General features: G+C 43.7%; 2 protein-coding genes across 4 annotated transcripts; one reads left to right on the forward strand and one right to left on the reverse strand.

The window, feature by feature from the left end:
- Positions 1–689: 689 nt before the first annotated feature.
- RPAP3 (RNA polymerase II associated protein 3) lies at positions 690–48,302 on the reverse strand. 3 transcript variants are annotated; one of them, XM_090042410.1, is made up of 19 exons: positions 48,177–48,253; positions 40,609–40,688; positions 35,600–35,660; positions 35,152–35,313; positions 33,920–34,060; positions 33,662–33,784; positions 29,226–29,353; positions 27,083–27,204; positions 26,584–26,654; positions 22,201–22,335; positions 16,421–16,548; positions 14,829–14,950; positions 13,987–14,057; positions 13,748–13,858; positions 9,272–9,477; positions 7,051–7,249; positions 6,002–6,099; positions 3,914–4,014; positions 690–1,220 (listed from the first exon to the last, which is right to left on the reverse strand). In XM_090042410.1, exons 4-19 carry the CDS (start codon positions 35,302–35,304, stop codon positions 1,129–1,131), a joined length of 2,001 nt encoding a protein of 666 aa, XP_089898536.1. In that variant the 5' UTR covers positions 35,305–35,313; positions 35,600–35,660; positions 40,609–40,688; positions 48,177–48,253; the 3' UTR covers positions 690–1,128. The 3 variants fall into 3 exon arrangements, with proteins under 3 accessions (XP_089898536.1, XP_089898534.1, XP_089898533.1); XM_090042408.1 differs by lacking the exon at positions 35,600–35,660 and having other exon boundaries at positions 48,177–48,254; XM_090042407.1 differs by lacking the exons at positions 35,600–35,660; positions 40,609–40,688 and having other exon boundaries at positions 48,177–48,302.
- Positions 48,287–55,778, forward strand: ATP23 (ATP23 metallopeptidase and ATP synthase assembly factor homolog). Its single transcript, XM_090042411.1, has 6 exons — positions 48,287–48,585; positions 50,899–50,944; positions 51,030–51,111; positions 51,813–51,950; positions 54,641–54,724; positions 55,256–55,778. Exons 1-6 carry the CDS (start codon positions 48,423–48,425, stop codon positions 55,457–55,459), a joined length of 717 nt encoding a protein of 238 aa, XP_089898537.1. The 5' UTR covers positions 48,287–48,422; the 3' UTR covers positions 55,460–55,778.
- The last annotated feature ends 16,115 nt before the right edge of the window (positions 55,779–71,893 follow it).

Consider the following 71,893-nt stretch of genomic DNA (forward strand, 5'->3'; position numbering starts at 1 on the left):
TAGGTGAAGAATAGTATAAAATGGCTTCATTACAGCCCAGTGATAGACACTGGCAGACTTCTGCAAAATTAGTCTATACTTGTTTAGTACTGCTTCCACTGTGGCATTCTCTAAGCCAAGTCTTGTCCTGGTCCAAATTATATATATTACAAGCAAGTAGTATAGGCACTACAAGCCATTCTGCTTTGTCCCACTTTTTCATGTACATCTCACTAAATGTCCGGTCTTCCTATACTGGATTACTATTATAACAGCCCTTGACAAGCCTCATAACTACAGTGGTTCAGCTTATAAGTGGGATGGGTTAATAGATATAAAAGACTGGGAGCTCCCCCATGTACACATTCAGCTTCATATGCAAATCAAAGTGCTATTCTCTTTAAAATCTTTATGTTGTGTAGGAATTGCTCATTTGAGAGTGATTCCTTGCTACACCAGCTGAGATTCACTGGGGGCACCTTGGTTGTTGGTTCCTGAAACTAAGCCTTTGAGATCATCAGAAAGATAGTTTTGGAATTTTCTGGCCCTCAGATGCTAAGCAGATTTAGAATCATATTTGCCACTTGGCATTAGTGAAAATACACACTTCTGTAAATACATACCTCACAGAAATACGGAGATGCTAATAGCTTATCTTTCAGAAAAATGTTTTAAAGTATTTGTTAAAGAATGTCAACATTGTTGGTAACTTCAATTAAGCATTTAGTATATTTTCTAAATTAACTCATGCTGATCTTTAATAATAATCAGAAAATCATTTCTTACAAAAAGGGACACGTTTATAAATAACAAATGCATTTTTCAGCAACAACTCAACTGATGGCCCCGATTGTGAAAGACAATCCATACAAGCAGACCCTTCTGTTGGGCAGAGTCCCAGTGAAGCCAATGGATTCCTGTATGGGTGAAAGGTCAACAAGCAGACATAATTGCAGAATCAGGACCCAGGACATTATCTTCCTTCAGGCACTCGCCATTTGGCTAAAGCAGGTGTAACGATTTTATTATAAAACACAACTCGAGTCTTTATGGATGCAACTCCCCACCAATTTCTACATAGGTGCTCACAAAAAAATGTGGAGAATTACTCTAAACTACATATAAAAATATGTAACATTAGTAAGCCTATTAATAACCAAGACCGTATTTCTTCTTTAGTTCTTCAACAGAATTATCCTTCAATCCTGACTGGTTCAAGTGACTGAACAATACATGTACAGCTGTAACAAAGAAAAAAGAATTAACATGACCTTCTAGTTTCAGACTTCCTATTTTGTAACTCATGGGCTAAAGGTTAACAGTCAATCACTCTTGAAACGATAGTTTTGAGGGATGAGGTTTGAATTCTGGATCTGAATAGTGCTTCTAAAATTAAATATTCTCTTAAACTGAAAGAGAAACATCTAACAGTAATAGCTAAGAACTTTGTCTGAAACTGTGCATCATGCAGTGAACAGCAGACAACAAGTAGTCGGCCAAAACCTAATTCCTGATGGCAGAAAATAAACAACGCAGAGGTTCTCAGCTCTGTGCCATTAAATACAGAAGGTAATAAGTTTGCATCAGATGACAAAACTGGCATAAAATAAAGATGTATACAAATTATAAGAGAGAGAATATATACTAAAAAAGTAACAAAAACAAGCCAAGTAACAGTTAACAGAACTAAAAAAACCTGAAAACAAGTGCCTCTAAGGAGGAAATTTTATTCAAACATACTTGTATTTTTGTTAAGATGTAAAAATATAATAGGTATAATAACACTCAAGTCTGGGATAGGGAAGAGCTCTGCTTCACTGTAGCAACCATCCACTAGCACAGGACATGTTACAAATCCTATGCTAATGGTAGAAAATTACAGCTGTCAAGAAATGGCTCTAAATTGTGATGGTGCTACTAACTATAATGATAAGCCCAGGTCACCAGTACAGCCCTTTAAACCAAGGGCAGACAATTATTTCAGGCAGAGGGCCACTTACTGAGTTTTGGCAGGTTGTCAAGGGCTCCATGGGTAGCCCCACCCCTTGACAGGTGCGGTGTCCCCTGGTCATCATCTTGTGACCAGAAGTCCCACCCCCCTAACCTTTGCCACCAGCACCTCCCCTTGCCCCCCGCAGTACTCCTTTCAGCAAGGGGTTTTGCTATCTCAGAACCACAAAAATACCAAATTATGTTCTAAAAAGTGATCATCTACACCATTAATTTGATTTCAAAAAATATTTTTGTTCTGATTTACATTTGTGTAGTGTACACAGAGATGACTACACAATAGCTTAAAATAAAATCTTATTCTTGTATATTGTGGGGGGTGGGTATAGGTTTGTGGGGGCTGTGGGTATGGGGAGAGGGTGGCTGGGGTATGTGTATGACAGTGCAAGGGGAGACACAGGTGCATGTGTATGGAGGGGTGTGCATGTGGACTCACCCTATGAACACACACGCACTCTGCCCCTGTGCCTGTGCGCACACGCATACACATGCACTCTGTCCCTGTGCCTGCCAGACATATGTGCGCACACACATATACATCCCTACCAGCACGGTCCCATGCTCCATGGTCCGGGGATGCAGTTGGGAGCCACAGCCACATGATGCTGGAGCAGGGCAGGGGTAGGAAAGCAGGGAACTGACTGGATGTGGGTGGGGGCTGTGCTGCTCAAGCCTGCAAGCCTGCTGAGGGCTCCCTCTGGGTCCTACTGCCCCTAGCTCCAGCCAGCTTTGACAGGAAGTTAGGGCAAATACATTTTAATTTGCCAAATTTTGTAGGGGCTCCACAGGCTGGATAGAATGGCCTGGCAGGCCAAATCCGGTCCGCAGGCCATGTTTTGCCCACCCCTGCTCTAAACTATTCCAAATCAAGCTTTTACTGCTCTGATATTACAGTAATAAGTAATATTTAAAGCTATACCTTGCACTCAAATTAGTAGCTAAGTATCTCCAAGATTGTGAAGGTTTCTTCCCCAACTGGATTACTAAGTACAACTGCTATGCGTTTCAGTTGCAGTTGTCACAACACTTGGAGTATATTTAACAGTAAAAATGTTCTGAACAATGACGAAGTTAGCTATAATAACCAGAATAAAGCCTCATGGTTATTTTGGATATTAAGGAGATGTTAAATACTGAGGCCAGCTCCTATTCCATCTTTAGGATGCATGAAGTTGCAGTAAGGGGCACTTATGCAATTTTGGGGTCTTAATCTGCTCTGTGAAAAGATGGATGGTCCACTGACCTTTTAGCACAATCACCTAGTGGTCAGGGAACTAGGGAGTGGGATACTTGGGATACTAGTGGGATACTTTTGGGGATTTTAACCCATATCTTCCACTTCCTAGGACAGTGCTTAAGTACCAGACCATGGGCTAGGCAGAACCAAATACATCTTTCATCCTTATCTTGAAGCTGACCCATTGAGGAGTTGAGAGGGAAAAAGATGAGGGGGCAAAGGGAAAAAACAAGAAGGACCCTGACACTAGCCCAGTGATGTGCGCACTGCCCGGGGAAGAAGGAAAAGTTTGTTTTTGGCCTCTGTCCCCAGCTTCCAAAGTTGCTCATACAATTTTTCCAATGACTATTTAATGTAAACCCCCCCCCCAAACCAAATAGCAATGGGAAGAGAAGCAGACATCTACATGTTAACCTTTTTTGTTTACATAAATTCAAAAGCAATTCATGGTATAAACAAGCTTGTCTTAAGTGCAGCATATTGTAAAAATGGTTGCTTAAAAGGTGATTATGACCTAAATAAAGGTAGAGTACAATTAATTTAGGATTGGGAATAGCTGAATGGAATTTCACTAGACAGGAGGTTGCCTAATAAAACTGATCTGTATTAGTGTCTGTTTTTGTTATTAGATTCTACAATGAAGGGTTCAACTTTGACCAAAACAATCCTTTATTATTCTGTACTTACTTTTTTTCTCAGAGTCTGACATAAACATCACTGCCATATCAAATCTTTTTAATTCAGACAACCGCTGGAGAATGTCAAGTGTGATGGATGGCTCTTCTTTCCTAAAATAACAGATGGATTATTAAATACATAAAAGTTACTTTTGACCAGAAAGATTCAAACGTGACAAGAACTGTCAAATTACAAGATCAGATAACTCTAAAAAACTACTTTGTATGTAAGCATTGGTGGTAGAGAATAAAAGCGAAGGTATACAAAGAACAGATAGATAGAAGTTGAGGACCTGATCTGGTTACAGTTTAAAAAAAATGATTATACACAACTTATATACTCTGTCCTATATACTCTGTCACAGGTTTCTGAATTTCACTACCCAAAAGACTGGTGGTGGTTTTCTCTGTGAATCTTTCTGGAGTAAGCATCTTTGAGAGTCCATTCTTCACTCAAAATTGAAAAGAAAAATCAAGCTGCTTTTTTTTTTTTCAACCAAAGAAAGGAAGCAACGTGTAACTTCACTTAAAATATTAGCTACAGTTTTGCTAAGACACTCATGTTAGGATAAGAAGTGTTAATTATGGTGCCTTCTTGGGAAGAATGAATATGATTTGCCGCTACTGACATCTACATAACATGAGCTATATAATTTGTAAATCCAGGCTATTCTAGCAGTAGGAAAAAGGTGTATGTTAACCATCTACCAGCAAGAGTGCAGCTATCTGAACAGCGAGCTGACTGTGGCTAGGTGCAGAAATCACATATAAAGCAGTTTAAATGATCAGAAACTGATTTAAGACAAACCTGGTTGGATGTAGTACCAGATTTAAATGACTGAGATGAAACTGGTTAATGGAACTTCTGTCCCAGATCCCCTGGGGAGTGGGGCACACTAGGGTTTGCAGCCAATCAAAGATAAGCCCTGCTCGGCTGCGTTTAGATGCCTTTGGTAGTGGTCAGCAGCCTGGGGAGTATGTTTTGTAGCCCCCTGGCTACTGGTATAGGCCATTGCAGAAGTCTGGCTGCCTTTCTGGCTTCAAAAAGTGAATGTGAGTTCATTTGCTTACTGGTTCAATCTATGCAGTTTAGAGAAACCTGCAAAGTTTAAATGGATTCAGCCTGGAGCTTTCTGACTGTCTGTACTTAGCCTGCATGGTTGCAGTCATTACCAATTGTAAGGGAAATCCCATGATTTTGATTTTGTTTTAAGATTTTTCACCATAAAAGGTGCTTACATATACTTCCTCCTTCAACAGCAATACTGCCTACAGATTATATTTTCCTTTAAACCATCTTTTATTTCTCATCCTTTAAAAACTGGTTTTAATTTTCTGCCTCATCAGTTCTATACAACAGCTGTTTTACAGGCAGTTCCACTGAATGAAGGACATGATTCCTTTTGGGGAACAATTTCCCACATCATTTATTGTTGGCTTAGGCCATAATTTTGCTATTAAACTCTTCCCCCTGCCCCGCCTTCTGAAATCTTGTTTAGTTTTCACCTGCTTTTCTATATAGAACAAAATGCCTAGTTCTAAAAGTTTGTGACCTGAGGCCACAGTAATTTAGGGGAGTGTCAGATTATTTAACATGCAAAAAACGTTACATTTCCAAAAGATAAGTACTTAGCTGCTAAGATGTCCATTCCTAAATTTCCATAATTGCTACAATCAAGTGTTCTGTGCAGATCACAGTATGATTAAAAAGGAAATAAACTGAATTCCAAAACATTGTACACACCACAAGGGGCCCATAAAGTAATTTAGCTCATACTCATGAAATGTGATGGGTACAAATGTGCAGTTTTCTGGACAATAAACATTGGACAAAAATGTAATTTCATATGGCTCAGCTCATTACTGACAGAGCAACTTAAAATTAGTCACAAAAGCTTATTTCATTGTCTATTTTCATTCTTAGTCTTCATTTCCTAGTCCTTCTGAAACATGCTTTTAGTTTCTTGAAGAATAATTATTTACATCATTTAGATAACCATACCCTACTAAACTGGTACTACATGCTATAGATATTAACCATACTATAAATAATAAGCAATATAAATTGCTGGGAGAATGAGGGAGGAATTGAACTTACTCAATGTAAAAATCATGCAGAATTTTCAAAATCTGGTTAAATACATCTGGATCTAATGATTTCTGGAACAGTTTAGGATAAAGCGAAGGCTCTATTTGCTTTGGAAGAAAAACATATGGTTATTTACAGGAATTGCAAGAATTAGAATATAAAGCTCTTCCAGCAAGATCCATTTCTCTGAAATATTTTTTAGTGCCTACCATATCATAGATACTGCTGCAAACAAACAAAACAAGAACGTCTTAACTAGTATACATCTGTCTAATCTTGTTTTAGTTTAACTTTTTTCAAGATACATAATTGTTAAACATCTCTTTTAAATACAAAACACCTAAACATTTTTGTGTGTAAAAAAAAAAAAAATATTAAAACACATTTAAACGTGTGCACAGCTAACCTAAGGATTAGAATGCTGGTATTCCTTAGCACTGTTCAAGGACAGATTTTCAGTTACCATTGACAACTAAAATCAGTAGCAGGGGATAAGTGGACTGGGGGTCAGAAAGGGGTGAGTTACTGTGATGTTTAATACCTGGGTTTTGGATCTAAGCCAACACAACAGCTCTGGCAGCCACTTTGACAAGCTGCTGCCAAAGATGTCATCCGGCCTGCAAGAAGCCCCATGGTCTGGATCTGGCCTACAAAGCCAAATAACTTGGATACCCCACTGTGTGATTGCCCACCTCTTTTTATAAATCCTAGATCCACTCTTTCTCCTGTCATTCTGAGACTACAAATATATATATGAGTAACTTACTTGAACTGCAGTAATTCACAGTGAATGTATTTACAGAACTAAGGCTTAATTAGAAGAGAAGGATAAAAAATAAAATTCTTCCACACTACACCAAAAATGTCAAATGAAACAGTCAAACTCAGAATGGAAATTAGTTTCACATGGAGTCCAAAGCACTCTGAACTGTGATAACAGCACTTAAAATAAAACTTCTACAGAAATAAGTCACTCAAGGCCTTGATTGCTCATCCTACCAACATAAATATGGACTATTTCTTCAAGTACCATTGCAGTCAAAGAATTCTTCTCTTACCTTTAGGTACAAGTACATCTTATCTGGACAGCCTTTCAATTTTCTGAAATCAGATTCGAGCTGAAATGAATTTGCTGGGATTGCAGGAACAGGAGATGTGGATATTGGAGGTAATGTTTCCTTTTCCTTTTCTATGTGGTTTTTGAGATTGAAAAACTGAGGTGCAGGTGATGTAATTTCTTTCACCTCATTAACAGGTCTGCAAAGAGATAATAAATAAAATATATTCCCAAAACTGTATAGTAAAAGCAAAACTGAAAATACTTAATGTGTTTATTCTAAATAAACAAACAAATAAAATAGTTCTGCAAGTAATTTGTTAAAACATGATACCCCTGGTCTACAAATATGTGTTGAGCATGCTACATCTGTGCTGTTTCCAGAAATAACTTAAAATGTTTACAATAGAATCTTCTACCATTAAAAATACACTGGCACCTCCCACAGCTGCACAGAAAAATAACTTGCTTGGCAATTTCATAATACAAGACAATAAACCTTTCAAATGTAAAACATTTTCAACACTGATTACAATGTAGCCATTTGTTATCCTATAATTTATCTGTCATTTCAATCAGCTTATTTTCAGAGGTTAAAACATGGCCATAACAACACACTTGGGTCTTAAACACTGCCTACCAAATCAATTTGACTCTTCTAGAGAGGAAAAAGTTCACAAAAAATCTTCCTGGCAGTTAAATCACGTAAGAAAGGAGAAGCAGTATTGTCATCTTACTAACATATGTTCATGAGGCAAAGCCAATCAAAAGCTGTCTTGAACAGCCAATCTGAAAGTCTCACCACATGGATGGAATAAAGCTGGTATGGATAGCTGGTTCTCTGCCACCCAGTATTGCCTACAGCCAGCTCTGGAGATATTCCAGCAAAGAGTCTAGTCAACATGCAACCCTTTCCAGAGTTCTTAGCTGTAAACTGAAATTTGAGTAGACCTGAAACTACCAGCTGCTTCCATAACTGGAGAAACAGTGGTTTTAATAAAAGACATAGCAATATCTTTCTTAGGTCCCTTTCTTTCTCCAACTGTGCTAAGGAGAAACTCAGCACTTCAGAACCCTACCTAGAACCCATCACTCAGTCAAAATGGAAAAATTGAAACATATTTTATATACAACTTCTCAGATACACTTGACAAAAAAAAAAAAAAAGAACAGTTTGTTTGTCAACCTGAATCTCAAAGGCTCACACGTCCCCTTGAATTACTAGGGCTACAACCAGGTGTTGTTTTTGTGGCAGAACCAGTTGTGCTGGTATCTGTCCTGGCACAGCTGATCAGACTGACTTGTACAGACAGACATCATCCAGGGCTGTTGTCTTGCAGGACTGGGCCTCTGCCACTCCCAGAGCTTTGGGGGTCTGGTACTGCAGGACAACAGCCCTGGGTTCCTGACTCCAATGCATGGGACCCAAGCCACCCTCAGGTTGCCATCAGCCTTCGTTCTTCAGGACTGAGTCCCTGAAACCTGGAAAGTGCCTGCCTGGGGCAGCTGGAGAACAGGCATCCCTGGCCTTCCTGGAAATTGTACCACAAGCAAACAGATGTTTCTCGTGATAAAGCTGCATAAACTCTTACTAGAAATTGTTCATGCCGCCATTAGTGGAATTTTGGGGTTCATGTCTGTTTGCTCAGGTTTTATGCTACCATGCAAATTTTTCCGGCATGGCAAGGGCAATGTTTGTTTGCAGTCTAGGTCTCACAGAGTGCCTGCCTGTGCAAAGACACCCCAAGCTAGCAATGAATGTGCTAGCTGTCGTACCAACTCTACATGACCCAAAAAGCACCAAGCAGAGATAGACAAGCCAGCTCTGCATATTATACCAGTTCCAGAACTGGAAGAAGCATAACCATGTTAGTACAATCTCCACCCAGAATAATTGGTTCTGCTAGAAGTCAAGCTTATAGGGCAGGCTGCAGCGCTGTGCTAACAGGGCTATGCTGCTTCTGGTTTTAGAGCTAGTTCAGGTACCTCCCGCCCATACTGCTGTTTATAATGTTCTGGTAAGCAAATTCCAATGGTTGTACACAGATTACTCACTAATCAGAAAGGAGTTAAACCGTCAAATTTCAAATATGACTACATCTGAGTAGAAGATCTAATAAGTTACTCAGTCATGGGCAAAAAAAGCAAGTATACATTCAAAAAGGAAGGTTACCCATGTATAATTATCAAATCTGAGACTACTAACAAGTTGTTATACTCACTGGATGGCCGGTATATCACTAATTTCTTCTATTTTCAGCTGTTTTGCTTTTGGAGTATCAGTTGTGGTTAAGAGATCATCTTGGTTTGAACTCTTTGTTGTTTCTACACATGTAGCGTTAATCCGATTACTGACTACAGAAGTAGTATTAGGTAAATCACTATCACTATCATCAACTTCTTCAATGACTATCCTTGTCAAAGGTTTCTAAACGGAACAAATACCCCAAATCAGTAACACACTCTACTTCATTCCAAGCAAAGCTTCAAAAGCTGTAAATAACGATAAAAATCCCAGAACTATGACTTAGTGTGGACTGGAGCTAAATGATACCTTACAAATATATTCTGAGAATTTGTTTTTTTATACTATAATATGCATCTATAACATCATAAAATGAAAGTCAATATTCTGTTCCTGCTATGATTTCCCTACCTTAGATCACTGGTTCTTAAATGTTTCTAATCCCACAGTCTGACTCCTTCACCAGCACAGCCACACAACCTTCCTCACTTGTGGTTCAACTAGCATGTGTTCCAGTGATACCAGAACTCTACATGACCCAAAAAACTGTTGTACACACTGACTTCAGAATGAAAGCAGCATAGCCATGTGCATACAGCACTCCACCTGGGCATGTGGTAGCTCTTCTCAGGAAGAGCTAACATTTACTCAAATATAAGATCCTGAATATAAGACAACCCCCAAATAATTAGATTCTACATATAGAAATTTTATAACATTTGTTAGAATTTTCTAGGTATAGAATCTAATTATTGGAGGCTTGCCTTGAATTTGTCCTCTTCCCACTGCTATAGCAAGGAAAAAAATTAATCTGAAGGGTCAGGTATCCCCCTTGCCCTCTGCCATTCCCCACCCCACAACTTCTTCCTTCTGCAGCCTTTTCCCCCAGTCTGCATCCCTCACTGTCAAACCCTGCTTTCCCTGAGCATGTGGAAGTAAGATGCAAATATGACCTTGAAATAAACTTATCTGTAGTAATTTGCATAATATTACTACAGATACACATAGACTTAGTTCATCCAGAATTGATGCATTTTGCCTTTCTTGAAACTGCTGCAAGTTTTAAGACAGGTATTTCATAAATACACTTTTAAGCATTTCTTTTGTATTTACTTGTATACAGTGCAAACTTTTCTTTTTTATTCAAAGAATAAACAAACATGTATCCGAGGCCATATTAGTCAAAACTAATTTCAAGTCCAAGAGTCCAGAACCATAAGTGGCCCTACTACCGGCAAACATCCTCCAGCCGCGTCTGGGGCTTCAGATATTTCCAAAAACTTTGGCAGGCATCCTACTTGCAACTATACATGATATTAGCCCAAAGCCAAAAGGCTTAAGATCTACTATATACTTCATTGGGCTGGAAACCAGCAGTCTGTTCTTTCAAGCCATGGTGACCCCACAGCTCAGCCCTGCTCACTATGTGTGCACTCCAGATACCCCCTGCAAAGAATCTTTGTGCTAATTAGCCCCCATGCATGACTGGAACTCACTGTTCTTATCACAAGGCCTGGGATCCTCCAAAAATGTGTATGAAGATGAGGCACAGGGCAACCTGGTCCAGCTTCACCTCTTGGAGGGCAGGGCCATGTTAACCATATGCACAGAGTGATAGAGGGATTCTGGGTGAACTGTTTGGGGCCCTGCTTGGTGAGGTTTACCAAACATTTAATGCTGGTGAAGAAACAGGAATAATTGGAAAGGGGAAAGAAAGGTATAACTCAGCTGTGGGAACAAAGAAGTTAAAATGTATTCAATGTAGCGCACAACGACTTGAAAAGGTCACTGCTGAGGGGGGTGAAGCACAATGGGCACTAGCATACATCTTATTCAGATAGACTGTACTAACCTATCCTTTTGGTAGGTAAGCCCTCTCCAGGATAACGGGTCTTCTGGCATGGTTTAGTACCCACCGAGCTGTTGGGGCTTAGAGCCCATTTTATAGAAACAGGAGTCTCTTCCCTAACTTGCCCCTGTGGCCATATGGCTGAGGGCTAGCAAAACTTGAGGGCATCTGAACCCCAAGTCTCTGGGCTTGGGCCTGCATGTAGGATGCCTTTCATAAGACACTGGAAAGATATGAAGCCCTTGGTGGGGGTGGAGGATGTTTGTCGGTTGTAGGGCCACATATGGTTCTGAATTGACTCATGGATTTGGACTTGATTTGGCTTGTAACACGAAAAATGTATTTTTTTTTAAATAAAAGGTATGTTTCCTGGGCTCTTGTTGACTAAAATCAAGTGTGGATTGAGGAGCTGTTCTTACCAGAATGGAAGATCTTCAGCAGCGGGGACAGCGATCTTAGTTTTGGATTCTGGGTTCCTAAGGTCACCCGGGAAATCCAGAACATGGAGAGCTATGCTGATGTTGCAAACAGGGCAGTGTAGCGGGCAAACTGAGTTATGCTAAACACTGTCCAGGTATTCCCAGAACTAAGCAACAACATTGAACAGAGCACCTTCTGTGGCACTGGGAGATGTGAATGTTGTGATTGGGCACTAGGTGAGCAAAAGACAGCAGTTTCCCTATTAGGAATGTGGCTGATAGTGCCAGGGGACTGGTGCACCATAAAAGGAATGCTTGGTACAGAGCCAGAGGTCTGGACAATTTGGGATAAGAGAATTTACAAAAGTGATGGACAAACAAAGGAACATGTGTATGTTCTGTGTTGCCATCCTGGGGTGATGGGAATAACCTTGCATTTCTTGTTTCAACAACAAGGAATCCAGAAACTAACATCCCGCACACCCAGCAGGGGATCTGAGGACAGCACGTTTCTGGAAATGCCTCCGGGAGGTGGAGGCTGAACCCAGGCTGTAGGACTTTGCTTTTTATGGGGAAGGCTCCCTAGTCAAAGGAAGGAAGACAAAAGTTACACGTTTGCCCAATATGGGCCATGCATTTTATAGTCATGTTCTGTGCTGGCTGCATTTAATCAGCTTCAAAGTTGGTTTCCATTACTGAGCACATGCTGCTACTGGCAACATACTGAATGAGGTTTCCTTGTATGCAAATGTAAAAGAAGGGGCTCTCTCCTTCTCCATGTTAACTGGAGGGAAAAGCCTTGTCTTGTATTCAAGTAAATATGGTAGTTAGCCTCCCTATAGAACTAAGGTAAGACACCAGCATGGTGCTTTGAAAGTTTGGGGAAGAGAGGTAAGATTAACTGCTCCACACCCCTATCACTTCTCCAGCTCTTTAGTGCAACCCACTTGTAGTAATTCTGCTGTTAAAGAACTGAGAGCTACTCTGTATCATGGTGCATCCTTCCCTCAAAGTTGCTGACTTTCTTTATTCTGGTTTCATACTTTTACATTATACTTCTAATATTTTGTGAAATATTTTATCCTTTGATTTCTGATCTAACCTATATACTATCAGGCAATCAGCCAATCAAATTCTATATTCTGACTAATAGAGAAAAAGCAGCAAAAATACAAGACTCTTTGTTTTGCTTCCAAAGCTACAAATATTTCTGGTCCCAACATTTAAGATCTAGGCTCACCGTTGGATTAAATTAAAATGTCAGCTACCAGTCTCCAGAAGACCTACCTACCTGGTTCTAATCACCTGCAGATGGTTCCTACACTGCACCGCTGGCACAATGAAAAGAAAGCAGAATGGGACTATGAATTTTTTATTTGTTTAATCTTAATAGAACTATGAAGGCCAAATTATTTTATATTTAGTATGGTGATTCTCAAACAGGGTGTCACAGTACTTTAGGTAGCCTTGAGATCCTTTCAAGGGTGCCATGGGGTGCCATGCAGTGTTAGCACTGTTACGTGTGCAAACATAATTCACAAGATAAACACAGACATGTCAGTAGGACTCCACAGTATCAAGAACAGGACCACAAGAAGTCAGAATGAGTTATCCACAGCAGAAGAATTGCTCTATTATTTTCCTATAGAGAAAAAAAGTGAGAGGTGCCTCAAGTCTAAAAAAGGCTGAGGACCACCGATTTAATAACTTCAAGCAACGTAGCTTTTGAGCTGAAAAAAGAAGTCAACACACCACTTTATTGTGAAAATGAACTGTAATGTACAATGGTAAAAGGATACTTTCTAAAGCATTTGGATTAATCCAACACTTAAATTGAAAAGATACTATCAAATTTTAAACTACAATTAGTCTGAAATGTGTTTTAAATATAATTAATAGAATCAAAAATGTTATTTGCTAAATTAAAATAAGTGCATTTAATATCTGTACGGTCTACATTTGCACAAACTGCTGTAAAAACTCTTGCCTTCAAAAGTGAAGAAAAAAAGTTTATTAAAAGAATATACCTAATGCAAAAAGCATATTAAGTTAAAAAGACAGGCATTTGTAAATTCAGGAATTCTCATAAAACTACGTTAGAATCATCTACAATATATGAACAGGTGAAATACGGCAATTTATTCCACATACACCATTTTGCAAGTAATTATTATTTTCTACTTACAGTAGATCTAAGATGTAAAGGTTTATCAATGGGTTTCACCAGGTTTGGGATTTCTGTTGCTGATGTTCCAGGACATTCCAGTTGGGTGCATAGCCCTTTTTCAACCAGTTCCTTAAAGGTAAGTAGTCAGGTGATCAAAAATTCAAGTCGAGTCATTAAATATTACTAATGGATACAAAGTAAAAATCATACTGCAAATAATGGTTACAAAATAGAAAATTATTAACAGGAATACATACGTTTTTTATTTTACTTAGTTCATTTATTGCTTGCTTATTGCCAGGTTCAAGCTTCAAAACAGTTTCAAAATCTGAGTGAATAAAAATAATATACACAAAATGTCAAGTTACAAATTGTCAGGAATTATTTTTAACACGATTGTTTTTTCATTTTCCATTCTACTTTTCACTTAGGTAGCAAATCAGAATTTCTCCCTGAAGTATGAATGAAATTTTACACTTAAAATCTTAAGAGGAAAAGTGTAGTTAGTGCACCCAAATTGTTGCAAGTGTTCTGTGGTGAGGGGCCAGGATGGAGAGGGGAGAGAAATATAAAAAATATATATAAAACAAAATCCAAAAAACCCCCTTAAAACTTTAAAAGAAACAACAAATGGGAGTTGAAATAATAGCTGTTTTGGGTTTTTTTCAGCCAAAGGAGAACTGGAAACAGTAAAAGTTACTTACACTAAACAAGACCAAAGTATTTATCGGTAGAAGGCAGGCTTATTTAAGTGCAAGTTTCATGTATTTAACATTCATGAATTTCTTTAAATATAAACTTACTTCCAAAATTCCTAGTTTTAAAATGTACATATTCTTGAATAATTGTGACTTGCTTTAATTAATTTTCACATAAATTACTCAAATGCAGTCTAACTTAAAATGCTCTAACTTAAAATCATTTGTGTGTGCATGGAGGCAGAGAATTAAGAGATTACATGCATTTTATTGCAGAAATGGTCTACTCCAAATTGGCTTTAATATTTATTGAAAATTTAAAGAAGCAAATATGGAAGGAGGGGGAGCAAATCTACATGTAGTACCTAACCCATCACATTTACTTTCATACAAGGTCTCACCTTGTATAGCTTCTGTCAGCTTTCCTAGTGCTACTCGAGCAGTCCCTCTTCTGGCAAAAGCTTTGGAATAGGATGCATCTAACAGTAAAGCTTGAGTACAGTCATCTTCTGCCTCTTCATATCTCAGCAGAAAAGAAATTTTGAAAGATTATATTAATTATAGGAGATTTTCTCTGTGTGTGTGTGTGTGTGTGTGTGTGTGTGTGTAAAGTTTATTTAGTTCTATAATAAACTGAACCAAAGTCTTCATACTGACTGCTAAAAATTAAATCCTTAAATGTGAATTTTGATACCTAAATAAAATGTCCTGATTAAAAATGTTAAGCAATATCAGCCATGTCAGTGGGAGATTCCAAATAGACAGCCTTGAAAATCATGCCCCTTGTATTTAGTAAATAGATACCAATTCAAGAGTTTAACTTTAGGTACTTGGTTTGAAATATTTTAGCTTTAATTTACATTATGCCAAATTTTTCATCATATCTACACCTAAGGCATTAATTTGTCTCAGCTGAAACATCTACAAAAGTAGTTTATTTCTAGTTTTTGTTTTAAAGACAAAATTAAAGTTGTCAAGTATTTTAAAAACACCACTCCCTCCCCCTCCCAAAAGTAGTGCTGCTTGACAGACTTTTAAAGCTTTTTTGCAGTGTTCTAAAGATTTTTTTTTATTTTGCCTTGTACTTAAACATTGTGACAGCCACATAGAATGTATGTCAAATAGAAAGAACCTTTGAAAAATGGTCAATCAGTACTATCCCATTTTATTTAAAAATGAAATCCCAGAGACATGTCATGTCAATTAACAACTGGGGGTTTTGGTTAATACTCAATGAAAAAGTACCACAATGCATTTCGGAAAATACAGACAAATTGATACACAGTAAAACCTGTGTTAACCGGTATTTTAGTAACTGGCATTTCTATTAACTGGATGGGGGGGAAGGGAGGGAAGCTCACACACGGTGGTCACTGCTGCCACCCACCATCCTGTGCTGCTGCTGCTCCGTGTCTGCACCCTCCCCTGCCCCCCCTCTTCAATCTGGCCAAAAAAACCCTGCCTCAAGTAACCAGGATTTTTATATAACCTGCACACTGCGTTCTCCGCTCATGGTGGTTAACACAGCTTTTACTGTACTTAGTGTTTTGCTTTTATTAGCTACTTATAACAATCTACTTAGAAGTCTGAAGTCAGAGAAAATTCCTGTATCAAAAATAGTTCTCCTTTATTCTGCATACAATATATTTTTTCTTTCTTCTACTAAAACAGCAATGGTTGAGATCCTAGGAAAAGGGAAGAATAACTGCATAAAGTTTTAGAAAAAATATAAACTTTGTCAAATTTTCAAAGAGCTATTCAAGTTTCACACTAATTTTAACCTAATTGCTTTGCACTCCCTTTCAACATGTTTTCATTATCAAATAAAGAGATTACACACAAGCATTAAAGGAATAAAAAAAGAGAGTAATTTTAATTATATTTTCTACTGAGTGAGAATGATGGCAGTAGCAGGACAACTTTCAATGAAACCCTGATATATATTTTTTTCCGGTTTACAAAGAATAGAGAAGCAGCATTGTATACCACTTACTTCTGAATCTTTAGATAGGCCATAGCTCTGTTAGCTGGAAGAATTGCATTGGTGCCATCTGCTGTTATACCCCGTGTATAACATTCTATCGCTGCTTCATATTTCCCTTCTTTGAAATATCCATTACCCTGTCATTTTGGAATAATTATATGATAATACATAAGTTCTAATATACATTAGATAGTTGTAATTATTAATTTAGCATAAAAAATAATGCACAAGAATCAAGCATTCTATTGTTCTGTGCTACAAGTCTACACTGGTGAGATATTATAAACTTTCCTAAAGCTATATCTGGTACTTCAAATAGAATGGGACCATATGGTTAAACATTAATATATAGTGTAATGTAAGAGACAAGCGAGGAGGAAGGATGGATGCTCAAGCACATAGAAAAATACAAGCAGATGGATTTCAGCATAAAGAAGTCATAAAAGTCTGAGTCTACCAAAGCAGCCAAAGAATCTTACTTTTATTCCAGATAACAATATCTGTTACAACTTTTTCAGGCCACAAAATAATTTATCAATGCATTATTCCTCCTCTTGAATCCAAGAACCAACATCTCTAATTACTGTGTCTATTTCGAATAAAGTTGCATAATCACATATACATTTTATAAGTAATAGTTTGAAAAATATTGCTAGCACTCCTGACCTCAAGATTTAAAATTTAGTAAGTCTATTTGTGGACATGCCTCCTAAACCCTGAAAAAAAGAGAAATGAAGTTGAGACCATTGTTTAAGTTCTACTCCCAAAGCAGTAAAAAAATGTTTCTTTCCAACTGCCTCTCTCAAGCTGGGGGAAAAGAATGACTCATTCAGCTGCTTGTCCTTTCTTTAATATTTGGCTCCAAAGATTGCACTCTCCAAACTTCTTGGAACCCCAAACAATGGCAAAGAGGCAGAGCTAATTCTGATACCTTAAGTATTTGCATATGCTCAAAGTTAAAAAAAAAAAAAGGCCTATTCCAGAACAACCATCTGCAGCTACCTTCTCCTACTTTATATCCTTAAAAGCCCTGTCATACATTTGCTGAATCACCTCAATAGCCACATATTTCCCACAAGTTTGTTTACCTATCTTCACAACTCCACTATATGGTAGGAAATGATTAGGGGTGCACCGATAAAGATTTTTTGGGCTGATAATCTGCTTGCCGAAGTGCAGCCTGACAGCTTGGAGAGCAGCATCTAGCTGGTAAGTCTGCTGGAGGAAAGGAGCAGGGGGCAGATTAAAGCCCCCATGGTGAGGGAGGGAGTAGGGTTGGGGAAGGCACTGCACAGCTGGGGCAGGGTGGATCACAGAACAGAGCCATGGCTCACAGGGGGGTGGGGAGCGGCTCTCACTGCTGCGCACACCCCAGGGAAGGCATGGGAGGGGCATATGCCCCCTGGATCTGTGCACAGGTGGGCTGCCACTGCACATCTTGGGCTAGAGGTTGTGCCAGTCTCTTCCCGGTGGGGGGGTGGGGCTGGGCCTGGGCTGCACTTGGGCCAGGCAGGGTGGGTGGCAGCAGCACTGGGAAGGGGAATTACAAGGGGGGGGCTACAGCCACCCCAAAATTCAAAGTGGCCCCCTAGCACTGCTGCCAGCTGCCCCACCCCACCTACCACGATCACAGCCTGAGTCCAGCCCCCTCTGCCAGGAAGAGGCTGGCACAGGCCTGGCTGGCCCTGAGTGAACAGTGGGCAGCCTGCCCTTGACCTGTGCACAGATCTGGAGGGCCTATGCTTCCCCCAGGGGTGCTTGCAGCAGGAGGAGCTGCTCCCCTGTGGTAAAGCTGCTTTGGTACCTGCCACTTTAAAGGCTGAGAGCAGGCAACAGAGCAGCTGGCAGGTGCAGGCCAGCCCTGAAGCTGTCACATGACTGCAGGAGGACCAAGGGATTGGAGGAGAGGGCTGAGCATCCTCTATTTTAGCTCAGGCCCTCAGGGCTGAGCTGCAGTTGTTGTAAACAGTTGGGGGAAGAACACTACTCAGCTGGAGCTGCTCAGAACACCTTGGAGATAAGGACAGGAACTCTGGGGATGGCAGGAAGCTCCTGCTCCTGAGGCATTATGGGAAACTATACTCTGCTGGGGAAGGATGGGCTGGTAGGACTACATGTGTTGGAGTAGTTCCCCAGAAATGCCAGACCAGTTGCCTCCCCAGTGAAAAATTGTTAGGGGCACCTTATAACCCCAGCTCCCACTCCCAGTGGGTAATTTCAGAGCAGGGCCAGACAGCGGAATCAGGCACATTTGATGACACCTGAGCCTATGGCATATAAGACTCCGAGCCCCAGTGAAGGCGCAGAAGTATGTGTAGAGGCCTGCACAGAGTAGGATTCATGGTGATGTTTGAAGGGGTGTGTGTGAGAGATGTAGAGTAGGGTCTGCATAGGTGAGCCTGAAGGGCTGCACCAGGGGGTTTGTAAAGTAAGGTTGCTCAGGAAACCTGAAGGGCTGTACATGGGCCAAACCCCACAAGAGTGACATCATGAGCAAGTTTCCAGGAGAGGGGCTAGTGGCTGAGTTCAGCCAGAGTAAGGCATAAGGCCAGTGGCTGCAGGGCTGTGTGGCGGCCAGCCAGAGTGCAAGTAGGAAAGCTGGAAGGGCCATGTAGAGTAGGGCTCAAGGTGGACCTGAAGGGACTGTGCAGATCTGTGGCAGGTTGAGAGTGACCCAGTGAGGGACAGTGTGAATGAGGCCCTGTGAGAGGCGGTAGAGTGCGAGAGTAGAATGTTAGAGGCCCAGCAAGGGGCAGAGTTTAGCCTGGCCTCAGGCCAGAGCTGTTACCAATTTGCAATATCATCCGAAAGGCATGGGACATGGTGTAGGGAAGGTTGGAGCCATATATAATGCCCCAGGTATCAGGGCATTAAATAGGCGGCCTCCCACATATTTACCTGAAACTTTATTAAACAAGTCATGGCAGGCAGATACAGCAGACTGTCCTAGAAAGAGGGCAAAGCCAATGTTGGGATGCAGCCCTGAGTGGGCCCTGTCACACCCCTCCCTCCCTGCCCCCTGGAAGAGCTGCGGCTTCATTCCACCTTGACTGTGCAGTGCCTGCTTCTGCTCTTGGCCCCAGCTTCAGCCCCACTGCCTCCCTCACTGTGGGGGCCCCACCCTGTCTCTGCCACCCCCCAAGTCCCTCTGCCCCCCAGAGACTTACTGGCCAGACACTGCTCTCCAAGCTGTCGGGATACACTCCTGGCAGCATACATGCTACAGCTGCACGCAGGCACACAGCATTTATTGGCAACATTATTGGCCACATCAGCCAAAAGAAGCTGATTGCCGATAACGTCAATTTTCCTTTCATCAATGCCGATACAATATGGACCAATGTGCTGGTGCACTGCTAGAAACTATTAACTCCTTTTTATATCTGGGAAATTGATGCACAGGAAAACTGAGAGAAACTTATTCAAGGTATGTAATGACCCAAGGACTAAACTCATCTCTCTCAAATCTCAATCCTATATTTTAAACTCAAGATCAAGGCCTTCAAGCTTTCTTTCTTATTCTCCTTTTCCTTTATTTGTTATTTCTGTCATGATTACCTCATGCACCCATCTCCTGATACCTATTCCTCACCACTTCTTTTATTCTTCCTCTCAGCCACTCACTTTCTTCATGTTCAGCGTAAGCAGGCAATGGCTTTCCTTATCCTTAAAGACAACCATAACTTTTAACTTTACCTATTTCCCCATTCCCATTTTAATCCTAGTTTTTAAACTCAGTGCTCCAAGTTCCTACACTTTACATTTAGGTATCTTTAGATGTCAGAGTGGATAAAAATCAACTTTTTTTTTTTTTAAATAAAAAAAATTGGATTTTTTTATTTTAAAGATTTTTTTGATTTAATCGTATTTCTTATTTTTTTAAGATTTTTTTAAAAAAAAGTAAACATTTATAGCTTTAATTTAGGGTATGTTAAAGCTCAAAGATATCATCATGGAATAGCAATTATAAGTTCTAATGATATACTATTTGAGACAATATATTCACATAACTTTTTTAGAAGTCTTATAGACAGGCTACAATAGGCTATGGACTGTATTAGGGGCCCAATCTTATGGGGTTCCCAGAGGCTCCTCTATAGATTAGTAAAGATTACAGAAAACCACTCTATCCGATGGGACTTGATGCACAGTCTAGATCTCATTAAGCATCTCTGTGATACTTAATTTCGGTTTTCAAACTGGGGATTTGTGTCTTCAGAGATCATAGTCAGACAAGATTCTTTGGCTAGAAGTGCTCTCTTATTAGACCAACTAAAAAGTTGGAAAAATTGTTCTTTCCAAGCTTTTGGGGACAAATGCCCTTCTTCAGGCATAGGGAGAATTTGTTGCCTTCAGGGATAACATCCTTGTTAAGGGCAGTATATGGAGATGAGAGAAAAAGAGACCTGATTACCCACCCAACAGTCCTATTGTCTCTCTGCAAGTGTGTATACACACAGTTACACCCTTAGCTTTCTCTAAAACTGCAAAGTTTCAAGAGGTTAAATGAATAAAGAATATCCAACAAGAATGCACTTTTTGTAGAAAACAAAGATTAAATCAAAGCTTCCCTGCCCAGTGTTTTTAAATCAAATGCACCCTGTTAGATCTTTTTCCAGTCTTCCTTTCTGCTGCAGACCAGCTCATGAAGTCTCTAATTAGTTAATTAAAAGCTGTCTCAGGATCTCCATTTCACCCTCATCGGCCTCTTACCTCCTTTTTCAAGCTGATTATTTCAAGGACAGTGCAATGTTCCTCCTGTCTTTCTACAGCTCTGCCCAACATTTTTTTTTTATTCCTCTAGTATTTCCTTATTAGAAAATACACTCCCCTGCCACAAAGACACACTTCTGCCTCTGCACTTACTTTGGATTATTGTAACTCCTTCAGCTACATTAACAAACAACAAGACTACCTCTCTGAATCTAAATCTTACTACTCAGTACATCTCTCTATTATCTTTTATATGAAGGTCTCCCCATATCCTAACCCAGCCCAGTCCTTACTGACTCCTCCTTTTCCAGGAATCAAATTCAAGTTTCCCATCTTCACATTTAAGGCCCTTCAGAACTGCATCTTTTTTTATCTATCTACATCACCTATTACAATTTCAATTAAAACAGCTTTAATAAAGAGAACTCTTAATCCCATAATGTATTCTTATTTTCTTCCCATTGGCCCTGAAGCAGAGAAACAAATTGTTTCTCTCTCCTGCAAATCCCATGAAGGCCCAGTTCGAATGAATATCTACAAGAAACAACAAAACCAAAACAAATTACTTGGCAGTAGGCATCACAGGTTTCTATTTTGCTTCTTGATCATTTAAAAAAAGTCAATAGAGTGAAGCCAGGAACTGCTGACATTACCTACATCCTTCTTCGTTTACTACAACTACCTTTGTCTCATTTCCTGCTTTAACCTTGCAGCTGTACCACACTGGAGGATCAGGGGGTTAGACTAATGGTTCTTATTCTAAAACTTATTTTCTTTATATTGGTATAACTGCTTGCACAACAAAGCATTATCCTGATTTTGAATTTCTGGAACTCAACAACAGATTTTAGTCAGCTTAAACCCTGCTTCACACCCTTAAATATAAATGGTATATAGCTATATAGCTATATATATATAATGGTAATGGCTATATAGCTAAGCAAATCAATGACTACAGAGTTAAATAAGATACAATGTGCACTTAGCATTTTTCCGTATTTGAATAATAAGTCAAACTATAATTTAAATAAAGTTCATGTAATTTTTCTCCTATAGATGAAGGCTTCACGATTTACCAAGTCCTTTTCTGCAATAGCCTTCTGTTTGAGCTGCTGCTGTTCAATTTGCTGCTTTTCTTCCTGTGTTAATTCATGCTTTTTCACAATTTCTTCATGTTCTGTTTGTTTTGAATAGTCTTTTGACATTAGAGCCTGCAATGGAGAACATTAGCGATATCACTCAACTGAAATACCCCTTTCTTCCTCTCCTGCCCCAAGTTTTCTTTGATTAGAATAAATCATGGTTTCTCTGCTGATGTCTAAGTGATGCATTCTTTTATTTCACTTTATTTTTTAATATCAGCCTCTTAGTTATTGTTTGAATGCATATAATGAAATTTTTCTGTTAAAATGATTTTGAAAAGGCTCTGAAACTCTTTATGAACACTTTCTCTGTGCGACACATTAGGTTTTATTAATATCTTTTGTGTGTGTGTATATGTATGTTATATAAACATATAACTTAGTTATCAATATAGTAAATTCTGATGTGCCAGTTTCTAAAGCACAATGCTAGCTACTACCAGTGGTACCTGTGCAACAAAAAGACTTAACATCAGAAACTTGCAGAATTCATTATGTAGTTTATAGTAATGGGGATTGGTTTTGAAAGTAACTTTCAAATGCTTCCAAAATTATACCTAAAGAGGTAGTACACTGCAGTGATCCTGTAGCCGTGATGGACCAGGAAATACCAGTATGCAAGGGAAAAACTTTTTGGGGGTGATGGCTTTTATTGAACCATCCATGTAGCCTGGAGACATTTTATACATGCTTTCAGGTACAAAGTTTCCTGAGAAATCTCTCCCAACTATGCAATAAAAGATCCCCAAAAAGTCTAGGGCACATGACTTCTGAAGAGAGGCTGAGGGAACTGGATTTATTTAGTTTGGAGAAGAGAAGACGGGGGTGGACATTTAATAATAGTCTTCAACTACCTGAAGGGTGGTTCCTAAGAGGATGGAGCTAGATTGTTCTCAGTGGCAACAGACGACAGAACAAGAAGCAATGGTTTCAAGGTGCAGCAGAGGAAGTTAGGTTCATTATTAGAAAGAACTCTCTCAATAGCAACACAGAAGTCCTTGACTTCAGAAAAGCCGACTTTGACAAGCTCAAGAGGCTAGTCGGTCAGGCCCTCAGGGACCATGACCCCAGGGAGATGGGAGTTCAAGAAGAGTGGTTGCTTCTCAAGGAAGCGATCCTCAGTGCACAAACTAAATCTATTCCAACACGGAGGAAAGGCAGCAAGAAGGCACAGCAGCCCCCCTGGCTCTCCAGAGACCTAGCGGACCTACTGTGGCTAAAAAGGAAAGCCTACAAAGGATGGAGGACGGGATTCACCTCCAAGAAGGATTACTCCGTGCTGGTCCGGTCCTGCAGGGACCAAACCAGGAAAGCCAAGACTGCAACTGAACTCCAACTAGCTTCAGGCATCAAGGACAACAAAAAGTCCTTTTTCAGATATGTGGGGAGCCGGAGGAAAAGCAAGGGCAATGTTGGACTCCTGCTAAACCAGATGGGGCAACTGACAACTGACGCCCAGGAAAAAGCCAACGTATTAAATAGGTACTTTGCGTCAGTCTTTCATCAGTCACACAGGATGCCCATGCCTGCTATGGGACAGGGAAATCTGGGTGAGGGGAATCCCCTACCCTCCATCAATGCTGACCTCGTGAAGGAACACCTTGAGAAGCTGGATACCTTATAGTCAGCTGGCCCTGACAACCTGCACCCCAGGGTACTCAAGGAGCTGGCGAGCGTCATAGCCCAGCCCCTGAGATCTTTGAAAACTCCTGGCGCTCTGGTGTAGTGCCAGAAGACTGGAAGAAGGCCAATGTGGTGCCGATCTTCAAGAAAGGGAGGAGAGTGGATCCGGCTAACTACAGGCCCATTAGCCTGACTTCTATCCCGGGGAAGATCTTAGAAAAGTTTATTAAGGAGGCCATCCTTGAGGGACTGGCCCAGGCTAACATTCTAAGGGACAGCCAGCACGGGTTAGTTGCGGGTAGGTCTTGTTTGACCAATCTCATTTCCTTCTATGACCAGGTGACCTATCACCTGGACGAGGGAGAAGAGATTGATGTTATATATCTTGACTTCAAAAAAGCTTTTGATCTGGTATCCCATGATCACCTCCTGGCCAAACTGGCCAGTTGTGGCCTTGGCTCCACCACTACCCGCTGGCTGGGAAATTGGCTCCGTGGTCGGACCCAGAGGGTTGTGATTGATGGCAGTCACTCATCATGGTGCCCTGTAACCAGTGGGGTCCCTCAAGGCTCTGTGCTGGGACCCATACTGTTCAACATCTTCATTAACGATGTGGACATTGGAGTTAGGAGTGGACTGGCCAAGTTCGCCGATGACACCAAACTTTGGGGCAAAGCATCCACGCCAGAAGATAGGCGGGTGATCCAGGGTGACCTGGACAAGCTCAGCAAACGGGCAGACGAGAACCTCATGGTGTTTAACACCGAAAAATGCAAGGTTCTCCACCTTGGGAGGAAAAACCTGCAGCACCCTTATAGGCTCGACAGTGCTACATTGGTTAGCACTACAGAAGAAAAAGACTTGGGGGTCATCATTGACCACAAGATGAACATGAGCCTCCAATGCGATGCTGCGGCTAGTAAAGCGACCGAAATGCTGGCGTGCATCCATAGATGCTTCTCAAGCAAATCCCGGGACGTCATTCTCCCCTTGTACTCGGCCTTGGTGAGGCCGCAGCTGGAGTACTGCGTCCAGTTTTGGGCTCCACAATTCAAAAAGGATGTGGAGAAGCTTGAGAGAGTCCAGAGGAGAGCCACGCGCATGATCAGAGGTCAGGAAAACAGATCTTACGATGACAGGCTGAGAGCCATGGGACTCTTTAGCCTGGAAAAGCGCAGGCTCAGGGGTGATCTGATGGCCACCTATAAGTTTATGAGGGGTGACCACCAGGATCTGGGGGAACATCTGTTCACCAGAGCGCCCCAAGGGATGACGAGGCTGAACGGTCACAAACTCCTGCAAGACCGTTTCAGGCTGGACATAAGGAAGAATTTCTTTACTGTCCGAGCCCCCAAGGTCTGGAACAGTCTGCCAGCGGAGGTGGTTCAAGCACCTACATTGAACACCTTCAAGAGTAAATTGGATGCTTATCTTGCTGGGATCCTATGACCCCAGCTGACTTCCTGCCCTTTGGGCAGGGGGCTGGACTCGATGATCTCCCGAGGTCCCTTCCAGCCCTAATGTCTATGAAATCTATGAAATAGGAAGGGGGTAAAGCACTGAAACAGGCTACTCAGATGTTGTGGAATCTACATCCTTGGAGGTTTCTAAGACCCATCTAGACAAAGCCTTGGCTGGGATGATCTAGTTGTGGATAGTCCTTCTTTTAGGGGGTTGGACTAGATGAGTTCCTGAGGTCCCTTTGAACACTATTTTATATGACTCTAACTGCTTGCCTCTCACTAAAGAGAGAGAGATTTCAGGCATGTCCTGTCTCTATTACACTAAGTGTGTGAAGATGCCATGGATGTTTGACCTTCTTCAGTATTTAAGCCCCCTATTCACAATGAATGATGGCATCTCTGAATCCCATCTGTAAGCAGAGTTGTAAAGATTATATGAGCTAGTACTACTCTGTAGCCAAGAGAACATATACATTTCTTCCATACATAAAAAGACATACCATGTCCTCTATTTACATGCATAGTTTTAGAAATGAAAAAGGCTATACACTTACCTGGAGCATTCATTTATCCAAACTCAATGTAAACTGTTTTTAATAATAAATGGTCAGTCAGTGCTGTGATATTAGCAGTCCTGAAACTGACTTCTTTCATTTTTAAGGCTTCCAATAGCACCTCTGGATAGTGATTATTAGAAATTTTGAAAGTGAGAAGGAACTACTCAGTCTAGGGACACAGCACTGACTGTGGTGTAAGCAGTGCTCATTAGGGACACAGAACGCTTGGTGCTATGCTATTAGCAGTCACATAACTGCCTAGCTCTCTTGCTTTTAAGTTGGGGCTGCTATTAGAGGTCTTGAAAGTCAGGGGACGTGACCCTTAGGAATGCGATTACCTCCTGTCATTTTCAAAGCGTCTCATGGAAGCCCATTGACAAAGGCTTATTTTTCATTGTTTCTGGTGCAAGTAAATCATCAACTATTAAATTACAGAATAGACGGAAGGGATGAAAAATGCCATGCACTTAACCAATATGCAAGTAACCATATTTATGAGAATATACCATTCCAATCCACATTTGTTTGTTGTGCGTTATGAAATTATGCATTTATCTACTGTATGTATATATTATGCATCAGAGTACCCGTATATGCAATTTTCTTCCTCTGCTATATGTTTTAGTTTAACATATGTTTATTAGACTATGTGAGTAACCACCATTATTTCTTACCTGATCTATTTTTCTCAGTTCATTTTTTGCTTCAAAGTTATTTGGATCCAATTCTAAAACCTTCTGATAATCTAAAACCAGAAGATAGGGAGACATCAAAATTCCATATTTTTATATGCCATATCAGGTGACAAGTTTTAAGCTAATGTGCCTTTAACTGGGAAGTTGAAGTGGAGATGGCAGATCCAAATAAGTTCAATAGTTCCAAGTACTTCATATTTTAAATAGCTTAGAATAGTAAGCTCAATATAGTGCACTAAAGGTTCGATTCTGGTTTCCCAGATCACAGTCATCTGACAGACGGTATTATTTTACATGCTGATAGAAGAACGATCTGGATGTCATTTTCACCATTTCTTGAAACTGGAAGTTAAAAATTCAGCAAGTATAAAAATTGGGAAGTATAAAAATAAATCCTCAAAAAAGTAAGCTTTAATCAGTAAGCGCATAAATCACTCACTTGCACTTTAAGGAATGTATCCCAAAAAAACTCACTAACCTTCTTTGGCACCCTGAAGATTTTTCAAAGCAAAGCGAGCAGCTCCTCTTCTGGCATATGCCTTTGTATAATTCTTATCTAGTGCAAGTGCTAAATTGCAGTCAGATTCAGCAACAGAATACCTGTGTCAATAATGTAAATCAATTACTTTAACTATATTTAAATTAAAAATAAATATGGCTCTCCATTAAATTAACAGATTTAATCAAATCATGAAGCACATTAAACTGTTCATTAGAGATGCACTGATATATCGGTCACATATTGGATCAGCACCAATGAAAGGAAAATTAACATTATAACATTTTTTGGCTGATGCAGCCAATTACCGTATTTTCATGCATATAGCCCGCACCAATGTATAACCCATGGAAAACTGTATTTTCGTAAAATAGTCCATGTATAGACTGCACCCATGTATTCCATGCACTTGATAGCATGGGCTCTGCTGGCCACAGCCGCCGGAGCTAATTGGTGCTAATTGCTGCAGGGGAGGGGAGGGATAAGGAGCTGTGAGCCCTGCTCCTAGCCATGCTAAAGCGTGGGCTCTGCTGGGCACGGCCGCCGGACCTGGAGCCAGTTAAAAGTGGTGCGGGGGGGGGGGGACAGGAGGGATGAAGAGCTGCGAGCAAGGAGGGGGAGGGAGGAGGTAGCCCCGCTCACTGCCACTATGCTCAATCCCGCCAGGGACGGGCTATGCTGTTCTAAAGACTCTGCATAGCCCACACCCTTGGATAGCCTGCACCCATCTGTCAAGTTTGTAAAAATGTGTATAGCCCGTGGACTATATGTGCGAAAATACGGTAATGGCACTGATAAATGCTGTGTGCATGCTCAAAGCTGCACGCATGCATGTGGGCAGGAATGCAGCCTGCCAGCTTGGAAAACCGCATCCTACCGCTAAGTCTATGAGGGGAATCAAGGCCCTTATGGTGAGGGAGAGAACAGGGCAGGGGCTGCCCAGCCAAGGCCGTGAATGGGACCCCAGGGCAGGGTACAGGACAGAGCTGTGGGTGGTTCATCAGGGGTGGGGCAGCTCCCCAGTGCTGCACAAACCCATAAGGGAGGCATGGGGGGAATGTGCCCCCCTCCCCTGGATTTGTGTGGGGCAGAGGCAGTGCCAGCCTTTTCCCAGCAGGAGGATAGGCCAGGGGAGGCAGAGGTAGGGCAGGCTCAGTTAAGCGGGGGCAGGTGGTGGTGGCACTGGAAGAGGTGGCTGTGGGAGGCCTAGGGGGAATTCTGGGGTTGATATAGGACCCCCCCATGCCAATCCTGCTTGGGGCACTCCATTCTTCTGCCTTTCCCCCAGGAGTCTTATTTCAGCCATGTGCCCCCTGCCAGACCCACAACGGGAGACTCCTGAGGTAAAAGCAGCAAAGCAGAGTGCGTGCCTCCAACAGGTGGCACTGTGGGGGAGGGTTGGGAGGCTATAGCTATTCTAAAATTCTCCGCAGGGCCCCCACCATACAGCCATGCCTCCCAGGGCCAGCCACCCACCCCACGCAGCTGAGCCTGCCATACCCCTGCCCGCCCTGAGCCCAGCCCCCATACCAGGAAGAGGCTGACACTGCCCCTGGCCCCGAGCTTGCAACAAACAGCCCACCTCTGACCTGCACACAAATGCAGGGGGCATGTACCCCCACCCCATACCTCCTCCAGAAGTGTGTGCAGTATTTCCACCCCGCTCCCTGGATGAGCTGCCCACAACTCCATCCCACACCCTGCCCAGGGTCCCATTCACCCCCCTGACTGGGCAGCACCTGTCTCTGCCCCTGTCTCTCTCCTTCCTTCACTGTGGACCTCAAGCTGCCCCAACCCTTCCCTCCCCCTCACCCCGACTTACCAGCAGGACGTGACTCTCCAGGCTGCCCAGCTGCATTCCTGTATATTGGCTATCGGATCGGTATCGGCCAATATGACTGGTTAATAAATTGGCTATTGGTATCGACCAAGAAAATCTTTACTGGTATACCCCTACTGTTTATTTACGAGGAACCAGTGTCATTAACTCAAGTTGCAAAGCAGGCTGATGTTGTAAAATAAACAGACCCATGGGTCTTCCAACGAATAATCCCATAACTAAAATCTGAAGGAAAATTTTATTAAAAAAATTAAAAAGATACATTCACAACATAGATCTTACTTTTTCATTCTAAAGAAAGATGATGCTCTGTTTGTGGGCAAGACTGGATTGTACGGATCAGCATGCATCCCTCGTGTGTAACATTCGATTGCTTCATCATAGTTTCCTTGTTTGAAATACTTATTGCCCTGTAAAAATATGCTTTTTGTCAATTTAGTATACTGTAATGTGACAAATACTTTCACCTCTTTACAGCATTTTTACTAATTAATTTTTGTCAAATATTTCACTGACTATATCCAAATGCTGTCTCATCCCAACATTAGTCAGTTACTAATCCCTTAATGTGTTCTAATTCTTCTCATGTTCTAAAATGGCTGTGACTATCCAAACAGTCTCACCCCTTTGGAGCACCCAGCTGCTTGCACTCAGTCATACAGATTCCTGAACCCTGTGCATCATGGGAGAGGCAGACATAGCAGGCTAGTCCCATTGTAATTTGCACCCTTTCTAGTATCCTTAGTCATTCTACTCACACTAAACAGTAGATAAAAAGACTGAACTTCTTTTGCCACTGCTAGATTTTGCTTCAAGTCCAGGGTGAAGAATATTGACAAGGCAGAAAAGAAAGGTGATGTTTTCAAGACGAATACAGGGAGGTCCAGTCTTAACAACTTAGCACCTCTAACAAAAAGATGACTTAAAATGTTGTGTGGAAAACAAGAGCGAAAATTCTGATCTAAAATATTATAAAGCATCACTGGCCTTGAGAGAGTTTAGAACAAATCCCATCATATGTTGTAGCTCAGACTTCAGCAGGACAAAAAGACCAGTTACTTACCCTGAATCATAGGTGCCAACTTTTATTTTTGCAGGGGGGCGGAGTCTGATGGCCCTCCTTCCCCACCCTGGCAGCAAAGCCAGACCAGAGCTGAGCTGACCGGAGCCTGTGGTAGGGGTTGATACAGGCTTCCCCTGCAGCCTCAGGGCCCCCCATCCTGTTTCCTTCCCCCTGGAAGCCTTGCACAGGGGTGTTGTGCCCCCCTACTGCTGCCAGGTGGGCAAGGGGCACCTCACCATGGCAACATAGCCCATGTGGGGCTCCTAGGGGGGAGGGAAGCAAGGCATATAGCTCTGAGGTCACAGCAGGAAGCCTGCACAAATCTGGGGCACAAGCCCTCCCATGCCCCTTTTCCTGGGAATGCATGCAGCAGTGGCAGGGAGCCACCCCCCCAAATGAGCCACCTGCTGTTCTGTCTTGCTCCCTGCCCTGGCCCCAGGCTCTGTGAACTGGCCTGGCTATGCAGTGCCTCAGGTCCAGCCCCTACACCCCACTCCCTTCCTCCCTCACTGGGGGGGGGGGGCAGCTGGGGGAACTGCTCTCCACCATTACCTGGGGCTGTATTACTAGCCATGTACATGTGCACATGCACATGGTGCTCCCTGCATTCTGCTCTCTGAAGCCCCTTGCAGGCTGGAATTTTGCCAGCCTCCAAGGAGAAACCCACCATTTCCTGCCTTTTTTCCACAGTGAATGGTAAACCCAGATCCCAGCACAAAATGGGGAATTTGGAACAAAGGCTGTCCTGGAGTCATGCAGCCTGGGACCAGGATCTGATGTTCCCATTATGGGATTGTTCTGCCCAGTAGGGACAGGTGGTTATCCTTCCCAAGGGGAGCCAGGGTCCTTGGGCCTCCACATACTCAGAGCTTATGCCCCAAAGTAACTGTGGTTCTTCAAGAGGTGCTGTCTACAAGAGTTCTACCTGATACACATGCCCTCCATGAACACAAGATGTGACACTTTTTGGTGTCTAATATACTCTCAAATCTCATCTCTTCACCTAAGCACATTAAAGGCAAATGGGCACAACCATTTTTCATCTCCTTCACATATAGAGAATTCAGATGGTACAGGATTTTAGTGATAGTAGGTGGCAAAACTATCCATGTTATTGACATATAGTTTATTTCTGGTGAGCAAGCAGTAACCTCACAGTCAGGAACAGGTGCTGGAAATTCTAACCAAGGATGGCAGGAGAGATCTGCCAAAGCAGGAACTCAGTCTTAAGCCCTCAGTTAGAAACAATGATAGCTGAGTGTAGACTTCTGCCATCTTCTAAATATCTTCAATGGGGTGTCTTTCAAAGCTTCTGTGAGTTTTCCAATAGGATAACCTACTGGTGCAACCTAAGAATTTGTTTCACCTCATAATGTGATTTACTTAAACTCCATTTAGATAGTTTTTGGATGGTTATTGCTCAACTGTTAACTTATTTGAAAGATGCTATAAACAGTCTAGGCAAGGTCCTAACGGGACTCCCTCCATCAAAGCCATATAAGAAGGCAGTTGTGTTAGTATATAAAGGGTATGCAGTTTGTCCTCCTTTTGATTTGATTGCAGCTTGGAAGAAAGCTGATTAGTTTTATTTAGGGGGAAGCAAAAGACACTTAAGTAAGAACATTACAGAGTAGGTCACCTACAAGAACCTGAAATGCCACTACTCTTGAGTTATGGATATTAAAAAATGTGTCTTCATGAAAAGGTGGTATAGAGAGCCAGATTCCTAAAGAGGTATCAGTCTCATGAATCCTATGAATGCTACAAAGATGTTACAAGAAATGGGTTCCTAGACTTTCAAAAATGCATGAATGAAGTCTTTAAGGAGCATCTAGCAACTATAGAGTGGGAAAATGTCATGATCCTGAATAGGAAAATGAAAATTTGTTTAGTGATAGTCCAAAAACAGGCTTCCATCGAAGACGGCAGATGAACACCTTCCAAATAAAAAGTTTCAGTTGTGCTGTACAGGAATTGTCACATCAGATGAGCTGGTCCTGCCACAGGATTCTCTTATTTCCTGTGTGTACAGTGAACTGATATGGAACAGTAGCTATCTTACACGTTGACAAGTATGAATAAGCCCAGTAAAGGAAGTATAAAAACTAAGGTCATCATCCTGAATTTTAAATGACAAATGAATTTGTTGAGATGGTACCTGATTTGAACTGACCTGAACTGACTCTTCTTTTTTCCCTTGTTGAGATTATTAGAAAGACAGGGAAACAAACAGGGGAAAAAAAAGCTTTTCCTCTGTATTTCAAGGGCCCGTTCATGCTCTGAGATCCAGCAGGGAGTCTGATTTTTGTTTTAATGGTATGTCATGAAAGAAGATCCTGAAGAAAGTGGAAAAAATAACCAAGAGACCAAAAATGACTGAAATAAATAATAAGAGTACACCTTCTTTGTAATTTTTTAAGAACAAGTAGTCTTATATCATTGACTGAAAATAGGGACTGGATCGGCGTAAAGTCAATCAAATCCCTTAGAACAAATCCCAAATTAGGGGGTGCGAATGGTATGTGGGTCTGTTTTGTGGGGAAGAGACTAAGAACTGCTGTGGTCAGGAACCTGATCACTTTTTAACTTGATAGAAGTAGGTGCCATAACTGCTGGGATTTGTCACAGGTCTGTCATAGATCTAACAAGATTTAATTAACTGGCATGTTAGTTCTAGCAGGTGTGAAGGCATGTAGGATCTCTAGTAATTTGTGCAACTTTTCTTAGGGTTATGACAGTAAAGGCAGTGAATTATTTCCCACTTTAAAAATTCTCTATTCCAGTATACAAATCATTAACAAACATATTGAACAGCACTAGACTGAGGACAAACCACTGTGGAACTCAACTTGAAACCTCCTGCTATTACAGCCTAGATCCATTTGTATCCAACATAGATCCATTTGCAATTACTCTTTTCTTATGGCTATTGAGCTGGTTTTATGTCCATCTTGTAGTTGTTTAGCCCATGTTTCTCAAATCTGTTCACCAGAAAGTCAAGTGTGACTTGTGTCAAAAGTTCTTATGTGCTCTTGAAGAAAGTGCCCAGGAACTCAAATCAATGCCACAGCTCATTAGATATTGGATTTACCCAAAGAACCTTGACAGTTCATTAAGGCATTTGAAAGAGACCATGAAAATGTAGCAAGATTTTTAACCTCATGTTATGAAGATGCCTGAATGCTCTTAAAGGAAGGAGCAAAAAATAAAAGATTTTTGGAAAAGGAAGGGGTCTCTCCACCCTGAACGCATAAAAAATTCTGAGAGTTATTCAGAGTTATAGCAACCTCACAATCTTTAATTCCAGGGATTTAGTTTTAGCCATAAAAGCTAGACTACGGAAGGCTGGGCATAACGCCTAATTCTTTAGCAAAAAGGTATAATAAAGCAACTCCCAACAAACCACACACCACCGTTCTGAGCATTAAAGAAGGAACTGAAAGATTGCTGGACCAATGCCACACTTCATAATCTTGGGCATAGAGAAAGAGGCACAAGAATGTCTAAAGTTAGGGACAGCTCTAATAGCACCCCCCCCCACCCCCACACACAATCTTAGGCATGAACTCATCAAAAGTTAAGTCATGCAGACAATCACTCAAAGATACTGTTCAAGTATTATTGCATTAAAGAAATCATTTAGTGCTGTAATAACCTTTTCTTTCTCAGCAACAGCTTTCTCTTGATCTATACGAATTCCATCCTCTTCAGAATCAGAGTCTGGAGATACAGAATCATGGGTGCTATCTTCTTTATCCAGTTCTTCAAGTATTCTATCCTGAAATGACAGAAAATTAAGTCAGCTATTAAGCTGCATTCATTATAATCTTTAACTCTACACAAATGCAAATAAATGACTAGGCAGAGGATCAAGATGATCTAGAGAAGGAGTACATTCTCATTAATTATTTACCACATCAAGCTTTCCCCATGCTTCATAGTCATAAGACTTTATCTTGTTTTTTTGGTTTTCTTCAGTCGTTTTCTTAGAAGGAACTTTAGTTTTGCTTTTTTTCTTTTTCCTATATGCCTCATTTCGAATTGGTGGTAAATTCTAGATAGAAAAAAAATATTACTTCAATTTAGTTTTCAGTTTTTATTAACAGCAATATTGAGGGTATACATCCCCAGAAACCCCAAACCAATATATGACTCAGGAGGTGAAGACAAACAGTTTAGGAACCTAATGCAGAATGCATTCAAAAGCTTGTCTAACTCTATCCCAATGACAGTTGGTCCAATAATAGATATAACCCTTGCCCCTCTTTAGAAACTTCAAAATTTTTCAGAAAATGAAATTATATGTACAAGTCATTTCAGCATCACAATTCTGAGGTAATTTATATTCAAGTTCACTTTTGGCTTCTGATTCTTAAACTCTTTAAAGGAAACTGTATTTATTCCTTGGTAACATACAAAACACAGCTTGAGTGAAATAATGTTCATGTTGGTGCTGCTCTACAAGCTGATAAAAAGATCGGTAAATAATTGATAATGTGCATGTGTGACACTAAAAAGTGGGTTGATTCTGTATTTCTTTCTTTTCTTACTCTGAAATAGTTAACATGAAAAAACCCATTGGCATATTTCATGGCAGCCATTTGCATATTCCTCACCAATACCAGTTATTTATTTGTGCACAGGCAGTGAAATTCTGGAGCCACCAAAGTCAATAGGCATTTTGCCATTTATTTCAATAGGAATCTACATCAAGTTATTTCTATTAAAATAAGCCATCTACTTCCAAAACTTTTTCTGCAGTTTGTGAACTCCTTCAGAAGCAACGGATTTCCTTTGAATCCTATTTGCCTTCGTCATGCATGTAGGCCCACTGGAGTCAAAAGGATTAACAAGTTAATGTAAACACCCAGGATTTGGGCCATCAAAACTAAATACCTTAAATAATGGATTGCTTGCTCTGCCATGTAAATTGTGGGGAAAAAAGACATAGAAAAAACCTGGCTGTTTGCAGGTAAGCACACATGCGTGCACACACCCAAAACAAAAAGCCTTCAAAAACAAAAACTCAAACACCAAGCAAGCAATTATTAAGCACCTTTCTTTGGACAGTGCACCATGTAAATCTAATACATACCACTTTTATGAACAGGCATATTCATTTACAGATTGGACTCTTGAATTTACCTCCTCTGGGGCACCACTCTGTTTTCTTAGTTCAGAATCCACCTGCTTAATATCTTTTTCCCAGGTCTCCAATTCCTTCATAAAATCATGAAGCTCTTCAGCATTTTGTTTCATTTGTAGCTGTAACTCTAGTGCTTTATTTGGTGAAGTCATTATTATCTTCTGAATTTGGGGGAATAAAAACAAGTCTGATGAGAATTACAGCATTTATTGGAGGCTAGCTTCATTAATATAAAGAGTCATGGTTGAACTGAATTACTTGGCAGGTACCATTCAGTTTTCCCACCATTATGAGAAAAAGCCCATTAAGTATGAAAAGGAGGAGAAACAAACAAGTTAAAATGACTGTTAAAAAAAAGAAAATAAATAATAACGGTTCAACTCTGAATGAAAATATTTCAGAAGAATTAAATGGGAGCAGGGGCAGGGAGGAGATGTGCCCCCTTACCTGACCCGAGGTGGAGGCACCAGCAGCGGAGCCAGCAGCGGGGCAGCATCAGCTGATCCCCCTAAGGTAAAAAGGGATGGGACACAGCTGAGCCAGATCCCGAGGGGAAGCCCCCTGGGTCCCTCTTCGCTGAGCTGGTAGGGAGCCACGCCACATGAACAGAGTGCGCAAACAAGAGGTGGGCTAGGGGGGACTGTCCCACACAAGCTAGGGTGCACCCTCTGGGGTTAACCTTCAGGGAGCAGGCTCAGGAGGCACCAGATCTCCTCAGCGGGGGAGCACAGGGGGCGGGACTGCCAGCAGGCACTTCCAGGAAGACCGGAGTGCCCGACTGGCTGTTGGGGCAGTGGTGGGAAATTCAAACTGCAGCCTTTAAAGGCCACGGTTTGATATAGCCCCCGGCACTCGGGAGCCAGGAGCAGGGAGGAGAGGAGGGATCCAGGCAAACGCATGTCCTGCATGCATATGTACCCCCTTACTTAACCCGAGGTGGAGGCGGATGCAGCAGCAGCGGAGCCAGCAGTGGGGGCAGCATCAGGTAAGTGGGCAGAGGGACCGGACACAGCTGAGATCCAGAAGGGGAGCCCCTCGGATCCCTTAGCTGAGCCGGTAGGAAGCCGCGCTCCTGAGCCGCACTGTGCAAAAAGAGTGCGTAGGCATTCGCACTGGCAGGTAAGCAGGAAGGGCCAGGAGGGAGACTCCTGCTAGGGCAGGGCAAAGGCACTTCACTAAGCTATAAACGAGCAGCAACTCCTATGACGGTGTTGACATGGAGTGCTGCCAGGGCCCCTGCCCTGGGGGCGCAGGCTACCCGGGGCTTCTCTGAGGCCTCCACTCAGACAGAGCCCATGGGGGGGCTGGCATCCCCCCACTCCCTGGCCTGTGGGAGTTGCCCTGCAAGGCCTGGGGAGGCAGGGATTGGGGACCCCCACACCTGTCCTGCAGACACCCGCGTTAGGGCCCTGGAGGTGCAGATGAGGGAGCTCCAGGAGGAGGTTAGCAGGCTGAGGGGAGGTGGAAGAAGAAATTGATGGCTTTTTCCTTTCTCTGCAGGGCCACACACCCAAGGAAAAAGCACCTCGGGAAGTGCCCTCCACTGCAGAGTGCCAGACGGTCACCTCCAGAACCAGGGCTGCTCGCAACACAACAGTACCACTTCCTTCAGTCCGGCTGGAAAACAGGTACAATGCCCTGGCAACTCTGGAGGAGAAGGAAGGAGAAGAGGCAACTCCATGCTCCGAGCAGGCCGAAGGAGCTAAGCAGTCCCGAAGGAAAAAGCATTGAGTGACTCCATCCTGAGAGGTACAGAGGGCCCCATCTGTCGCCAGGACCCCTCGACAAGTGAGGTCTACTGCCTACCCAGAGCAAAGATTCAGGACGTGAAGGGGATGATCCAGGCCATGATTCAGCCCACTGATTACTACCCCATGGTCCTAATCCATGTGGGTAACTAAACATGCGGCCAGAAGCCCCGAACACCTGATGGTGGACTACCACGCTTTGGGGGGCGTGCTGAAGGAGGTAGGTGCACAGGTGGTTTTCTCTTCTGTCCTACCAGTGAGCGGACGTGGAAGACGGTATGAGACATGCATCGCAGAGACTGTTGGCTTCGGGAATGGTGTCTTGAGGTGGGCTTTGGCTTCCTTGACAACGACCCGCACACCACGACAAGAGAAATGCTCGGATGGGATGGATTCCACCTCTCCCCTAAAGGTAAGCGAGTGTTCTCTTCGAGGTTGGCGGATCTCCTCTGGCGGGCTTTAAACTAGGCTCGCTGGGGGAAGGGGAAGAGGAGGGCGGAGGAAGCCTTGGACTGCCAAATCAAGCAACATCCACAAGTACAGCCCAGCCTAGACCAATGAGCGGAACATATACGCAGGTAAACAACAGGGGCCAGGGTAATGCTGAAAGTAGGGAGCCAGTGCACACATCCACAGGAAGCCTCAAATGCCTTTACACAAATGCTTGTAGTATGGGAAACAATCAAGAGGAACTTACCCTCCTGCTAGCTGACACCAACCCAGACAGTGGGGCTCAACGAAACGTGGTGGGACCCAACACATGACTGGGCGGTGAATAGCAAAGGCTATAGGCTGTACAGGAGGGACAGGACAGGGAGGAAAGGTGGGGGCGTGGCGCTCTACATTAAGGAGGAATACACATCCTCATCAGGTGGCACAAAGTCAGAAGAGGGGCACTCTGAAGTGCTCTGGGTTAGAATACAAGGCAGTCAAGGGGAAAGAGACTTAACGGTGGGGGTCTACTACAGACCACCCAACCAAGGGGAAGCGCTAGACCAGGAATTCTTAAGTCAGCTCATGGAGGTAGTTAGGTCAAAGGACGTGGTCATCATGGGTGACCTGAACTTTCCAGACATCTGATGAGAAGAGCAGTCAGACTGCTCACATAGGTTCCTAGCCCAAATGGAGGACCTCCATCTAACCCAGGAGGTGCACAGCCCCACCAAGGGAAACGCCTTGGATCTGGTGCTGGCCATCGGCAATGACCTGGTGCGGGTGCTCGACCATCTGGGCGACAGTGATCATTACCTGCTGGAATTCACCATCCAGCGCAGGTGGCAAAGGCCTACAGCAAGGCAGCAGCAGCGCTAGATTTCAGGACGGCGGACTTTACTGATCTAAGAACAATAGTCGGGGAAGCACTGAGGTCCCAGAGGAGAGGGGAGCCACGTGTCCAAGAAGAGTGGTCGGTCCTTAAGGAGACGATCCTCCAAACCCAAAGGGAAGTAATCCCAACACTGATCAAAGGGGGAAGGAGGGTGCAAAAGCCCCCATGGCTCACCAAAAGCATCCGGGAATGTCTCTTAGCTAAAAGGGAGGCACACACCCAATGGAAGGGAGGGGCCATCACCAGGGAGGACTATACTGCACTTGCTCAGGGATGCAGGGGGGCAGTCAGGAAGGCCAAGATGGAGATGGAACTAGGGCTAGCTTCCCGGATCAAGGACAACAGGAAGTCCTTTTTTTAAATACATAGAGGGCAAAAAGAAGGTTCTGGGTAACGGGGGGCCCCTGCAAGACCTGCTAGGAAATTTGGTGGTCACACCAGACAACAAAGCTAACCTATTTAACAACTTCTTTGCCTCCATCTTCCTGAGCAGGGACTGGAACAGCCACACCCACCCCCCGGGTCCCCTTTACACCCCAGGGGAGGCGAACCTAGGCCAAGGGTTAGTGAGGAACTAGTTAGGGAACTTCTGGAAGGACTTGATGTATTCAAATCAGCTGGTCTGGATGATCTCCACCCCAGAGTACTGAGGGAATTAGCCGAGGTCACTGTGGGACCCCTGGCAGAGCTTTACGAGCGCTTGTGGTGCTCTGGTGTGGTGCCAGAGGACTGGAAGAGGGCCAATGTGGTTCCCATCTTCAAAAAGGGGAGGAAGAAGGACCCGGGAGACTACAGGACAGTTAGTTTTACCTCAATACTGGGTGAACTTTTTGAGAGAATTATTCTGGCACATGTCCACGAGGGGCCAGCAGGGGAGATTATGCTTAGGGGCAACCAACACGGGTTCATTAGAGGCAGTTCCTGTCAGACCAACCTGGTGGTCTTCTACGACCAGATCACCAAATGTTTAGATGCAGGGGTAGCAGTGGACATAGTCTTCCTGGACTTTCAAAAGGCCTTTGACGTTGTCTCTCACCCTGTTCTCATTAAAAAACTGGGGGACTGTGGTGTCGACACCTACACAGTCAAATGGGTCGCCAACTGGCTGGAGAACTGCATCCAGAGAGTGGTGGTGGATGGGTCATTTTCAACCTGGAGGGATGTAGGCAGTGGGGTTCTGCAGGGTTCAGTCCTTGGGCCCGCAACGTTCAACATCATAAGTGACTTGGAGAAGGAGGTAAAAAGCACCCTGTTCAAATTTGCTGATGACACTAAGATGTGGGGGTATGTGGGCACACTAGAAGGAAGAAATAGGCTACAATCAGACCTAGACAGGTCACAGGGGTGCGCAGATGAGAATAGGATGGGATTCAACACAGACAAGTGCAAGGTGATGCACGTGGGGAGGAAGAACCAGCACCATACCTACAAGCTGGGGAACTCCCTTCTCATCAGTACAGAGGCAGAAAAGGATCTTGGAGTCATCACCGATGCCCAGATGAACATGGGCCAGCAGTGGGGGGATACAGTCAGGAAGGCCAACCACACCTTGCCATGCATCCACAGATGCATCTCAAGCAGATCCAAGGAGGTGATACTCCCCCTCTATGAGGCACTGGTCAGGCCACAGCTGGAGTATTGCGTCCAGTTCTGGGCACCGTGCTTCAGGAGGGATGTGGACAGCATGGAGAGGGTCCAGAGGAGGGCCACTTGCATGATCAGGGGGCAGCAGGGCAGGCCCTACGAGAAGAGGCTATGGGACCCGAACCTATTCAGCCTCCACAAGAGAAGGCTGAGGGGGGATCTAGTGGCCTGTTACAAACTAGTCAGGGGGGGACCAGCAGGCACTGAGGGAGTCTCTGTTCTCCCATGCACTACCAGGAGTGACCAGGAATAATGGTCATAAGCTGGCAGAGGGTAGATTTAGGCTAGATATCAGGAGGCGCTACTTCACGGACAGGGTGGCTAGGATCTGGAACCAACTTCCAAGAGAAGTGGTGCTGGCTCCTACCCTGGGGGTTTTTAAGAGGAGGCTGGATGAACACCTTGTTGGGGTCGTTTGACCCCAGTACTCTTTCCTGCCATGGCAGGGGGTCGGATTTGATGACCTGCTCAGGTCCCTTCCAACCCTACTAACTATGAAACTACTATGAAACAAGTCACATTTGCATGATTTTAGAATCAGGAGCCTTTCCTAAAATAAGTCAGGGAAGAAGCATCCAGAAGTTGGCAAATAGGCAAATACTAAAGCCAGATTAAAGAAAACTTTTCTTCAGGGATTTTTTTCAGAATGTTTTAGCTATACAAGCCTGTGATTTAAACCAAAAGGGGCCATCTTTAAGATATTAACATTTAACAGAAAGTTCAGCTACAGAACTCACCCTCTCATGTTTTCCTGGAGAAGCAGAAAATTAAGTGAAATCAGCAGGGAGGACCCTTCTTTATCTTCAACTTTAATAGTCTGGGTAAAGTTTAAATTACCATCAATACTTTATTTACACTTAAAATAAGACATCGGATTTAAAAAAAAAACAAAGTCATGCTTAGTTAGCTTACAGGATGTTTTGTACCTGATCTTAAAAAAATTCCAGTTCCTCAGCTGTACTCTTTAAAATGTTCTCCTTCTGTATCTTTCTATGCACCCTCCTCTCACCAAATGCCTTATAAAAATGTGAAATGCATGATCTAGTTACATCTCCATTATTCTTGCTAATTTATTATCCATATAAGTATCCTTTGCTAGTTTCTCTTTCATAGAAATATTGAAGCCTTTGGGTATTTCTTTAAATGAAAACCAAGAAAGAATTGAGAATATATATTCTGTCTTATTTAAAAAATACTGGAATCGTTAAATGGTATAGATTCATGGTCAAAAGACTATAGACATCTTAAAAACACAATCATAATGCAAGTATTAAAAATGAAGAACAGAGCGAGCACTAGAGTTGCTTTTGAAAAAGGACTACACCAAAGCATTTCTAGAACCAGTTATAAATTTTGCCTTAAACAAGAGATAGTCATATTTAAATTATGCATAAAGAGCATTTCAGAAGAGGTATATTTATACAGAAAGTATATCATCCAGCAAGGCAAAGATGTAACAGGAATAAAGAAATTTCTAGACCAAATCAAATCAACAAGCCAGCTATTCTGGCATCTGGTCTGCGATAGTCCTTCTAGCTCTAGCTAAGCTAGATGGACATCTATCTGACCAGGAAGGAGGCCAAGGGAAACAGATAGGAAAATGATCAGTAGATTCTACTGAAGAAGCATTTTTCCAACCTTTATCTACAAGTAGCTGGTGTACACCACAAAACATGCTGTTTTGTCTGTTACTACACCTAGTTGCTTACTCTGTCCCATAACCATAGATATTCTTACAAACATAGAATTTGTTTTCTGTATAAACATCCAAGGCCAAGAATTCAGAAGCATTAAAAAATATTGTATGTATGTACATGCATACAAATAAAGAAAAAAGAATACACATACAAAGACTGCATATATACTTATTAGACGTGGTAATCCCTCACAGTCGAGGATAATCACTCTTATGGGTCAAGTAAAGGGTTATAGATGAATTTGTTGATGGCCAATTCTAGAGCCACAGGCTCTCTGGCAAATGCCACAGTGTGGTGGTTAAACTGGTCTTGTTTCCTTTCCTCCCATTTCTTTCATTATTCTGCCTCCAGGACAAGACTGTTTTCCTTAAAGTAAGATGTACCGTCTCTCACTAGGCATTACCATGTAGCTTTGTCCCGGGTTCGTTTTTCTCAATTTGTGGTGTCAGTGCCACACTTCTTAGTGTTCGCCTTGAGAGTGTCCTTGATGCATTTCCTCTGGCCCCCACATGTCTTTGTTCTTGGCTGAGAGCATAACAGTTGTTTCAGTAAACATGTACCAGACAAGCACACCCAATGCTCTGTCCACTGCAACTGATATTGAATAATCAACACTTCCATACTAGTCAGTCTCAGGCACTGGTATACTTGAGAGAAGCAGTTTGTAGGTCCTCCTCAGTATGTGCAACAACAGCACAATCATCAGCGTACTGAAGCTCCATAACTGAGGCCAAAGTAACTGTAGTTTTAGCACGAAGGTGGGAGAGAGTGAAAATATTCTCATCCGTCCTGTACTCTGCTGACGCCATGTGGCAGGTCATGAAGGAGCATCTTGATGACTGGAAGAAAGATAGAAAACAGAAACATTGCGATCATGCATCCCTGCCTAATGCCAGTTTGAATGGCAAAGGGCTCCACAACGGAGCCACTGTATAGGATAGAGGCTGCAGTCATCTGCTCATGAAGGAATCTTAGGATGGTGATAAATTTCCTGGGTAGCCAAAGTTTGAAAAGATCTTCCATAGGGCCTCATAGTTAACAGAGTTGAAGGCTTTGGTTAAAACAATAAAGCCCATATAGTGTTTACCCAACTGGATAGCCGCTTCCAGGAAAATCATTCAAATTATGGTCAAAATGCAAAAACGTCCTTTGCATCCTGGAATATATGTATCCAAACAATGACAGACCTGAACACAGAAGAGCTATTGTTGCCTGAGAACTCTTGGGATATAACATTGATATTGCTGCTCTTGGCGAAACCTGACATGCAGATGAAGACCATCTGAGGGAGGAGGAGGGTGGCTATATGTTCTTCTGGAAAGGGAAACCTGCAAGCAACAGCTGAATACATGGCGTTGGTTTCACCATTAAGAACCAGATTGTCAGAAGAACGACTGCATTCCCTGTTGACATTAATGAATCAGAGGCATTAATGAGGCCAACAAAGGCCATATACAGGGACTGATGTTGTTTCCAACACTTTTTTTTGGATCTGGTGAGCAACAGAGATCATGCCAGCTGCTTCATGGGATAGTCTGAAAGCATGCTGAGATTCTGGCAGGAGCTGCTTGGCAGGAGCTTCTTGGTGAGAGGCAGAAGATGGTTCAGGAAGTCATGATGTTAGCATTCTTGAAGTCCCCAGGGATTTCTATGTTGTTCCAAATTCATGGATAAATGTATCGAGTCTCAGTACCAGTCACCGGCCTTACAGATTTCAGCAGGTATGCCACCCCGGTCTAGTAGCCTTGTTGTCCTTGGTTTCCTCGATGGCATGCCAGACTACTTCTAGGCTAGGAGGGTGACGACGCATCCCATTTCAGGGTGAGGGGGAGGGGGACGGGGGAGGACTTGATGGTGGTATAGCCAGTTGACTCATGGTTTAAGAGTGTTTCACAGTGTTATTTCCATCTAGTCTGGATAGCTTGTTTTGGAGGAGTGGAGCCATTCTGTGACAGCATATATACACATACATATACATAGACATATGTACATATAGCATATATATATATATACACACATTTATACATACATACATACATACATACATAGACTTTAGGAAGGCAAACTTCAACGAGCTAAGGAGGATAGTTGGGGATGCACTGAGGTCCCAGAGGGGAGGGGAGCCAGATGTCCAAGGAGAGTGGTTGCTCCTTAAGGAGGCGATCCTCCAAGCCCAAAGGAAGGTAATCCCAACGAGGATCAATGGAAGCAGGAGAGCACACAAGCACACAAGCCTCCATGGCTCACTAAAAGCATCCGGGAATGTCTCCTTCCTAAAAGGAGGCGTATACCCAATGGGTTGTCACCAGGGATGACTATTCTGCAGTCGCTTGGTGTTGTAGGGGGGCAGTTAGGAAGGCCAAGGCAAAGATGGAATTAGGACTAGCTTCTCAGATTAAGGACAATAAGAAGTCCTTTTTTAAATACATAGGGGACAAAAAGAAGGTTCCGGGCAATGTGGGGCCCTTGCAGGACGCGTTGGGAAATTTGGTCGTCACACCAGATGACAAAGCTAACATGTTTAACGATTTCTTTCCCTCTGTCTTCCTAAGTAGGGACCAGAACAGTCACCTCCCTGCTGGGCCCCCCTCGGGCCCCAGGGGAGGCACACCTGGAACTAGCGTGGAACTAGTTAGGGGGCTTCTGGAGGGACTGGACGTGTTCAAGTCAGCTGGCCTGGACAATCTCCACCCTAGAGTCCTAAAGGAATTGGCCGAGGTCATTGCAGGACCACTGACACGACTTTATGAGCACTCGTGGTGCTCTGGTGTGGTCTCAGAGGACTGGAAGAGGGCCAGTGTGGTTCCCATCTTCAAAAAAGGGAGGAAGGAGGACTCAGGAAACTATAGGCCAGTTAGTCTTAGCTTGATCCTTGGCAAGCTGTTTGAGAAAATTATGCTGGCACACATCCAGGAGGGGCCAGCAAGGAACTGCATGCTTAGAGGCAACCAACACAGGTTCATCAGTGGCAGGTCCTGTCAGACCAACCTGGTGGCCTTCTAAGATCAGGTTACCAGATCATTAGATGCAGGGGTAGCAGTGGATATAGTCTTCCTGGATTTCCAGAAGGCATTCGACACCGTCTCTCACCCCGTTCTCATTAAGAAACTGGGGGACTGTGGTGTCGACGCCCACACATTCAACTGGGTCGCCAACTGGCTGGAGGGCCACACCCAGAGGGTGGTAGTCGATGGGTTCTTCTCAACCTGGAAGGACGTGGGCAGTGGGGTTCTGCAGGGCTCGCGCTGTTCAACATCTTCATTAGTAATTTGGACGAGGGGGTAAAAAGCACCCTGTTCAAATTTGCTGATGACACTAAGATGTGGGGGGATGTGGGCACACTAGAAGAAAGCATCAGGCTTCAGTCAGACCTAGACAGGTTAAAAGGGTGGGTGGATGTGAATAGGATGGGATTCAACACAGACAAGTGCAAGGTGATGCACGTGGGGAGGAACAACCGGCACCATACCTACAGGTTGGGGAACTCCCCTCTTGTCAGCACGGAGGCAGAAAAGGATCTTGGAGTCATCACTGACTCCAAGATGAACATGGGCTGGCAGTGTGGGGAGGCAGTCAGGAAGGCCATCCGTACCCTGTCATGCATCCACAGATGCATCTCGAGCAGGTCCAAAGAGGCGATCCTCCCCCTCTATGCAGCACTGGTCAGGCCGCAGTTGGAGTACTGCGTCCAGTTCTGAGCGCCACACTTCAAGAGGAATGCGGACAGCATCGAGAGGGTCCAGAAGAGGGCCGCTCGCATGATCAGGGGACAGCAGGGCAGGCCCTATGAGGAGAGGTTAAGGGACGTGAACTTGTGCAGCCTCCAAAAGAGAAGGCTGAGGGGGGATCTAGTGGCCTGTTATAAATTAGTCAGGGGGGGATCAGCAGGCATTGGGGGAGTCACTATTCCCCCATGCACTGCCAGGAGTGACCAGGAATAACGATCACAAGCTGGCAGAGGGCAGGTTTAGGCTAGATTTCAGGAAGCGCTACTTCACGGTCAGGGCAGCTAGGATCTGGAACCAACTTCCAAGAGAAGTGGTGCTGGCTCCTACCCTGGGGGTTTTTAAGAGGAGGTTGGATGAACATCTTGCTGGGGTCGTTTGACCCCAGTACTCTTTCCTGCCATGGCAGGGGGTTGGACTAGATGATCTACTCAGGTCCCTTCCGACCCTAGAAACTATGAAACTATATATATATATATATATATATACACACACACACACACACACTGTAAAAATACACACACACATATATATACACACACATAAATAAAAGATTATATATATTAAGGCTATATATATAAAAGCGGTTCCCAATCTGTTGTACATGTACCACCAGTGGTATAGAGGCAACCTGTCAGTGGTACACATTAACAGATTTATTATAATTACTTTATATGACAAAAATTTGCTAGTTGTACTTAAGGTTGACCTGAAAAATTCACTGGTGTTACTTAAGGCTATATCACTGTAAATTAGTGGTGCGCAATCTGCTAGAGTTTGGGAACCACTGCGAACAGATGGAGATGCAGAAGTGGGAGCTGAAGGTGATGCACCCAAAGCTGCTGAGGGAGTTGTCCACTGGCCATTATCTTTGAAAATTCATGGTTGGGAGAAGTCTTGGATTGGAAAAGGGTAAATACAGTGCTCATCTTTAAGAAAGAATCTTTAAGGAAGATCCAGGGAACTATAGATCAGTCACCCTTACCTCAGTCCCTGGAAAAATCATGAAGCAGGTCCATTTTTAAGCATATGGAGGAGAAAAAGGTGATTAGGAAGAATCAGTATGAAGTCACCATGGGCAAGTCATGCCCGACCAACCTGATTGCCTCCTATCAGCGTGGATTTAATTTAAATCAAATCAATTTAAATCATGATTTAAAAATCACTGGTCACTCAGGAAGCCTCAATTTAATCACTGTTTTCTAACAAAAAATGCATTATTGTTGTTGCATATCCTTTATTCATTTAACTTCTTCAAATGCACAGTTAGAGAAAATTAAGGGCTTGACTGTGTGTACACAAATGCAGACAGACAATGGGGCTGAGGGGTGGGTATTCAGGTCTGCTCTCTCTCATCTCCATAGACTGCTGTTAACAAGGATGTTATCTCTGGAGACAGCAAACTCTCCCTTTGCCTGAAGAAGGAAGGGCGTTTGTGCCCAAAAGTGTGCAAAGAACAATTTTTGCGATTTAGCTAGTCTAGTAAAAAGAACCTTGTCTGCCTATGATCTCTGAAGACACAAATCCATAGTTCAAGAACAGCTTGATATCTAGTTGATGGCCAGTATAAAGTAGAGTGAGCCAGGGGTCAGTCCTGGGGCCAGTTTTGTTCAATATTTTCATCAAGCATCTGGAAGATGACATAGACCACGCTCTCAGCAAGTTTGTAGATAAACTAAACTGGAGTGGGTAGTAGATATCCTGGAGGATAGGGCTAGGATTCAGAGTGACCTAGACAAATTGGAGGATTGGGTCAAAAGAAATCTCATGAGGTTCAACAAGGACAAGTGCTAAGTCCTGCACTTAGGATGGAACAATCCCATACACCAGTACAGGCTGGGTAGCAGCTCTGAACAAAAGGACTTGAGCAGTGTGCCCTTGTTGTCAAGACAGCTAACAGTATACGGGGCTGTATTTGTAGAAGCACTGCCAGTAGATTGAGGAAAGTGATTCTTATTTAGTCTACAGAAGAGAAGACTGAGGGGGGATTTAACAGCAGTCTTAAACTACCTGAAGGAGGGTTCAAAAGAGGATGTAACTAGATTGTTCTCAGTGGCAGCAGGTGACAGGAGGACTAACAGTCTCAAGTTGCAGCAAGGGAAGTTTAGGTTAGATACTAGGAATAATTTTTTGACTACGGGGGTAGTAAAACCCTGGACCAGGTTATCCAGAGAGACTGTAGAGTCTTTGTCTTGAAGGTTTGTAAGACCAGGCTTGACAGAGCCCTGGCTGGAATGATCCAGTTGGGCCAGGTCCTGTTTTGAGCAGGGGGTTGAACTAGATGACCTCCCAAGATCCCTTCCAACCCTAATTTTCTATGATATAGTCTTCAATACATATAGTATATATACAAATAGTACATGTATACATACATGCACACTATACTGATACAGTCTTTTGTATGCATGTGGGTGTATCTTTTTTTAGTGCTTCCAGGTCCTTGGCCTTGGATGTTTATTGGGAAAACAAGCAAGATGGACAGGACAGACTAGATCCGATATCTTTAATCTGAACACACGACACCCAGCCTGGCAGCTCCGAGTCCCTGGACCTCCTTTTTCTGAAGACTTCTAAATTCCCGTCACCATCTGGTTTTGTGCAGTTGAAGGAGACAGCGCAGCCTCAGGCCCGAGCAGTCCCCGTTCACGGAGGGGGTCAGGCGGGAAGGACCGCAGCACTGAGGCAGCGACAGACACCCCCAGTCCTGCTCACAGCTCGCCCGTGGGACCCGTGGCCGTTCTGGCCTACCCACGGCGGCCCCAGGCCCCGCCCGCATGGGCCCGCCCCCACAACGGGCGGCGTAGGGACACAGCCGCAGGCCACCCCGGAGGTGAGGAGCGGCCGTCACACCCCGCTTGCCCCCCGCGCCCACACTACACTCACCTGCGCAGCTTGCCACTGCCGCTGCCGCCGCAGCTACCCCTCTCCAGCGCCCCGCGGCCCTTCCCAGCGTGCCCTGCGCTCGGGGCAGGGGCGGTGCGAGGAACGGAACTCGCGGCCGCCTCGGCCAATAGGAACGCGCAGCCGCCTCGCGGCCCCCAACACCGCTGGCGCGAGGGCGGGGCGCGCAGGTCTGGCCGAGTCACGTGACGACCGGTGCCCCCTGACCTTTGTCCCGCCACCGGTCTCATGGAGGCGCCCGAGCCGCCGTCTCAGGCCGCCGAGGAGGACGAGGATTTTGGCTACAGGTTCTTCCCCGAGCGGCACAAGGCGGCGGGGCGCTCCGTCAGCCGGAGCATTTTTCTGGAACATAAGCGCTGCCGCACGCGGCTGCAGCTCGCGCTTGAGACCAGTGAGTGCCGGGCCGGGGCTGCGGGGCGCCTCCGGGCCAAGCGCCGTCTTCTGACTGGGGAGGGAGATCGGAGCGGGGCGCAAGCAACGGCCTCGCAGCTCCTGGAGCCGGCTGTTGCTTCTCCCGGCTGCCCCTGGGGGCGGCCAACCCCTCCCCCCCACATCCTGCGTGAAGCACGGTGGCAGCAGGCGGGTTGGAAGTACCAGCGCACCTCAGACCCAAGCAGTGTTGGCAGGTTTTAAATAAGAAGTTATAGTATTGGAATCTCGAAATGATCGTAGTTACTGAAAAATTACTGTGCGCTGAAAAAATATGCAAATAAGTATGCAAATATGTTGTATTTACTTTGTATTGTTCACTGTAAGTCGCCAGTGAGCGAGCGGGGTCTGGGCCATTGAAGCTGAAGTATTTCTTTATGTCGAGGTGAGCAGTCATGAGAGTGTTGATGGCAAAGCCAGAAGGTTGTTAAGACACTCTGAGAGTGATCTTGGTTTTGTATATGTTGCATCAATCCAATCAGCTGCTTCAAAAAGTACTGTACATTTTGAGCACTTTTACTATTATTTATTATACAGTGGTCAGGGGTTGAAATGATCATATAAAACAAGACAGACAGAGCGGGACTAGACTGGGCATCTGAAATTTGACCAGCGTGTAGCTAGGCCTCACCCTCTGCCCCAACCCTGCCTGTTATTCTGAAGACTTAAATTCCCATCGCCACCTTGTTTTTTGAACAATTAAAAAAGATAGTGCGGCCCCAAGGCCGAACACTCCCCAGCCACAGCCTTTATTTTGATAATTATCATACATCGGGCGATACGGGACCCAAGCCCCACCCTGCCCGCTCCTGTGAAACCTTGAGCAAGGCATAAACTTTCATAAGCCAGAACCGACTTCGGCATGCAAGGAGTCATTTCCTTCTTTGCCACTTGGCTGTGAAGGCTGCAGAGAGGCAGGTAGTTGTGGGAACCTCGTCCCAGTTCAGCAGGGCACCTTTACTGACTGAAACACGGGACTCAGTAACACAGTGATAGCAGCTTAGAGCCGCCATTTGTGTTTGGAGACCCAGGAAGTGGCTTGTGACAAGTGGACATTTCCATTAAAGTGATCATTTCTAAAATGCCATGCTTGGGAAGCTGAATAGTAAATCTGAAGGCTGCCTTATTCAGATTTATCTGTTCAGTGACTGCTTGCATCCTGGTTAAAGCAGGAAAAAAAATCTCTTTACAAAAATGGCTCATACATATTCCTCCTCCCCTTCCTCGTTCTTTCTACAGCTCTATTCTCCCTTCTCCAGATAATAAGGCATACACTGACCTTTCTGCTATTATTAGGGGTATACTTAAATTGCAGTTTCACAGATTTCACAGAAACCACGAAATCTGGGACTGTCCACAAAGTCAGCAACAAAAAATTATGCTGGCTCCCCCGTGGTCAGTGGTCCTCCCTGCTGCTGCAGCCCAGCCTTACAGCCAAGTGGAGGGAAAGGTGTCAGGTGGCTGGGCTGAGTGAAGGGCAGCAGAAAAGATGGCCACCACGCCCTTCCCCTCCCTGGGCCTCTCCTCTAATCTGCGCTGTGGGGCAGGGCTGCATGAAGGGCAAATAGCAGTCAAGATGGCAGCTGCTGTGTCCCCTGCTTACCTCCTGGGCGCCTCTGCCAATCAATAGCAAGGAGCTGGGCTGCCAGGATACGCCCATGGAATAAACTCTTCATGCCAAGACCAAGCCATGAAAATTTCTGTCTCTCACCATGAGTTAAGCAGACCCTAGCTGTTGTGCACCAGCTACACTAAGTTCTGTACAAAATTTGGAAGTAGTTTTTGGCCTTTATGCAAACATTTCTCCACCAACTTATGTCTTAGGTCAGTGGTCAGCAACATGGGCTGTGAGCCACAATGATCCAGCTCAGGTCAGAGGCAGGAAGAGAGATGCTAGGACCTAGCCACTACTGCTGCTCATCCCTGTGGTGGCATATGGACAGTTTCTTCTGCTGAATACTACTGAAGCCTCACATCCACAAACTGGATCAAAAGGCTCCATGGGCCAGATCTGGCCTGTAGGTTGCTTACCTCAACCTTAGATTGAGCAGTGAATGGCTTTTAATACTATGTTATGTCAAACTGCATGATTACAGATGCAAGACAATAAAGGTGATACAAAAGATCTAAAATAGCCTTACTTTTCTAACATGTTATGTATGCAGTGTATAGAGCTTGCTTTTTGCTTTCCTTCCATGAAATAAGCCACAGACAACTTTTGCTTTCCATATAAAATTCTTATCTAGAGAAATTGATTGCATCACTGTTTTTCTAGGTCCATATGCTAAGCTTCTTCTTGATGCTATGAAGCAATCTGGCTGGTAAGTTAACCTCTAACCAACGTTGTCTTGTATACTGACTTATAGTCCTTTTTTAAATCTCACTTCTTGCTTTTTGGCCTTCCAGCACTGCTTTCAAAGAACGGCATTTTGTATGTGAGACCTGTGATAAGCGTGCCGTTGGAGGCTTTGATGCTGCTACCTCACAGGTGGGCACTGAATTTTGTGTTTAAGTGGGACTGTCCAACTTTGAAGCAACCAAGGGCCACACAAGTGCAAGCCATGGGCCCCCTGGCCTGCACATGACATGGGTGTTCTGCCCCCACCTTGCTGTCCATGCTTCAGCCTCACCCTCAGCTCTGGACTCCCCCACTGCACCATGCCACTTAGGCCACAGGCTTTCCCTGCATGACAGGCTGTTCCATCCTACTTCGTGTCACTGAGGGGGTATCAGCCAGGTGGAAGCAAAAGGGCCACAAATTAACCTCTTACACGTGACATGTGGCCTATGGGTTGCCAGTTGGAAAGTCCCGTGTCAAAGCATTTGAAAGTCTTAGGACTTTACTATGAAAAAAAAGAAAAATTAAAAGAAAATACCGTAATAATCAAAAGCAGATATTGATGATCTAAAGTCCACAAAAGAGAGGTCATTTTAGAATCTGGACAGTGCAACATTTATAGTACGTACAGTTATGTGAACTATAGAGATACTAGCATGGAACAGACTGGAATGGCAACTGCTGAACAAAGATTTTGAACATCCTTAAGGTTCTTGATAAGAGAGATGACTTATTCTGGATCTTTGAGAGATTAGAAGTGGAAATCTAATAGGACTATTTAGCTAGGAGAACAGACACATACATTTTTCAGTGGCAAGTCCTTTAACTTATTTCCTATGTTTACTCTACAGATTGTTTTGTGTCAGAACAATATTCACCGTCAGTCTCTTATGAACCGAGTGGTTACACATGAACTGATTCATGCTTTTGATCACTGTCGTGCCCATGTTAATTGGTTAAGCAATGTGAACCATGTAGCCTGTTCAGAGGTAAGTAAAAAAAAACATGATATATAGGAGTAGAACTTGAACCATTGGTTTAATGGTTTAATAGCCATTACAATTAACATATTAACAGAAAATGATTTGTGTGCAACAGGGTGGGTTCAATTTAAATCAAATCCATTTAAATCATGATTTAAATCAGTGGTCAGGAAGCCTCAATTTAATCACTTTTCTACAAAAAGTCCGTTGTTGTTATTTGATGTCCTTTAATTCATTTAAATTTTTGAAACTTTGCACTTTTAGAGAGAGGTAAGGGCTTGACTGTGTGTACACAAACTTGCAGAGAGACACTAGGACTGATGGATGGGCAAACAGATCTGTCATCTCACATATGTGTACTGCTGTTAGCAAAGATGTTATCTCTGGAGACAACAAACTCTCCCTTTGCCTGAAGAAGGGCATTTGTGCCCGAAAGCTTGTAAAGAACAATTTTTCCAACTATTTAGGTGGTCTAATAAAAGAGATCACATTTACCTAAATTAACCTTGTCTGTATGATCTCTGGAGACACAAATCCACAGTTTGAGAACTGAAACTAAGCAGCACAGAGATACTTAATGGGATCTTCTAGAGCAGAATGAGCACTGCGTCCCATTGGGTAGAGTGGTTTTCTTTAATCTTTACTAATCTATAGAGGATCTTCTGGAAACCCCATAAGATTGGGCTTCTAATATAGCCCATGGCCTGTTGTGACCTATTTATAAAACTTCTGAAAAAGGTTACATGAATATATTGTCTCAAATAATTTATAATTAGAAGTTATAATCCCTATTCCCTGATGATATCTTTGAGCTTTAACAGCTCTTCAATTAAAACCATCTTTACATAAGTTTATTTTTTTTAAAATTTTTGAACAACAAAAAACCCCATTAAATAAAAACATCTGATTTAAATTTAAAAATCCAATTTGTGTTTTTTTTAAAAATTGTTGATTTGTATCCATCCTGATGTGTAACCAAACATACAACCATTTAAACTGAATTCAGTTTAATCCTGTCTTCATTTACTTTCCCATTTCCTTTGGTTTAGTCTATAGACTAGATTCATTCAAAGCACAAGCAATAATGCTTTATTTCAGATTTTACTTGAGATGCCATGCATCTTTCATATTTATCTTCTACTTCTGTTTAATGACAAATTAAGTTTATCAAATACCAGTAGAGTTAAAGAATAAAAATACACAAAGATAATAACGAGGTATTTCTAATGCACTTTTTTCAGCAAGCGTGGACATTTTGCATAATTATCATAGTTAACACAAAATTGCTACTTCCTATAGAAATATATACTTTTTCCCATTCATTTTTAGCACGCCGATCTCTGATTATTGCACTTTATCCATTGCTGGAGAATAGGTACTGCTAAGCCCATTGTTGATTGGAAGATAGTCCCTTGAATAGCCCAGGGAACTGTATAGATAATGAGAGAGAACCAAGCTATTTATTAAATAATTTACTCCGGGATATGAAACTAGAAGTATATAACATAGACTATCTGAATGTCATCTTTGCTGTTTTGCCAAATTGTAACTAGATAGTTCATGTGTCTTTTAACATACTCTCTCTCTTGGATATTTCCAGTACTTTGGACAATCAAAATATAAATACTGCACATAAAATAAGGGATATGAGATTTAAAATAAAATTGATCTTTTGTTTTTCTGGGGATTAGTAACTTGTACTTTTTAATTATTATGTGTCATCATGGGGCTCTCTCTTTAGTTTAACAAATATTTTCCTTTATTCACAGCTATATATATTCATTTTCTTTTAGGAGAGAATCATTTTTTCTGCATGTGGTTTCAAATAATCTAATTTCTTTGCTGTTTCTCAATCTAGCACTTATGCTCAAGCCGGAAAGCTTAAAAATTAGGTATAAGGAAAAAGGAAAAGTCAAGGGCAAGGGAAAAAAATAGTGAGAAGGAGAGAGAGATCAATTCAAGTGTATTTTTCTCTACAGCAGATGTGTTCTTGTTTCTTTGGGTGATACAGCAGGTGGTTCTTTGAATACCTGTTTGCTTTCCCTGCGCTTTCATCAGCCCTCATGCAGATGACAATAGAAACATTTTGCCAAGTTTTCAGGTTTAACTGTGGGTCCCAAATGCTCTTCAGTATTCTTTCATTTTACATGCAGAAATGTGTAACTTGGCTCTTTGGAACTACAAGGAGATATATCTTCCTGAACAATGTAAAGCAGGAGTTGGCAACTTACAGACCACTGGTCAGATGCAGCCCACAGAACATTGGATACAGCCTGCAGATGTGAGGCTTTGGTGGGGTGTTGCAGAACTCTAGCATTGTTCAATATTCAGGCATGATTCACAAGATTAACTCAGTGATTCCAAGTAGCAGTTCATATTGTTAAAAAAAACCCTGTAACCTGTTGTGATGGTTCTGAGTTCTTTGAAGCAGAATAATTTTCAAGAAATAAATGAAAACTAAAAGCAGGGTTTTCCAAAAGGTGCCTTGAATCTAAAGAGTGGGTGGGGGTGCATTGAGGCTAAAAAAGTTGAGACCCACTGGTGTACAGAAACGGAATCCTTGTACGCATTTCTCACCATCCATCATGATGGAGGACTTCAACAGAAAAATGTTGGAAACTACTTTAGGATGCTACACTAAATTTGTAACACTAAGTTTTCCATTTATTTTCTTTGCTTTTGTGTTTCCATACTAGGTTCGAGCTGCTAACCTCAGTGGAGATTGCTCACTAGTGAATGAAATAACCAGATTTAAATTTGGATTAAAAGGGCATCATCAGGTAAAGAAACTGCATTGTAAATAGTACTAATTTATATTAAAGATCAGTAATGGTCCAATAGGCTGCCACACCACAGATCAACTCTCAGTGAATGCCCAGCCAAAACATTACCACTGAAAGCTGTAGATGACTAGCAATCATTTTGAGCCTTTGTATAAATTTATATTGACCTACCACACCCTGAAGCCCAGTCCTCCTGGTTTTACTGTCTCTTCCTGTTCTCTGTCTTCTACTGTGCACTCACTCAATCTCCTAAGTTATCATTTCATCATTTCACCAGTTCTTCATATTTCTCAGCTTTCCCTGGTGTCTCTGTTCAGGGTTCCCTGTATTCAAAATTATGATCATATACTTTATTTTAAAATCTTTGATTTACGAATTGATGAATGCATAGCAGAACGAAAAAAAAAAGAGACATAGCCACAATAATTGCGTAAATTATTACCAGTAACTTCTTGTTTGTTATTTTGTAATTTGTTCTTGCATTATAATAAAAAGCCCTTATAATTGTTGTTATTCCATTTTTCTCAGACCTGTGTACGAGACAGAGCTGTTCGCTCCATTTTGGCTGTTAGGAATGTCAGCAAAGAAACAGCAGAAAAAGCCGTGGATGAAGTTTTTGACACCTGTTTCAATGATCAGGAACCATTTGGAAGAATACCACACAATAAAAAAGATGCAAAATATGCTTACAAGGATTTTCAGAACAGAGATCAATATTATGCAAATATTTAAAAGACTGCTAATCTCTTGGTTGTAATACTGAAAACAGAACACAGGGAACTTGTGCTGATGGAGGGGGAAAATAAAGTTACTCACAACTTTGTATCATCTCCTTGCCCAAGAGCGAAGTTTCACTGGTGTTTGAGAGATGAGCAGAGCTGAGATTTCCTCATCTAGTTTTTGGTGTTTCAAAAGACTTAACAGGAATTTTTAAACTACACATTTTGGTGCATATGTAAATCTGCTTTGGACCAACCAAGAATTCATTTTCAAAATGTTTGTTTTGTGCCACTGCTGAATAAACTGGTATCTTAAAGCCTTTAGAGCTTTACAGTTTGTACTTGTGCATTTCTTTTCTGAAGTGACTATCCTAAATCAGATTCTTGAATCTACATGTGAACACATAAGACTAAGTCCACAAAAGAACTTAGGTATTTGACATCCAGCATCTAAATGCCACTGAGCAGAGGCATTAGCAAGCTCATTCAGTAGTTGGGAAGCCTTGCCTGCTTAGGCACTCTGCACAGATAAGACAACTAGTACTGCTACAGCAGTGGTAGCAACACCTGCTTGCCTTATGTAGAGAGCCTGGGTGGCAGCAGTAGAGAGAAAGTTTGGCAGGGGAGGAGACTGCAATTCACATCTCTTATCCTTTTGATTTGAAGTAGGGATTTGAACCTAGAATTTTCTAACCACCATGCTGTGTTCTGGTATGATTGTTTCTGCCTCTGAGGAGCTTGACAAGAACCCTAGTGTAGAGCTCTAGGAAAATGTCATAGTTGTGAATAGAGATCTTCCTTACATCCTGAACTTGGCCATCTGTTTACCTTATAGACATAAGCTTTAGGCCCATCTGTTAGTAGATAGCACCTTATAAACATAAGCTGTAGGCCTACTGTCCACCTGATAGTGCTAAGGGATCATTAAAGCACAATTAACCCTTAAGTGGGCATGAAATAGGAAAACAGCTTGATCGATACAACAAATATTATCTTAGCAGTGTCTATATACAGAGAAAAAAACATATAGTTCAATGATCTCACCCAATTTCCAGGTGCTATCTTTGCTCAGTAGAAAAGGTGGGCAATCAGTTCCTGAAATCAGGATGTGACAGTGGAAAGTCTTTATGGCAAAATCCAGACAGGTGTTGAGGGCTGGATTTATGATGACACACGCTTACCTTTCTTGCTGCTTCCTTTTATGTTTTTCTTCAACTTCACCCCCCTGATGACACTCTGTTTTTGGATATCGTTGATTGGTTTTCATGCAGTCAGCATAGTGTCCATATTTTTATCCTATCAGCATATTCCTTTGTTCAGAACCATTACAAGCACACTTCCTAATTTGGTCCTTTGCTGGTGTCTTAATCTGAGCATTGTCCTCTGATTCAGCCAGTTAGTGCCAAGTTCAGTTATTTTGAGTTGGTAACAAGGCTGTTACTATGTTATGTTAGAAAAAATTCTCACAGTGATAAAGGAAAGAACAGATGAGCAAGCCCAAGGTTATGAGCTGCCTGTGAGAACAGCTCATGGTCAGCTGGTAATACATGCACAAGCAAAATGAGTTCAAAGAATAATGAGGTTATACATAAACTTAAGCAAAGGTTAAATAAGGCTGAATATAAAAGGAAAGTTTAAATAATACTATAATTCACCACTAAGGCAGGTGGAACCTTAAGCATAAGTGTGACAAGCTACCATAAAACATCTACTTGGCATTTCCTACTGGTTAACTTTGGTGGCTCCCTGCTTAGCTTTCTGGTTTCTATAAGTCCTGTTCTTCAGTGCATACATTTCTGCGTGCATTGTATATCAAGTCTCAGTACTTCAGCTAGGGAATCCAGAAGGTGGTAGAATGCTTAAAAGTTTGGCTTTGGAAGAGGAAGAAAATGGTATCTAAATACTTTCACTTTCTGAACCTCAATGCTTGTTGGAAAATCGCAGCCCAAAATAAGAGGCTTACACTTCCAAATGAGCTGAGCACTAACCAACCCCTAAGGTCAGGGAAAGTTTCAGGTGCTCAAATGTTTTCAAGATTAACCTTTTCTTTTAACCGCATCTTAGGCACTGACAACTTTGCCCTTTTTTTATAACACTGTTATAAAGTTTAATAAAATGCAACCTGCTCATTTTTAAATTGAATACTCATTTATGTTTTGAAATGAGTATTGTTTTCAACCATCTGGGAAACACCACTACAGCACATGTAGACCATGCAACCCCAGGCCTTGTAATCAATATGTTCATTTTCAAGCCTGTTAAGTGGTTGTAAAATGTCACCTTTCTGACTTAGTCCTGTTTCAAACAACCACATGAGGAGCAAGGCTGTAGAGATTCTGGCTTCAATTAGACTGCTGCAGATGGTTGAACAATTTGTAAGTTAGTAAATCTCAAAAATGCTTACACACATGGGGGAGGGAGCTCAAGCAGTTGGTCATTAAGCATCCCATGAAACACTTAGGAAACTAAGGGCAATGTCTAAGATTTTAAGTGCCTACAACTTAGGCAGTTTAGTACTTTATTTGCCCAGACCCCAGAGTGAATCCCACACCTTGTATAAGGTACCTGTACTCCCTGTACAATGTATGGGGAGAGCTAAGTACCAAGGGCATTCACAAGTAGACTAAGAGCAGCCAATAATAAGGAAGTGCTGAGCATAGGGACTATGCTATCATCACATCCCACCTTCAGGGACTATTTTCCTACATGAAACACATCTTTTCCTCAAAAAATCACCCACTCCCCCAAAAAACAATGTGGGGGTACATGCATTAAGCAGGGAAGCTGATTTTCTGCCCAGGATAGAAGCACCCTGTTTTAATTCCTGGTCCATAGCACAGCAGATGTTGTATTACTATTCCGGCATCTGAGGAAATCAATTAAGAGCTCATTGTTCTTTATTCCAGAGGTGGTAATTATCTCTCCTTTTTAATGAGGTTAATGTTCTAATCAAGCTAACATTTCTTAGGGAAGTATTGCTGACTTCTGCTATTCCTGGTTGGTGTCTCCTCCTGTTTCACAGCCTGGGAGACTTCTTAGCTCCGGGGTCAGGAATGTTTTTGTACAGAGTGCCAAAAACAACCACAACTTTAACCTGTAAGATGTTGGTGTGCTAGGGGCAGGTGGCAGGGGGAGCATCACAGGGCCCAATCCCTGTTTTGGCAGCACAGCCCTAGCCCCAGTCCCAGCCCTTTCTCTGAGGTGCAAGTGTCAAGCAAAATGTCTTCACGTGCCATACATGCTGGGGGTTGCCTATCTCATGTTTTAGGTCTTTTCAATATCATAAATTCACTCATGGAGATCAGTCTTCAGCAGCAAGAATTTCAGCTTTAGTTAAGTAGGGAAGAGAGGGTGAGTGAGCTGAAGATTAGGCTCTGTCCCTGCTCTGTACAGCCATAACCCCAGAAAAAATCTTTTCTTCAGTCTGCCCTCCTGAAAACAAGATGTGAATTATTTTCTGGGGTATGTTGCATATGAGAAAATATAGTATTTTAATATGAATTTAAGTTTATAGTTCAGATCAACTAGTTTATTGTTTAGGATTGTAGGAGACTGAATAGCAGGGATCTATCTGAGTTTTCCATTTTCCATGGAAAAACATGGACTTTCACCTTTAAAAGGGAAAATCATGGATTTTCCTCTTTGAAGTGGGAAACCGCAGGATTACCATTTTGCAAACAGCTGTGCAGGCTGGCAGGCTGTGGAGGGGGCGGGGGCAGAGCCTGATATTCTGATTCAGCCAGGGCTGGCTCAGACTCAGTTTCTCTCCTGCAACCTTTGGTCCCTTGCTGTGCCCTGCTGGGGGTAGGGGTGGACTGGCAGTTAAGTTGGGTCTGGATCTGTCTAGGGAAGAATGTGCCATCAAGATGGGAGAGTGGTGGTGCTATTATCCTGTAGGGCCAGGCCAACTCTCAGGATCTCAAAATTGCACTGTTAGACGGGAGGATGTGACACAATTTCACATATGTACATGCAAAAATCAATTAGGTTCACATACACACACTAGGTGCATACACCCCCACCACCAACTCAGGCACACAAGCATCCAGAATTATCAGCCTAGACACATGCACACTGTTATCGGGCTGCCCCCTGGATCATCCCTGGGCTCAAGAGGGGATCTCTGGTTCTACTAGTCTGTTGGTTTGTGGATGATAGATGGAGAAGCATAGCTGTTTAATTTTCAGCACTTGGCAGACCCCCTTTAAAATTTTCAACATAAATTTTTTTCCTTGCTTAGTCAGGATTTCACGAGGGATGCCTACCCAGGCAATCCATTTCAGTAAAGCCCCTGTTATGGCTGTAGCTGTCACTGACTTCAATGGTACCACTTCGGGGAATCGGGTGGTGTAGTCGATGATTACAAGAATGAATTGGTACTCAGCCTGGCTATGAGGAAAAGGTCTGGCTATATCGAGAGCAATTTGATCAAAAGGACGCCTGATATCAGAGGAACCTTAGACGGCCTTATCCCCCCGATTTTCTGGCATTCAGGGCACTCAGCATAGAATTTTTATACCATCCTATATATGCCTGGCCAGAAGATGCTGCATTTTAACCTTGCTTCTGTCTTGTCCCTTCCGACGTGCCCGCCCATGGGCAAAGTATGGGCCACCCTTATCAGAGCCTCCCAGTACTTGTGGGGTACCAAAATCTGGGGCCTCTCTTCTCCCTTCTCTTGATTCTCCACCTGATAAAGGATGCCTTTCTTTACTTCATACCGTGGGTTCTGTGCAATTCTCTGTGGGTGTAGGGTTCCTTCTTCCTCTTGGGCAAGCTGGGACTGCCATATGTTCTAGAACAAGGGTTCCTGTTGTTGTTCCTCTCAGAAGTGTCCTTTTCCTATGATTTGGTCTACATCCAGGCCTTCTTCTGGGTCCCCAAAACAGCTGGCCTGAGGACTTCTTTCTCTGGCATCATTTGTTTTCATAAGCAGTTGTCAGATAACCTCTTTGAGGTGTGGCCAATCTACCCCCAACATGGGACAGGGCAATGTTTTGGCCAAACCTACTGGGATCTCTTCAGTCTGCCCCAGTACTGAGAGTTTTACCCATAAAGATCATGCACACTGGGCTTTTGGGGCTCCCCAGGTTGTGGGGGGGAACAGCTCTGGGAGCTGTTGATTGGGAGCAACCCGTGTCTACAAGAGCGGGTATGATTGTGTCACCTATTTTCACTTCTACCACAGGCTTGGCTTTCTCGCCTTGTCCTTTGTGTCACCCAAAACTACAGTCCATCTCATCGTGCGCATCCTTCGTGGGAGTTGGGGTCTGGGACTGCCTGGGACAAAACTGAGATGTATGTCCCTTCTCTCTGCAACAATAGCGAGTTAGCTCATGGAGGTTCCATACACGACCCTCCCTCTGCATGCTTTCACCACATTGTGGCTGAATGGGGTTGGTCTGCTGGGTGCCCGGCATTGGGCCACCTGCCCGGTCTCATTTGGGGATTTCCCCTTCTCCTTCAGCTGATGTATAGTCCTCTGCTAGCCATAATGTATCCTCCAAGGTTTTAGGCTGATGGCACCATACCCATCTTTGAGAGCTGCCACTCAGGTCCATCAGGAACTGTTCCAGGATAATCAAATCTATTATCTTCTGGGTAGTGTGCGTCTCCGGCTGTAACCAGTGTTTGGCCAAATCCTGCAGCGTCTGAGCCAGTAGTTGAGGCCGTGCTCCTTTGGGGCCCTTCTGAGCTTGGAACTTGTGTCGATAGGTCTCCAGGGAGATCTCTAAATGGTATAGGGTCGCTTCTTTAACTTTTTTGTAATCCTGAGATTCCACCCTGCTGAGGGCTCAGTAGGTGGTTTGTGCTGGCCCAATCAGGAGTGGTCTTCACCCGGCTGCCCAACTTTTGGGATCCCACTTAGCGGCCATCACCACTCTCTCAATAGACTCCAAATAGGCTGCTACATCATCTTCGGCGGACATGCGGGGCAGCCCGGTCCTTCAGCTTTCTCTCCCAAGTAGTATCTGTCATGCCTTGGTTTTCTCGCACAGATCTTGCTGGCATTAAAACAATTGAATTTGAGTCTCTGCCTCTTGGGTCCGCATCCATACCATCTCCTCTAACTGTGCCTGCTGACCTTAGAGGAGTCTCAGCGTAAGGTTGTGGGCTTGCTGCCAATCAGTGGGGACCTGAGTATCCATAGTTTCCATTATGGAGCCTTTGGTTCCAGGCCAATACACCACTTCGTTATCAGGTTAGCGGGATATCTCCAATTCCTCTGGTTCTTTCCTGCCATGACTTGGATCTTATGAGGGGAGGAAAGAGATTGATGGGGTGTTAATTGGTACCCGCAGAATGACTACTCCTGACCCATTATGCTATTCTAGGTATTTTTTTTCCTTATCTTTTCTTTTACAGGTGGCTACTTGTGTGGAGGACATCCCTGGCTGCTTCCCTCAGTACGGGGTAATCATTCACAACCCTGTCTCACTCACTTTTGAGTCAAAGGGGGATAAGGAGTTCCCCCACCCATGTCTCAGCTTATCATTGCTAATTGCCTCATTAGCGGCTTGTTAAGGCACCTCCCAGCCTCTCCCTCTGTGATCTGTGCCAGCTCAGGTCCAGAAGTGCTCTTGCCATTAATGCCAGTGCAGTGGGACCTAGAATCGTCTTCCCGCCTCCCCCCCCAAACTCTGGGGTAGTTGTCAGCGTCCCTTCTCGGGTCTCACCCTGCAACCCTCTTTCAAATTAGGGATGCCTTGCCTCATCCCAGTGTGGCCTCAGCTTTTCCCTGGACTCACCACAGCCTCTAGAGTTCTGCTGTAAGTAGTTGGCAGTGTTGCTGACCAGCCACCTTCAGGATCCCTTGGTCTCGGTGCTTCTCTTAGGCTTTGGATCCCTCCACCGGATCCTCTGTCACTGGGGTTTCAAGCAGCCCCTCTTCCCATCTGTGGTGCCTGAAGGCATTTTCCTCCGGACCTCCCCTTTCTTTTATTCCCGGAGGCGGCATCCCATTGGCCAACCTTGCGGGGGGAAGGGAGTCTTCCCCCAGCTGTCTGGGATTTTCCCCAAGTAACAGGACTCTTAACAGGGACCTTGTTACACACATCTATCACCAATTTAAGCACACACACACTATACACACTGAAAATTAGACAAAAATCAGTTGTCAATACCCACCCACTCAATACAAATACACAGTGCGTGAGTTAGCGTGGAGTTCACACAGGACGGTGCGCGGGAGGGCCCAAGACCCTGCCTGCGAACCCCCCAGGGTAGACAGTTCCAGCCATAGCCAGCCTACCAGAGGCATGACACGGATAGGCATGCACCGCACGCCAAGGGTCCCCTCAGGCTCTGCAGCACCCCCTCGGCACCTCAGAGACTGCCACCCAGACAAAGCCCCTGGTTCTCGGCTGCTCAGGCTGCCTGTCTTTTTCAGGCTCTGGGGCCTGGGAGTATGGCTACCTCCCTGTGTGGGGTCTGCTCCCTTTTGGGGTCTCTGGCGTGCTATCTGGAGGAGATCCAGGCCACAGTCCAGAGACTGCGTGCCATCAGGGACTGTGAGCAGGAGATTGACTCCTACTGCCAGACCCTTCTATCCTGGGAGCCGGAGGGTAGACCACCATCTCCCTCCAGGACAAAGGAGGATTCTGGGACCTTGCACTCTGTCCATTCAGGGGCATGGACCAAGGTGGTCAAGGGCCCTAAGGCCCGCTGCACCAAGGCCCCTACCCTGCCAGAGCTTAGCAACAGGTACACACCTCTTGCTGCTTCAGCAGAGCCTGCTGAGTTGCCAGCTCCCACAGGCAACACAGGCTCAACTGCAGCTACAGCCCCCGCTCTCCCCTAGACAAAACATAAGGTGTTTGTTGTGGGACACTTCATCCTGAGGGGGACTGAGGAGGCAATCTGCTGCCCTGACCCCTTAGTCCGGGAAGTCTGCTGCTTCCCGGGGGCCCACATCCGGGACATTGCAGAGAAGATCCCAAAGCTCTTTCAGCCCACAGACCACTATCCTATGCTCCTGATTCATGTGGGCACCAATGACACGGCTTGGAGCGCTCCCAGCTGGGTCATGAGGCGCTACAGGGATTTGGGAGCAGGGCTAAAGGGTTTGGGGGCATAGGTGGTGTTCTTGTCGATCCTCCCAGTCTTGGGCTATGGGCTGAGGAGGGAGAGGAGGATCCACATAGTCAACCAAAGACTGCGGAGCTGGTGTCATCAGGAAGGCTTTGGCTTCCATGACCGCAACCTGCTCTTTGGCGAGAGAGGCAGCGAGCTACTGAGAAGAGATGGCCTCCACCTCTCTCCCCTGGGGAGGAGGCTCTTCTCAGCCAGACTGGCTGACCTGCTCCACTGGGCTTTAAACTAAGCCCATTGGGGGAGGGGGGGACTACTGCCATTGCTGGCCCGCTGAGCAACCCTTGCAAAGCCAGCAGGCCAAGGCACTTAAGGGAGCCCACCCTTGCCCCAGGCCTAGTACAATCTGTGGGCAAGGCAAGAGCCCCCAAGGGGACACTCGCCTACCTGTACACAAATGCCAGGAGCTTGAGGAATAAGCAGGAGGAGCTCATCCATCTGCTCAATACAAATAATTATGATGTCATATGGATAACAGAGACCGGGTGGGACTCCACCCATGACTGGAGCTCGGGTATAGATGGCTATACATTGTACAGGAGGGATCGTGTAGATAAAAGGGGCGGGGGTGTAGCTGTCTATGCTAAGGAAAGATACATGTCCCTGCAAGCTGATATTGGCAACCAGGGTGGACAACTGGAGACCCTCTGGGTTAAAATCCATGGGGAACATGGCACAGGGGACACAACGGTGGGAGTTTACTACTGAACTCTCACCCAAAGTCCTGAGCTTGACCAGGAGTTCACCCTGGAACTGGCTGAAGCCGCATGCTCCAGGACCATGGTTGTCATGGGTGACTTCAGTTACCCAGACATCTCGTGGGAGGATCACTCAGCAAAATCCAAGCTGTTGCAAAGCTTCCTCTTATGTGTGGATGACCTCCACCTGACTCAAGAAGTCTATGGGCCAACAAGAGGCAAAGCACTGCTCGACCTAGTACTGGCTACTGGGGATGACCTAATCGGAGACCTAGTGATTGATGGGAAGCTGGGTGACAGCAACCATGAGCTGATCACCTTCACCATCCACCGTAAAGCTGGCAAGTCAGTCAGCAACACGGAAGTCCTTGACTTCAGAAAAGCCAACTTTGACAAGCTCAGGAGGCTTGTCAGTCAGGCCCTAAGAGACCATGACCCCAGGGAGAGGGGAGTTCAAGAAGAGTGGTTGCTCCTCAAGGGAGCGATCCTCAATGCACAAGATAAGTCTATTCCATCTCGGAGGAAAGGCAGCAAGAGGGCACAGCACCCCCCCTAGCTCTCCAGGGATCTAGCAGACCTCCTAAGGCTAAAAAGAAAAGCCTACTAAGGATGGAGGACAGGTTTCACCTCCAAGCAGGATGATTCTGCACTGGTCTGGTCCTGCAGGGAGCAAACCAGGAAAGCCAAGGCTGCAACTGAACTCCAACTAGCTTCAAGCATCAAGGACAATAAAAAGTCCTTTTTCAGATATGTGGAGAGCCAGAGGAAAAGCAAGGGCAACATTGGACCCCTGCTGAACCAGATGGGGCAACTGACAACTGACGCCCAGGAAAAAGCCAACCTATTAAATGGGTTATTTGCGTCAGTCTTTCATCAGTCCCATGGAACGCCCATGCCCGCTGTGGGACAGGGAGGTCCAGGGGAGGGAGATCCCCTGCCCTCCATTAATGCTGACCTCATGAAGGAATGTCTTGAGAAGCTGGATACCTTCAAGTCAGCCAGCCCTGACAATCTACACCCCAGGGTACTCAAGGAGCTGGCGAGCATCATAGCCCAGCCTCTGGCACGGATCTTTGAAAACTCCCGGTGCTCTGGTGATGTGCCCGAAGACTGGAAGAAGGCCAATGTGGTGCTTATCTTCAAGAAAAGGAGGAAAGTGGATCCAGCTAACTATAGGCCTATCAGCCTGACTTCTATCCTGGGGAAGATCTTAGAAAAGTTTATTAAAGAGGCCATCCTTAATGGATTGGCCAACGCCAACATCCTGAGGGATAACCAGCATGGGTTTGTTGTGGGTAGGTCTTTCTTAACCAACCTCATTTCCTTCTATGACCAGGTGACCTATCACCTGGAGAAGGGAGAAGAGATTGATGTCATATATCTTGACTTCAAAAAAGCCTTTGATTTGGTATCCCATGATTACCTCTTGGTGAAACTGGCCAATTGTGGCCTTGGGTCCACCACGATCCGCTGGCTGGGAAACTGGCTCCATGGTCAGACCCAGAGGGTAGTAATTGATGGCAGTCACTCATCATGGTGTCCTGTGACCCCAAGGCTGTGTCCTTGGACCCATATTGTTCAACATCTTCATTAATAACGTGGACATTGGAGTCAGGAGTGGACTGGCCAAGTTCACCGATGACACCAAACTTTGGGGCAAAGCGTCCACACCAGAAGACAGGCGGGTGATCCAGGCTGACTTGGACAGGCTCAGCAAATGGGTGGACAAGAACCTGATGGTGTTTAACACCGAAAAATGCAAGGTTCTCTACCTTGGGAAGAAAAACCTGCAGCATCCTTATAGGCTCGGCAGTACTACGCTGGCTAGCACTACGGAAGAAAGAGACTTGAGGGTCATCATTGACCACAAGATGAACATGAGCCTGCAATGCGATGCTGTGGCTAGTAAAGCAACCAAAATGCTGGTTTGCATCCATAGATGCTTCTCAAGCAAATCCCGGGACGTCATTCTCCCCTTGTACTCAGCCTTGGTGAGGCCGCAGCTGGAGTACTGCATCCAGTTTTGGGCTCCACAATTCAAAAAGTATGTGGAGAAGCTTGAGAGAGTTCAGAGGACAGCTACGCACATGATCAGAGGTCAGGAAAACAGACATTACAACGACAGATTGAGAGCCATGGGGCTCTTTAGCTTGGAAATGCGCAGGCTCAGGGTGATCTGATGGCCACCTGTAAGTTTATTGGGGTGACCACCAGTATCTGGGGGAATGTTTGTTCACCAGAGTGCCCCAAGGGATGACGAGGTCAAACGGTCATAAACTACTGTGAGACCATTTCAGGCTGGACATAAGGAAGAATTTCTTTTCTGTCTGAGCCCCCAAGGTCTGGAACAGCCTGCCATCAGAGGTGGTTCAAGCCCCTACGTTGAACACCTTCAAGAGTAAATTGTATGATTATCTTGCTGGGATCCTATGACCCCAGCTGACTTCCTGCCCTTTTGGCGGGGGGGCCGGACTCGATGATCTTCTGAGGTCCCTTCTAGCCCTAATGTCTACGAAATCTCTAATATATATATATATATATATATATATATATATATATATATAAAAATATAATATGTATGTGTGTGTGTGTATTTGTCAGTTCACACATACACCACCCACCTACACATACACACAGGTAAGTTCCTGACTTGGGTGGTATGGTATGTATGTGTGTGCTTGGGGTACTTGGTAACCAAAGAGCAAGTGGCAGAGATCAGGGAAAAAGGCAGTGGGGATGAGGCAATAGCAAAGGAACAGGTTTGCAGGCAGAGAGGAGTTCAGGATGGCTGGAGCCACAGGAGAATGGGACAGGTGTTGGAGGTGGCGATGAGTGAGAAGCAGGAGAGGGAGAAACGAGACAGAAGTTAGAGGGGTGAGGAGCAGAGATTGGAGCAGGGCCGGAACTGTAGTAAAGCAAAACCCAACTCAGGGGTCCAAATAGAAGTTTTATTAAATGAACACTGTACTGTACAGCTTGGTTCCCATACACAGTCACACAAGCACTCCCACACACACTCACACAATGGTAGCAGGAAAAACAGACTAAATGGAAGGGTTGGACTCTAAGTAGGGAAGAGAAACAGAGTCCAAGTCTTTGGCTGAAGAGAGGATGGGGGTTATAACTACCTATCCAGGTTGGGAGGGGGGTCCTTTATGGCCAGTTGGGGTCTTCTCCAGCAAAGTGTTGTCCAGAGAGGGGTTGCTGGCAGGGCCTCTGGGTGGATAGGTGGTGTGGCATGGTGCTGGTCCTGATGAAAAGGGCATCCTAAGGAGTCAGTCTTTACTACCCCTTTTATGGGGCAGACTACATATGATCTCCTATGGGGAGAGCATGTCCACGCAAGGTCAGCCCTGTTTCAGAGGGTTCCAGATGTTTACATTGAGCATGTGCAGCCTTGGCACAATGGTGGTTGCCTCATCTTTCATTTCTTGAATGTGGAGGGTGGTTCCAATGTCTGGGTCGTTTGTCCAGATATTGGTTTTGAAGGTGGGGTGATTTAGTAGGGGGTCCTGCTATCACTGTGTTTCACTCATCCATTCACTCTTTTGTTTCAGGCATTCAAGGAAACCTAATTGACACAGGAGTGGTAGGTATGAGTCATAGTTGCAACATATTGTATAGGGCAGGGGACACAAGATGAGGCTTGACATACAAAATGGAAACTTGACATTACAGACACAGGCCTAAACCATACAGTATTAATATGAAACAAAAATCAATGCAAAAATTATAGGAATGCAATATAATACACTATTAATCAGTAAAATCAATACAAACATAACAGAATGCTATTTACAATATAAAAGGGGGCTTATTACAATAATAGCATACAAGAACTTATTTTAGCTTACCTAGTACTAGTTGTAATCACTTATAAGGGATAGAGAGAGCAGAGAGAAAGTCAGAAATGGTTAGGGGAAGGGGAGGGAATGTATTAACCCCCCCCCCCAAACAACTGTGAGTTTTGCTACAGCATTTTGAAAGCAGCTCTTGCAACTAGTCTGGTGCGGTGAGGGTGGGGGGGGGAGGATTGAGACCCTGTATAGGTGGGGAAACTCCTTGCCACCACAGTGAGCCCTGCACTACTGTGGTGAGGTGCCCCCTGCCTGCCCGGCAGTAGTGGTGGCAGCATGGAGTTGTGCCCCCTGCTACTGTCAGGTGGGCAGGGGGTGCCTCACCATGCTGGCACGGAGCTCCCAGTGGCAGCAATGAGCTTCTCACCCAGCCCCACACTGCCCTGCCATGCCAGGTCCCATTCACTGGGCCATGAATGCCCTGGGGGAGGGCAGCAGAAAGGGGAGCACACCTGCCCCTACTCCACATGCAGATTTGGGAGGCATGTGCCTCCTGTTCTCCCATGGGAGTGTACGCAGCAGCAGGGAGCTGGCCCCCACTCCACCCAAGCCCACAACAGGCATCCTGTTACATAACAGGCATTATGGACTCTGCTCTGGCCTTGCAGCCCATGGGAGAGGGGGAGCCAGGTTCCACACCCTGCTACACTGCCTCCCATGGGTGGCAGCTGGGACTCGGGCCCTGGTGTGGGGGGCAAGGGGCTGCAGTCCCGGGCAGCTGGCAGCTGGAGGCCCCCTCTGACAAAGCTGGGGGCAGGCACGGGGCTGTGAGTCGAGGGCAAGGGGCACCAGAAGGGCTGGGGGTGATTAATGAGGGACACCAGAAGGGGAGGGGGAGGGGGGCTGTGGGTGGGGAGTGAGGGGCACCAGCAGGGCTGGGGAGCTGTGGCTTGGGAGTGAGGGGTCTAAACCTGCCCCTTGGTGAGCTAAGAATAGTTCTAATTTTCCATGATAAAAAACCTAAAATCAAATACCAAAAAGTTTATAGGTATTTAGAATTTATTTACTATAGTGATTGAGGCACTGGTAGGCTTCTAGATTACTTTAAAATTCTGAATATAATCAATAAAACACATTCTGTTCAGTTAATATCTCTCTCTCTCTTTCTCTCTGTGTGTATATATATATGTATATATATATATATGATGTATGTGATGTTTCATTTCAGTTGCAGATTCAGGGGTTTTTAATCAGATAAGTTGTAATTTTTAATCAAAGAATTTGAATTTTTTTTTATCAGAGAAAACCAGGATCCCCGCTTATCTGTGGGGAGTGGCCACACATTAATGGGAAGCAAGCTGGGTAACACGAATCAGTGACAAAACCTGCTCCTTCCTAAGTGTGCTTAAAACTAATTTAAGGTGTTGATGTGTATACAACTCAAAGGGTTAAGAGCTACAAGGGCCACCTAAAATTAATGTGTAACAAAGCTCTAATGCAGACCAGTTTCTAAAGCTAATGGCATATAAGGGAAAGAGGTGGCTTGCATTGCATTTGGCACCATTGGCTCCTGAATCTGAATGACCAAATACTCATTTATAGCTGGACTGAGTGGGACACAGCCTTTGACATGAGTCCAGAGCAGAACTCAATGCATATTTTCAGAGCTGTAGCAAGCTGTTGTTTTCTGCTGAGCCACCATGTCTCACTGAACATGTTGCAGTACCAAGCATGAGCTCATTCCTTCTGGTAATCACTACTGTTTTTAAAGGGGGAGCCATAGAAAGAGCAAAATGCACAATTCATCTAATTCAATAGAGAGGAAAACCTTAACTTAACAGTTCTTAACAATAGTCTGCTAACCAAGGGCCATACAGAAGTTCAAGTAGGCATGCAACATAACTGACAAAGTATCAGAGCATCTTGGTTCACTGCTTATAAAAGCTCTTTCCCAATAGGAAAACCTGCTAAACTGTGTAATAGCATAAAACTCTTCTCCACGTTTAGGGGTTTGAGTCAGGCAGGAAAGTACCTCCATCCACCCAGGCATCAGAGCCTAGAATCCTCTCCTGGCTGAATAGGGCTCAAAAGGACCCTGGGGTTCCCTTTTTTCCTTTTAATAGAACGAGCCACCTACCTTTTACATAATAGCTAAACAGTTAAAGTACTTGCTTGAAAGCAGAAAGCTCAGGTTTAATCCTGCCTCAGCCCAAGGGGATTCAAACTTATCTCCTCCCCACCAAAGGGGTTTCATGGACTTTACCCATGCACTCTGAACTGCACAAACAAAGAAACTTTAGAGAAGCTGCCCTATATTCCCCAAAATGACATAACCTGGTTAGTTTACAGTAATGCTGCAGGAATTGTCCATTAATGTGGCCCTTCTGAGAACACATTCTAGTTCTCTTGGAGAAGGCAGCATGTTGCCTTACAGTTGCAAACTTGTGTTTTCAATTATTTGCAGGAGCTTATGTAGAAATTTACTAATCTTATTTCTTGGGATGATTCTATCTGCAACTTGCTGTTGCATAGCCACAGGTTGCACAGTGGCTGAATATCCAGCAGAAAAAAAATAGTTAAAGAAAGGACATAATAACCTACACACCTATAGAGAAAATTACACATTGAAGTCTAAGCTCCCTAACTTTGATGTAATCTACCTAGACCTTTTGTATTTTCTAAAATCCCCTGTGGATCAGAGATGCCTTGGAACAGCATAATCTTGCATGTTAATATTCCCTTAACCTTTGCTTCTCTTTCAAATCCCCATTTTAGTCAGTGGGATGCATGATGCTGCATTTTTCATGATATGTATAACAGGCATTAATTCAAATAATTTCTCCCCTTCATCTTACATCTTACTTAACAGGTCTAGCATACTAAGTATATAGTATATATACTATACTAGTATAGTACAGTATATATCAAAATCTTTAGTCATTTTGATTTTGTATGTTATCAGCAATATGTATTGTTCAGAGTAATTACTGTTGTATTATAGTGGAAAAAAGTCAGTGAACCTATAACGAAATGCAAAATTAACAGTGAATGCCCAGAAAGCAAATTGCCTTTTTCCCTTTAAGTTTTATTTAGCATTTCTGGTGGATAAGCACTGTAATCATTTAAGTATTCAAGGCATAGAGCCAAAAGAGAGACTTGGGAATAATATAGTACACCAACCTACAGGAAGGAATAATTATTAAAAATAATCAATATGATAAACATTTACATACAGGTAATGTGATATCAACTACAGATAAATTCCTGTTATGTCAAATCAGGCTCAAATGAGAAGAAAATATTCATTGCAAGTCATTGAAAAGCAATCAGAACACTCTGATGGGCTTCTTGCCCTTCTCTGAAAAGATGAGGGACAGTAATTATACAAAACTTTGCACATACTGTTTATCAGTTCAAGCAATCATTTCATTGCTTTGGGTGCAATTTTAATCTTTATAATTTTTTCCTCATCAGAACACAGAGATAAAAAAAAAGGTAAAACTCATTGCCAATCTGAAACAAAATGCAATCAACAGAACAACAGAGGGAGCCAGAGTACCATTAATCAGTTCAGCTAAATGGAAGCAAGTGCAAAGATATGAAGTTCTTCAGTGTGCAATTCTGTTTTTATTTAAATCTGCATTTTAATCAAATTTACATAACCCTAACATTGAAATAGATTAGAAATTAGACACATTTCCATTGCATTGTCCAGCTTTGGCATAGCCCAAAATAGAATATTTACTTTCCTTGAATGATCATCATGAGCAAGAGGAATATATTTTGCCATCTGTGGCATTTTAGAGCATGTATGTTTGTGAGATGACTGTCAAAGAGATAGGGTAAATGTTGCTGTGAATA

Source organism: Crocodylus siamensis, chromosome 4, assembly GCF_052110815.1.
Source record: "Crocodylus siamensis isolate JL-2025a chromosome 4, ASM5211081v1, whole genome shotgun sequence".
Classification (NCBI taxonomy): domain Eukaryota; kingdom Metazoa; phylum Chordata; order Crocodylia; family Crocodylidae; genus Crocodylus; species Crocodylus siamensis.

Bases quoted from the DNA above. Each gene is read 5' to 3' on its own strand.
- RPAP3 (XM_090042407.1), bottom strand. From the start codon at position 35,304: ATGACTTCACCAAATAAAGCACTAGAGTTACAGCTACAAATGAAACAA. The intron at 16,549-22,200 runs GTAAATCGTGAA...CCAAAATGACAG, and splicing joins CTATTGCAGAAAAGGACTTG to GGTAATGGATATTTCAAAGA. The intron at 14,951-16,420 runs GTAAGTGGTATA...TTTTCTGCTGAG, and splicing joins GCCTATCTAAAGATTCAGAA to ATATGAAGAGGCAGAAGATG.
- ATP23 (XM_090042411.1), top strand. From the start codon at position 48,423: ATGGAGGCGCCCGAGCCGCCGTCTCAGGCCGCCGAGGAGGACGAGGAT. The intron at 50,945-51,029 runs GTAAGTTAACCT...TTGGCCTTCCAG, and splicing joins GCTATGAAGCAATCTGGCTG to CACTGCTTTCAAAGAACGGC. The intron at 51,112-51,812 runs GTGGGCACTGAA...TTTACTCTACAG, and splicing joins TTGATGCTGCTACCTCACAG to ATTGTTTTGTGTCAGAACAA.